This window comes from Garra rufa, chromosome 17, assembly GCF_049309525.1.
Source record: "Garra rufa chromosome 17, GarRuf1.0, whole genome shotgun sequence".
In the NCBI taxonomy this organism is placed as follows: domain Eukaryota; kingdom Metazoa; phylum Chordata; class Actinopteri; order Cypriniformes; family Cyprinidae; genus Garra; species Garra rufa.
The window spans coordinates 8,445,960-8,513,960 of record NC_133377.1 but is presented as its reverse complement, the minus strand read 5'-3'; the positions used below and the strand labels follow the sequence as shown (position 1 = coordinate 8,513,960).

Genomic DNA, 68,001 nt, shown 5'->3' with positions numbered 1-68,001 from the left:
GTCATTTATGCTGGAATCGCTCCAATCGATTCAAACTCAAGCAGCTAACCTTATGATTCCGATTTGTTTGGATGATTCATTGAAAAGAACCGACTCAAAAGAGTCATTCATTTCTGAATCAAACATGTTTTCATTCTAACTAGCCGACTGAGAAAAAGTACAAACGCCTTTATTGCTGAAATATTGGTCAGAAAATGTAACGTTGTAGCTATCGCTAAATCGCTGATAAAAAGCTACACTACCAGTCAAAAAGATTTTTTTTTTTTAAATATTCTTCTTCTTAACAAGCCTGCATTTATTTGATCCAAAATACAGCAAAAGCATGATATTGTGAAATATTTTTACTATTCAAAATAACTGCTTTCTATTTTTTTTAGCATCATTGCTTCACTCTTCAGTGTCACATGATCCTTCAGAAATTTTTCTAATATGCTGATTTGATGTTCAAGATTTAAAGTTTTTTTTTTTCAGGATTCATTGATGAATAGAAAGACCCAAAGATCAGCATTGATTTGAAATAAAAAGCTTTTGTAACATAAACTATACCATTCAAAAGCCTGGAGTCAGTATCTCTTTCTTTCTTCTTCAGAAAATAAATTATAGAAATTAATACTTTTATTTAGCAAGGATGCTTTAAATTGATCAAAAGTGATGACAACGACATTTATAATGCTATAAAATATTTCTATTTTAGATAAATGCTGCTCTTCCAATCTATTTAGCTGTTTTCAACATAATAATAATAAATGTTTTTTTTTTTTTTTTTTTTTTTTTTGAGCAGCAAATCAGAATATGTCACACTAAAGACTGGAGTAATTATGCTAAAAATTCAGCTTTGAAATCACAGGAATAAATAAAATTTTAAATAGTGAAAATATTTTACAATTTTACTGTTTTTTGAATCAAATAAATACTTGGTGAGCAAAAGAGACTTCTTTAAAGAAAAAAAAATCTCACTAAAAACTTTAGACTCCTAGTGTACATGATTTAAAAAATAACCACCTTGCTATACAGAAATGTAGTTCAACTATGCTTCCTTTGTTAAATAAATAAATAAAGCTGCTTATTTATTAAATCTAAGCATGAAAATATATTTCTCTTCGTTTGTGACCAAACTCTCTCTCTCTCTCTCTCTCTCTCTCTCTCTCTCTTTCTGCATGGCGAGAAAGGTTTCGAGAAAACTGCTTTGTGCTCTGGGATCAATTAGAGGTGCTTTGAGCACAGACAGACTGTGACTGAAGCTGGCTCATGTGAGAAGTGTGTTTTGTTTGGGTGAGAAATGTGTTCGGACCTCATGACCTGCCCACACGTACTTATCAGTGTCCTTGTGAGCTCCAGGGCAGAGCAGCCGAGAACTGCTGTCCTTCCTTCATCCTGTACACACTGTTCCTGGATCTGGAACGCAACTTCTGTACTCTGTCTAATCTGGGACTGGAGCTAATTACATTTTCTAACTCAATTTACATTTTCTGAGGGAAATGTGAGTGCTGCAGCCGGTGCAACACTTACAGCCATGTTTCTATGGTGTTGCTAAGGTGATCTCGGACTTATTAAGTCCAAGATTGATACATTTGACTTGTATCCCTCCGTAAATATGTTTTTATTTATTAATTATAAATTTTTTGCCTGAATTCACCTGAAATTATTGCAGATTAATTAAACCAGGAGCATCTTTTCTTTTCAAGAACATGCCAGGGTCATATATTGAGGGGGGAAAAGACGAAAGAAAGAAATTATATTTGGCAAACAAATGGCTAATGAAGTTTCCCCAGGTGAAAAAATAATATACTTAAATGCAATTAAAATACACTTAAATAGCCGCAAATACATTTTTAGTACATTGTTTTTTTTTTTTGTGTTAAATAAAAGTTTGATGGTTATACACTATAAATTTACTAATTAAAAGTATGTTTATACTTCAGTAGGACTTTAGTACACTTGACAAAAGTATACTAAATACCAGTAATACTTAAATAATTTTTTAGTGTGCTACAATAAAGTACACTACAGAAAAAACATCCAAAAGAGTTTTATTAGTGTGTTTTTCAAAAGTGTGCTTTAAATGCTTTAAACATTAGTTGATTTTTAGTACACTGTTTACATACTAATCTTGAGTTTAAAATAAGTTAATATATAAAAAATCTATTAGTAATGTATTGTAGTAGAAGTACATTTTCCCAAAAGTTGTACTTAAGTACACTTAATATGAATGCATTATTATCATTAACACTTAAATTGATTTTGAGTGTGGTAATTTTAAGTTTACATTAAATTGATTTTATTAAAAATCTATTAGTAATGTACTGTAGTAGAAGTACATTTTCTCAAAAGTTGTACTTAAGTACACTTAATGTGAATGCATTATAATCACTAACACTTAAATTGATTTTGAGTGTGGTAATTTTAAGTTTACATTAAATTGATTTTATTAAAAATCTATTAGTAATGTACCGTAGTAGAAGTACATTTTCTCAAAAGTTGTACTTAAGTACACTTAATATGAATGCATTATTATCACTAACACTTAAATTGATTTTGAGTGTGGTAATTTTAAGTTTACATTAAATTGATTTTATTAAAAATCTATTAGTAATGTATTGTAGTAGAAGTACATTTTCCCAAAAGTTGTACTTAAGTACACTTAATATAAATGCATTATTAGCACTAACACTTAAACTGATTTTGAGTGTGGTAATTCTCCCAGGTTAAAAAAAAGTGCACTAAAATACACTTTATTTAAGTATACTTAGTACACTTTTCAGTAATGTACTAAAAGTGCTCTATTTTCGCACACTAATTTTGTACTTATTGTACTAAAAAATAGTATTAAGTATATGTTAAGATAAACTTAATACCATCTAAGTGTACTCAACTGTGCTATTTTGAGACACCATGAAATTGAACTAAAATGTGCTTTTAACATACTATATCTGTATTTAAAAAAATATATTTAGTTACAACTAGAAATACACTTGAACCCTACTTTTGAACATTTATAAATATATTTATGACTAATTTAAAGTATAGCAATAATATATTAAAAGAATATACAAAGTGTGAAAAAAGTGTGCTAAAATACAATTTAAGTACACTTAGTGCACTTCCCTAATGTACTTAAAGTGCTCTATTTTCGCACACTAATTTTGTACTTATTGTACTAAAAATAGTATTAAGTATATGTTAAGATAAACTTAAGATCATCTAAGTGTACTCAACTGTGCTATTTTGAGACACCATGAAGATGAACTAAAATGTGCTTTTAACATACTATCTCAGCATTTCCAAAAAATGTATTTTGTTACCATTTCTAATAGGATTGAAACATATTTCATAAACCTTTAAATATACTAATTATACATAAAAAATAAACTTACTGATTATTTAAAATACATGAATAATATATAACAAATGTATACAAAGCGTATTTATAATGTATTGCCCAGATATTTTTATCAATAAAAAATACACTTGTTGATTATTTAAAATACATGAATAATATATGACAAATGTATACAAAGCGTATTTATAATGTATTGCCCAAATATTTTTATCAATAAAAAATACACTTGTTGATTATTTAAAATACATGAATAATATATGACAAATGTATACAAAGCGTATTTATAATGTATTGCCCAAATATTTTTATCAATAAAAAATACACTTGTTGATTATTTAAAATACATGAATAATATATGACAAATGTATACAAAGCGTATTTATAATGTATTGCCCAAATATTTTTATCAATAAAAAATACACTTGTTGATTATTTAAAATACATGAATAATATATGACAAATGTATACAAAGCGTATTTATAATGTATTGCCCAAATATTTTTATCAATAAAAAATACACTTGTTGATTATTTAAAATACATGAATAATATATGACAAATGTATACAAAGCGTATTTATAATGTATTGCCCAAATATTTTTATCAATAAAAAATACACTTGTTGATTATTTAAAATACATAAATAATATATAATAAATGTATACAAAGCATATTTATAATGTATTGCCCACATATGTTTAATAATAAAAAATACACTTCTTAATTATTTAAAATACATGAATAATATATGATAAATGTATACAAAGTGTATGTCACGCCCTTGGACTGTTTGTCTTGGTTTTTCCCAGTGTTTCCCCCATTGGACTGTCTGTTTGGTTTCTCCCATGCCCTTTTTTGGTCTTCCTGCTCATTAGTGTGATCCCCTCCACCTGTTGTTGTAATTATCTCCCCTTTATAAGTTTGTTTGATTTCCTTGTTTCTTTGTCCGGCTACAAGCGTTACACCTATGTTCCTTCGTTGTGTGCGCGTCTTCTCCCGCCATTCCTGTCTATTGTTACTCTGCCTGAGGATTTATTGAAGACTTTTTATTGAAGACGTTATTTTTTGCTTCCCTACACGTTTCGTGACAACGTATTTATAATGTATTGCCCATACATTTTTATTCATTATAATACACTTATTAATTAATTAAAATATATCAATTATATATAATAAATTTATTCAAAGCGTAATTATAATGTCTTGCCCACATATTTTTATTAATAAAAAATACATTATAAATACGCTATGCATACATTTATTATATATTATTCATGTATTTTAAATAATCATCAAGTGTATTTTTTATTAATAAAAATATTTGGGCAATACATTATAAATACGCTTTGTATACATTTGTCATATATTATTCATGTATTTTAAATAATCAACAAATGTATTTTTTATTAATGAATATATGTGGCCAATACATTATAAATACGCTTTGTATACATTTTTTTATATATTATTCATGTATTTTAAATAATTAATAAGTGTATTTTTTATTAATAAAAAACATGTGGGCAATACATTATAAATACGCCTTGTATACATTTGTTATATATTATTATTGTATTTTAAATAATCAGTAAGTTTATTTTTTATGCATAATTAGTATATTTAAAGGTTTATGAAATATGTTTCAAATGTATTATAAGTGGTAACAAAATACATTTTTGGAAATGCTGAGATAGTATGTTAAAAGCACGTTTTAGTTCATCTTCATGGTGTCTCAAAATAGCACAGTTGAGTACACTTAGATGATCTTAAGTTTATCTTAAGGAGTACTTAAGAATAACTTTTAGTATATTAAGTACAAAATCAGTGCCCGAAAAAAGAGCACTTTAAGTACATTAGGGAAGTGCACTAAGTGTACTTAAATTGTATTTTAGCACACTTTTTTCACACTTTGTATATTCTTTTAATATATTATTGTTATACTTTAAATTAGTCATAAATATATTTATAAATGTTTAAAAGTAGGGTTCAAGTGTATTTCTAGTTGTAACTAAATATATATTTTTAAATACAGATATAGTATGTTAAAAGCACATTTTAGTTCAATTTCATGGTGTCTCAAAATAGCACAGTTGAGTACACTTAGATGGTATTAAGTTTATCTTAACATATACTTAATACTATCTTTTAGTACATTAAGTACAAAATTAGTGTGCGAAAATAGAGCACTTTTAGTACATTACTGAAAAGTGTACTAAGTATACTTAAATAAAGTGCATTTTAGTGCACTTTTTTTTTACCTGGGTCAGCTTGTACCTTTTTAGCACACATATATTTGGTGGAGTTTCGGTAGTGACATCTTTGGGGATTTTTGGGTGTTATTCCATTAAATTGTCACTACCATAACAGTCACGACCGAAACATTTGGTGGAGTTTCGGTAGTGACATCTTTGTCACTATATATATATTAGTGGTGGGCATAGATTAATTTTTTTAATCTAGATTAATCTAGATTAAATCTTGAAATTAATCTAGATTAATCTAGATTAAAATGGCTAATTTGAATTCTGCTGAAGGCATTCAGAATATGTGTGCTACCCAAATAATGACTAAAATTAAGTCTTTGAGAACGGGTTTCTCAAGCCAGGTGGCGCATTAGACCAGGCGCTCATCTCCTGTTTCCAAAATGCATTACAAACTGCTTGACAATTGCATTTACAACACAATTAACTATACAAACTTGTGTAACCAAGTACTTCTGCGCAAAAGGCTGTACGACGTGCGCGTTCCCGTAAAATACACAGGCGCGCGGGTATGGATAGCCTATCTGCGTGCATAGTCTTCCAATAAACTGCGTTGCTTTTAGAAGCGTCAATTCAGTTGTTGCATATAGTTTAATGTCTTTATTTCGGGATTATCAAAGTAAATTATAACTCAAACTTGAGATTTTACTGGGGCACAGCAGATTTTCACTGGGGCACGTGCCCCAGTAAAAAGGGTCTAGCAACGCACGCACCTGCCCTGAAGCGGCTTCATAACTGCATCCATATTTGCACGCCTCATTTGATGTGGTAATTTCACAGAAGTTGAAGACTTGTTCTCGCCCCCTACAGTGCAATTCAACTAGATATACGTCATCCGCGCTAAAATATCAAGGTGAAAGTCATCACATCTTGCGTAGTTTAGACCCAGCTCCCAACCCAACTTTGAGAATAGATTAACGGCGATATTTTTTTTATCGCGCGATATGAGTCTCACGTTAACGCAGCACGTTAACGCCGATAATGGCCCACCACTAATATATATATATATATATTGGTATTGCCATTACCGAAACAGTCATGACCGAAATATTTGGTGGAGTTTTGGTAGTGACATCTTTGGGGATTTTTGGGTGTTATTCCATAAAATTGTCATTACCATAACAGTCACGACCGAAACATTTGGTGGAGTTTCGGTAGTGACATCTTTGGGGATTTTTGGGTGTTATTCCATTAAATTGTCACTACCATAACAGTCACGACCGAAACATTTGGTGGAGTTTCGATAGTGACATCTTAGTTATTTTTCTGAGTGTTTTCCCATAAAATTGTCACAACTGAAACATTTGGTGGAGTTTTTGTAGTGACATCTTTGTTTTCTTTGGGGTGTTATCCCATGAAATTGCCACTACCAAAACAGTCTTGACAGAAACATTTGGTGGAGTTACGGTACTGACATCTATGTTTTCAGTGGGTGTCATCCCATAAAATTGCCACTACCGAAACAGTCACGATCGAAAGGTAGAGTTTCGGTAGTGACATCTTTGGGGTTTTATTGAGATGTTATATTAGTTTTTGGTTCAATGTATATTCAAACTAATGAATCCTTAACTTTGAAATCATTGCAATCAACTTTTTGCTTTTTACAAAGAAAAACAGGATGCAAAATACAACAGATTTCATAAATCACACTTAAAATGTTAAAATTGCAATTGTTATTGATTTACCTCTGAAAATATTTTAATAAAATAGAAAAAATATATATATTTTGCATGGAAAATGTAAGCTAAATCTTAATAGGTCAATATAACCCTTATTTTTAAATTATATATTACTGTGTTTCGGTAATGACAAATCTGGGAAGAGGACAAATATCCAAAAACTTTCTGAAAATACAATATAAGAATTACTTGCATAATTACTAGAAATGTGTACCTTGGATATTACACAATTTGCATTCATTCAAGAAGTTTCCAACTCTGACTTTGGACCAGTTTTGTAGAATGGCCCATATAGTAACAGTTTCACACTGTGCAGGACCCATAGAAGCTCATTATTTTTGCTGGAAAGCAATAAGGTGTTACATCAGGGACTTTTAATCTAAACATGTAAATGAACACAGTTGTTCTATTGTACTGTAACATCAAGTGAAATACATTCTGGAAATGTGGACCGGTGCACACTGCATCGATGGGGTTCTGGTGAGAAGCTGCTGTTATCATTCACCGTCACGGGTGATTTGATATCCTCGAACCCACAGGGCGGAACAAAAGCGCATGTTCCAAACCTCAGTGACTGCAGAGAGCCTAGAGAGCAAGGAAGACAAACACAAAATTGTTCCAGGGTGGAATCAGCCTACAGCCTTTATTGCACATTCCTGTTTGGTTTTGCTCTGACCACATCCTGGCATGATGTTTATGCAGTGCAGAAAACACATTGTCTTGTAGTTTTACCTTTCACCCCGTGAAAGCCTGAGATCACTACATATACCAGACTCCTTTCAATTCAGGTACATATATTATATTTTTTTTTTCATTTATTTTTCTTTCTCTTTTTATCATCAGTGACAATGCCTGCAACATGCTTCAAAATCTTCATTTTGGCAAACTACAAATAAATTAAAACACATTCATAGAACACAATTTGACATTTAAGGACATTAATAAATCAAATTAGGACAAACTGAACAAACAAACAAAAAAATACAAAGAAGCGGCTTCTGCTCTTTTTCTTTACTTTCTTGCTTTTTTTTTTGAAAAAACAAAGAAAAGGAAAACAAGTTAGCTAGCTAACAATCACAGACCACATGCAGATATAATACAACAGAATCATCTCACTCGTTTGGACGATTAACTCTGTTAGTTAGTTTCTGCAAACTACTGATCTAAACTATATCACAAAATTATGCTTTAAACCGGAAAACATCCAATTTCGCAATATTTTTGACTGGTTATTATAATAATCCTTGGTATAGTATCTCCTCTCGCTAAATAGGAAAACACACGACCACTTTTCAATAATGTCCAAACAGAGTCTGGAGAAGACCAAATGCACTTCAGTAGTGATAAGAGATACCATCTCCGACAATAATTTTACAATCGCTGTAGCGATGCGAACATGAATTACAGGTTCTCCGGTGATCAATGCGTATTTCATTTCGACGACAGGATAAAATGATCACTGTATACAGCAAAATGTAGTACTTGCTGCTGGATTGCCTTTTGAAGCACTGCACAATCACCATTCATGTATTGGATCACCTTAATATCAATAACACAAAAAGCTACTAGACAGAAATAAATATCAATAACGGATCAACGGTGTTGTCTCCCTTCCATCCGCCTTCACGGCATCAGCATTTCTGGTTTTACCATTTATACATCAGTGTCTTCATCATTTTTTTTTTGTTTTGTTTTGTTCAAATGCCATAATAATTAGCAGCGTCTTGTGTGACATTTGAAATCTACTGAGAGCGCAGCAGTTACACACAAGAAAACACAAAAGGAAATGGTGACAGTGTACATTAAGCTTTTGGCACATGCTGTTTCCATGTCTGGAGAAGACTATATCCTCAAACTATCGTATGAAACGCATCACACAAGAAGGAAATCGGATTTTTTCAACCTTGAAAAATCATTTTAAAAGAATAGTTCACCCAAAAATGAAAAATCAGTCATAGTTTATGCACCCAAACATGTATGACTGACTTTCTTTTGTAAAACAAAAAAGGAGATATTCTGAGGAATGTAACTGCTGCTCTTTTCCATATAATTACAATTGATGGAAACTACAAAAGTGTCACATACACTCTTAAAAATAAAGGTGCTTTAAAAAGTTCTTCACAGCGGTGCCATAGAAGAACCATTTTTGGTTCCACAAAGAACCGTTCAGTCAAAGGTTCTTTAAAGAACCATCTCTTTCTTACCTTTTTATAATCTGAAGGACCTTCTTTTGCCGCAAAGATCCTTTTGTGAAACAGAAAGGTTCTTTATGGAACCGTTGAAACAAAAAAGGTTCTTCTATGGCATCGTGAAGCACCTTTATTTTTAGGAGTGTAGGCAATGTTTTACACTTCTGATGATAACATTGAGTGGCCAACAAAATCCAAAATCCTAAAAAAAGTGGGATCTTGTGTTATATTCCTCTTCACGTAAATCTCATTTGCATTTCTGCATATTCATACACTCTTAAAAATAAAGGTGCTTTAAAAGGTTCTTCAAGCGATGCCATAGAAGACCCATTTTTGGTTCCACAAAGAACCATCTCTTTCTTACCTTTTTACAATCTGAAGGACCTTCTTTCACCACGAAGAACCTTTTGTTCTTCAGATATTTAAAGTTATTTATGGAACCATTAAGACAAAAAATGTTCTTCTATGGCATCGAGAAGCACCTTTATTTTTAGGAGTGTACTTCAAAATCAACAAGGACTGACCATGTCAATGACTTTATTGATGTCAAAATGCCACTGACATCAAATTAGGAGTGGAACAATAAATTGATAAATTTTTTCTGAATGCATTGCGGTTCTCTCTAGAATTGATTCTAAGCTTAGTCAACAGCAGATGCCACTGCGTGCTTTAGAATCAGCCGTACTCTGCTTGCTTCCAGTTTCTTACACACAAACCACCTGAACTTAAAATCAATCATTAAAGGTTGAAGCGAATGTGTTTACATTATTCTTGCATCATAAAGCCAAGGTGCAAGCACATTTAACTACTTACATTACTCAGTTGAACACACAAGTGCTCTTCTTCGTGAGCATTTGAGTGTGCGATTAAAACTAGATTAGAGCGCCATCTGCTGTTAAAAACTACGCTCAGAATCGATTCCAGAGAGAATCGTGATGCAAAAAAATTGCAGGTTCGGTCCACAAATCGATTTATAATTTCACCCCTACACTCTTAAAAATAAAGGTGCTTTAAAAGGTTCTTCAAGAGATGCCATAAAAGAACCATTTTTTCAGTCAAAGGTTATTTAAAGAACCATCTCTTTCTTACCTGATTATAATCTGATTAACCTTCTTTCGCCACTAAGAACCTTTTGTGGAACAGAAAGGTTCTTCAGATGTTACAGATTCTTTATGGAACCAACCTTCTATGGCATCGTGAAGCACCTTTATTTTAAGAGTGTACATCAAATATGACTTTATAAGTTTAAATGCACCACTTTTGAATCAAAGCACACAGTAAAGAGCAAGTTTTTTCAATTGTTTTCTTAATTTTTTTGTCTTTCCTTGTTGTATGTCTTCAGGACACTATTTTTGAAATCAATAATGATATGGAAAAGAGCATCTAGTACACACTTAAGCATTTTTCCATTTGCGTTTCACCAAAGATATAACGCATACAGGTAAGAGGTCGTTTTTGGATGAATTATTCCTTTAAAACACTCAAATGTGTCAACAAAACCCATGACTTCGCCTCTTCTCGGCTATCATGTCATTTGTATTTCACACACGGTGTGGAGAGCGCCATGGGTAGGGTGGGGTCTAAAATAAACAGAGCTCTTCTACATCTCATCGCTCTCAAGATGCAGTCTGAAGCGTTCCGGATTCACGCTGACATTTGAAGGAGAAGTCAATAAACATCAAGGCGTCGAGCTGCGTCTCTCTCTCTCTGAGCATCAATCAGGAAACTAAACGAGACGCCCTCATTCCTCAAGGTTTCAGAACAAAGGAGTCGCCCCCTCAGCGTCTCTCTCTCTTTCTCTGTCCTTCTTCATCTTGCTCTCGTCAACAGCGGCATCACAGTCCAGGTTTGAAGCCGACGCAATTCGAGAGCGTCGTTTTCGCTCTTATATCCTGGGCCGTCGGCCATTTTGTCCTGTTGTTCTAGTCTAGTATTGATCAAGTACACAGCACAGTGATGCAGAGTCAGTGCAAGGTGGAGGAATCAGGCCCACAACCATAGCGTATCGATCGATGAGCCAAAATAGTACAAGCGAATCAGCACAATTAATGTTTGATCGTGTTTGGGGCGTCGGCATGCGACGGGGCCAAGTTACGGTACTTTCCTTACGTTGGCGCTGTTGTCCTGTCGCTCAGTGCTCCGCGTGGACAACCGCTCAACATCTCATGTGCAAACATCACCATGTCTGTCACATGCGCCTCTCTCTCGCCAATACTAAGATCCCATTGGGACTCTGACATTCGTTAATGCCATCTGGTATCTAAATCATTAGAATTAAGAGCTTTTGGTCTTCTCCGAAAACAAATAATAGAATGACCAACAGAGGTGGTTCACATTTTTTTTTATCTTAGACCTCTGCATAAGCAATGAAGGCTTTGTTCACACTGCATATCAATCCAATCATTTTGTTTAGATTGTGTAGTTGATATCCAATGCATCTACTTCGCCATTGTAGTGATGCAAGCGTCAGCACGATGCCAGACTTTCTCATATAACAACTGAGAGCAGCTGTCAGTGTGGAAAGACAGGATGGAAAACTGGGAATTTTGCCTCTGCTCACTGTCTATCATGGCATCTTGTGGCGGTGTTGGACTCACAAGAGGCATTTTTACACAATCATGCATATACTGTGTCCAAAACTGCTGATTTGTGCACTTGTTCACTATTTAAGAGATAAAATGATTGATTTGGATCTTAAAATTTGGATTTCAATTCACACGTTCAGACTTCAAAATACAAGTGAATCTGAGTCGGATGTGGCAAAAAAATCAGATGCTGCCCGTCTGAACAAAGCCCTAGAGTATTTTTTCTCCATTGGAAATCAATGACCGTCTACGCAACACAGTGATGTCTAAATTTTGCCACGCGTACGGAGGAATAGAAAGAGCACAGCTCTACATAAATTACAATCATCATGTTGCATCCAACCGTGAAAAACAGCACAGCCAATGAGGAGGAAACCAGAGAAACCGAACCTCAAATGTAGTGTAATGATCTGCTTATCTATTAAGTGTTAACAAAGTCATTTGCATGTAAATGGGGGCAAGTCTGATGCTGTTCAGTGCAATGCATTGTCAGCTATAAAAGGAAAGAGGGATGGATGGAGGATAAAAGAGACAGAGGCAACACAGACAGATAGACGAGGATATAGAAATGGTGCACATTTAACTTTGCTTGGAGCCTCAATCGTATCCAGAGTCCATAGCTGTATGTAGCTGCGGTGATGCCCACTCATGAGTAATTGTGATGTCGCAGCGAGTGTTCGGTCCATGGCACCTCGATGGAGAAGAGTGAAGGACAGAGTGAATGTGCCACGTTCATGTGTAAGATATGATGCGCTAGCTTGTTTTTTTTTTTTTTTTGTCGTTGTTAAGTTTGATGATGAAAAAGAAGAAAACCCAACTGAAAAAAGCCATGTCGGGATCGCCGTCAAAGATGCTGACATCAGCCGTCAGAGACGGGAGGGGACACCCAGCCGTACTTCTCGTGGGTCTTGACAAGGCTCTTGAAGGTCGCCTCGGCTTCCTTGCGACTAAAGGCCTTCTTAGACTTGCCTGCTTTCCTGCAGATACGACCCTGAAGAGATTGGAACAATGAAGATTTATTTTATGTGTCAGAAAAACTAGTGTAAGATTCTATAATGAAGTGAATGACCTTTCTAATGGAAATGGGACGGGAAATGGAAATATTTGAACTATTTCTGAGGGTGCAAAAAAAATAAAAAAATTGAGAAAATCACCTTTATTTGTCCAAATGAAGTTCTTAGCTATGCATATTACTAATCAAAAGGTTCTGATATATTTACGGTAGGAAAAGTACAAAATATCTTCATTGAACATGATCTTTAATGATTTTTTTGGCATAAAATCAATAATTTTGGCCCATACAATGTATTTTTTGACTATTGCTATTACTATACCTGTGCTACTTAAGACTGGTTTTGTGGTCCAGGGTCACATATATTATATTATAAATACACAATAAATAATGTACCTGAACTTCACACAGCATATATTCATCAATATTAATGTCCAATTCAGCAAAATAGTTGCACATATATGTGAGTGTGTGTGTATTTGTTATATATGTATCAGTGTTATAGGCTGATATGGCATATTATTAATAAAATAATATAAAAGAAAATATTTTTGCAACTACTTTGCTGAATTTGACATTAATATTGATGCATATTATTAAACAGCGTTATTAAATCATTGAAATATATTTGACTCTGGACCACAAAAATAAAAGTAAATTTTTTTAAATTGAGATTTATACATCATCTAAAAGCTGAATAAATAAGCTTTCTTATTGATGTAGGATAACAATATTTTATCCAAGATACAACTATTTGAAAACCTGGAATCTTAGGGTGCAAAAAAAATCTAAATATTGAGAAAATCACCTTTCAAGTTCTTAGCAATGAATATTACTAATTGAAAATTAAGTTTTGATATATTTACTGTAGGAAATTTACAACGTATCTTCGTGGATCATGATCTTTACTTAATATCCTAATGATTTTTTGGCATAAAAGAAAAATAGATCATTTTGACCCATACAATGTATTGCTGGCTACCGCAAATATACCCATGCTACTTGAGATTGGTTTTGTGGTCCAGGATCACATATGATCTGTAAGCACACCTCAATATTATGATTTGACATTGCATATCACGTTTTATTGTTTGATTTGTCAGCCATCTTTCTGTCTAAATAGCCTTTTATGAGACACAAAAACCTACAGAAAAACACAAAAATGTCTGTCACAATCTTAAACATATCTGTTCTATTTCAAGAGCTGGGAAACAAAAAAGCCTCATTCTTTAGCATATACTTGACTTAAAGGTTGTATCAGCGATTTCTAGCCTGAAACATAAAGTGTCAAATTCAGCTGAGCTTTCTTCACGATCCGCTCGCTGCCTGCCCCATAAATTGTCTGTGAAAAAACCGCGTCTCTCTGGTCAGCCTAGGGTCCGAGATATGCCAAAAAAAACAATCGGCACTACAAACCTTTCCAACCAATCAGCGTCAGGGGTTTGGTGTTGTGGACTTTCGCTCCGCCTCCCTCACATCCCTGCACCAGTAGGAAAGTCCACAACACCAAACCCCTGACGCTGATTGGTTGGAACACTGTTTGTTTATCTGTGGAAAGGTTGGTAGTGCCGATTGTTTTTTTGGCATATCTCGGACCCTAGGCTGACCAGAGAGACGCGTTTTTTTCACAGACAATTTATGGGGCAGGCAGCGAGCGGATCGTGAAGAAAGGTCAGCTGAAATTGACACTTTATGTTTTAGGCTAGAAATCGCTGATAAAACCTTTAAACAAAGGGCTGTTTGTGGATTGGTTGTCTAAGAGGGAAATTATACATGATTTTAATATACTGTGACATGTCCTGCTGCAAGCAACATTTAATTTCCAAATATAATTTAGGCCTAATCATTTAAGGGTGAAATGTAATTTCATTATTTCAAATGCTTTCTACACCAGTTTGATGTACAAACAACTATAAGTAAGTCATTATATGCTTATTTTTAAGTGATTAAATGAAAAAAGCCATCTGAGGTTAACTTAAAAAAATCAACAAATCAACCTCTAAATATAAAACCAAAGTTAAGGGAAAGTGAGTAGGTGGAGTCTGACACCAGATTTATTTACCAGTTTTCCTGAGTCTTTTCATATATTATGTAACTGACATGCAGATGTGTGAATGACGGCTTGTGGTGTGATTTAATGGTCCTGGTGCTCCATTTTCAGAGGTTTTCCAATTTTCAATTTCAAAGCCGACTGCTCTGAGCTTTGAAGACACAGTAAATCAAGAGGCTGTGCTTGATAAAACCTCAGGCTGAATTATTTAAACAAGCTTCAAGAGCATTTTAACACCAGGTTCAGCCATTTTGATCACTGCTAAAGGATAATGGGTATAGAAATGATGCAACGGTGCATCCAGGATTGCAGCAACCCACAGTAAAAGCATCCAGCTGTCACAGCATGAAGTTTGCCCACTGAAGTAACCATTTCAAAGAATAAATGAGATTTTTAATGTTGCACATGCAAAGAAATGGGATCCCATTTGCTAGTCACATTTGTGACTCGATCAGAGATTAAAAACAATCCTGCTGCTTTTAATAATTCTTTAAGAATCAACATTGGAAACCATTTTTCAGTTCATCAGTTTTCTGAAATATTTCCTATTGAAAGAATCAGGTGAAAAAGATATAAGACGGGACTTATATATAATCATTGGGAACTTATTGGAATATAAAAAGGGGATTGACAAAGCATTCATTTTTTGTTAAAGATTACAAAGGCAAACGATTTTTGTCAGACGAATCATGCACAGTAACATGCAGCATAACAACAGGAATATGCATTAAGAAAGTAAACTATTTTGCAGCTAAAGAAGGCATCTCTCTGACTCATCAACCCCTGAAGCCTGTTCCGCCAATGTGTTAAGGACAGGAGAAACTTTTTTTTTTTTTCATTTGGCATCCTTAAAATGCCAGCTAACAACCAGGCATGACCAAACTAATGATTTCATAATGGGATAGACGTTTTATGCAAGCCAAAATATGACAGTGAGACATTCATACTTCTGTGCATGGGTGGAACAAATGTCATATTTCAAAATAAGACCAAACAGGAACCTTGAATTGTTTCGCAAGAAGCGCATCTTTGGTGGAATAATTCAGCCTAAAATGATTTACACACCCTATTTTCTTTCTTCTGTGAAACACAAAACAAGTTGTTTTTTGTGATTCACGGATGACCCATGACCAAATTTTCTTAAAAGGTTAGTTTACCCAAACATGAAAATTCTGTCATTATTTACTCACCCTCATGTTGTTCCAAACCCGTAAGACCTTTGTTCATCTTTGGAACACAAATTAGGATATTTTTGATGAAATCCAAGAGCTTTCTGACCATCTATAGACAAGCAAGGGTCTTTCCCATGTTCAAGGTCCAGAAACGTACCAGGAACATCCACATGACATCAGTGGTTCAACTGTAATTCTATGAAGCTATGAGAATACTTTTTGTGCTCCAAAAAACGAAATGATCTGAAAAATATTGATGTTTTTGATACCTTTTTGGACCTTGAATGTGGAAGGACCCTTTCTGTCTATGGAGGGTCAGAAAGCTCTCAGATTTCATTAATAGTATATTAATTTGTGTACTAAAGATAAATGAAAGTTGTATGGGTTTGGAATGACATGAGGGTGAGTAAATAATTATAGAATTTTCATTTTTGGGTGAACTATGTCTTTAAAAATGTCAAAACTGTCATTGATGGTTCCATTTAGAACATCCATGGAATCTTTCCACTGCACAAAATGTTCTTTACATTTTTAAAATGTTCTTCACAATTGAAAGTTCTTTAAGAACTGTTCACTGAAAGGTTCTTCTGGAAACCAAAAATGGTTATTTTATGGCATAACCGCACAAAAGCACCATTCGGAACATTTATTTTTAAGAGTGAATGACCAAATTTATGCTTTGGGCTATACTTCTCATTTAAGACCAGCAGAAGGATCAGGTTCTGCATGCAGTGCACAACCGTACGAATATGCCACTTCAGGCTACGTACGAGAGAAACAATCTCACAGACCCAGCATCCACTAAATGAGCAAAAAGGATGTGCTTTCAGATGCCCCAGGACTGAGGTCAGTCTAGTGCCAGTGCTGATGTAAGACAGCAGGGACAGTGAGACGGAAATAGCCAGCACTTCCCTCAGGCTCTATCAGTCAGGATGAGATCTAATAGCCCAGAAGTAACCGCATGAGCTCAATCGAGAAGAGGCTGCCCTATCCCCTCAGAAAAGCCTGTGATTTTTGGATTAAAAGGAACCATTGGAGCTTTAATTAAGCTTTATTGTGTTTACGGTCTCTCTTGGAAATCGCTTCCCTCATGCTTGAGAGGCGGCGGAGGAGGAGAGCACTAGGGAGGGAACAGCGTCGATGTTAATCCAGGTTATTCGCATCAGCGTTTTTCCCTGCAGCATGCTAACAGCATCACCGATGTCTCCCTGCGCTATTTTGGTTTGGTGCGTATCGAGCGCAACGCAGTGCCCATGTGAAGTGCCTGATGGGTAATCCTGTGAATGGAGATCAGTCAATGGTCCCGCTCGGCCTCTGTGCGTTCTGGGACAACACAGACGGTAGGGATTATGTAACTGACATGTGCCAGATAAGGGTAAACACTGTTGCTCTTTGCATCATAGCATCACATGAAGCGTACACTTGTTTGATGCTGCTTACTGGATTATGGCTGAAAGGAAGTCGATTGTAAATTCAGTTTTGTTTTTGATCACTTAAAGTAAGACCGAACAGACTCTCGATTGGAAACATATGTTACCCTGTACCACAAAACCAGTCCTAAGGTCATTTTTTTTTTAATTGAGATTTATACATCATATGAAAGCTTTCCATTGATGTATGGTTTGTAAGAATAGGACAATATATGGCTGAGATACAACTATTTGAAAATCGGGAATCAAAGGGTGCAAAAAAATCTAATATTGAGAAAATCGCCTTTAAAGTTGTCCAAATTAAGTTCTTAGCGATGCATATTACTAATCAAAAATTACATTTTGATACATTTATGGTAGGAAATGTACAAAATATCTTCATGGAACATGATCTTTACTTAATATCCTAATGATTTTTGGCATAAAAGAAAAATCGATAATTTTGACCCATACAATGTATTGTTGGCTATTGCTACAAATATAAAAGAAAAATCGACTCAATCTATTCACGACTGGTGTTTTGTGGTCCAGGGTCACCTTTTTTTTTTTTTTAATCCATAGCCAGGTCAGTGCATACTAGGATTTAGGCTGAGAACAATAGCCAAATGTCTTATATATATTATTTTCCATTTTTTAATGTTATTTTGCGCTGTAACTGATTTTATTTTGGTATGCAGAAAAATCTCACCAAACCAAAGCAGAATTTGAACAAGAAAAAGCCTTCAATAAAATTAAAATAATTGTCAAAGCACATCCATCATGTCCTCAGGTTAGAAGTGAATGAAGCCTTTTAAACAATTCGGTAAAGCAGTAAAACTGATTTAAGATTTAAATCCAAAAGTGATAAACCATAAATGCTCTGCAGCGAAAGCCAAAATATGGCCCGTCGTTTCCTTTATAATACAATAGCTGCATGTTAATTGGGGTTCTGTTGTGTCAGCAGCAGCTAAAATGGTAATTACCCTTGAGTGCTTTGGGTCATTTGGGGAAAAATGGTTATCTAGTCACCGCTGCCTCAGGCTCATCATGAATTTGGCATTTAAGAGCTCTTGATAGGTTGAAGTAAGCGTAGATGAACAGGTCTTTCCTTTCAGATTTACAGCACTGGGGTTAATGGCCAGTCTCTAGCTTCATTATGGATTCTCATCCATTTCCATGACCCACGTTGGTCTTTGCATTCATCCTTAGAATGGGACTTTCTAATGACTGATGTGATCTATCTATGGAGCCCATCTAATCACATTACTAGGTAAGATCCAGGCTGCAGTACGTTCTTAAGAAAAAAGGTTTGATTATAACAAAAGCAGGATGATTTTTGGTGCAAAAAAGCCTTTAGAAAACTGGCTTTTTAGGACGATATAACAGATTGAAGAACGTATACATAAAGTACCTTCATTTTGAGGTATAACTTTGAAATTTAATAGGAAATACCCTAGAAAACAAAAGTAAAACTAATGAAATGTGGTGATTGTGTTTACCAAACACTCTTATAAATAAAGATCCTGTTAAAGCCTGATGACATAAGAGACCCTTTTTAGGTTGCTACATTGCATTATGATGATCTTTCCTATGATAACCACATATGTACTAATGCTTCAATAAACCCAAAGCGAGCTTTGTTTTGTTAATGGGTGAAGCCAATACTGATCAGAAGAACCTATAATGGTGCATCAAGAACGTCCATAATCTCTAAAGATCCATATTGAAGCATCCTACATAGGGCCAAATCTAACCCTGGACCACAAAACCAGTCTTAAGTAGCACCAGTATATTTGTAGCAATAGCCAAAAATACATTGTATGGGTCAAAATGATCGATTTTTCTTTTATGCCAAAAATCATTAGGATATTACATAAGGATCATGTTCCATGAAGGTATTCTGTAAATTTCCTACTGTAAATATATTAAAAGTACTAAGAACTTCATTTGGACATCTTTAAAGGCGATTATCTCAACATTTAGATTTTCATGCACCCTGAGATTTTAGATTTTCAAATAGTTGTATCTCAGCCAAATATTGTCTTATACTAATACATCAATTGAAAGCTTATTTATACAGATAATGTATAAAATCTCAATTTAAAAAAAAATTAACCTCATGACTGGTTTTGTGGTTCTGAGTCACAAATGGTTCTTGAGACCAAGTGCTCTTTGCTTAAAACAGACAATTCTACCTCAAGTTGTTCAAACCCGTGTGTCGTTTTCTTCCATGAGATGCAAAAACATCCTCAGCCACCATTTACTTCCATTGCATGGAAAGGGCTGCAATGAAAGTGAATGGAGGCTGTGGTATCTGCTTATGTATATAAATCTGGGACGAGATGAAGATGAGCATGTTTCGTTTGAGTATGTGAGGGTATATTACCGTGTAATTACACTCACACGCAATATATGTAACAGACACTATCATATGGAGCCGTGTTGAATGGATGTTCCATGTTTTCACCTGTGCGCCGATGCCAAAATGGAGGATGGCGTCAAGAAACATGATGAGATGTGAAGAAATCAATGCCGCTATGGGCAATAACCCATCCTCACCTGTCCTTTGACCAGACTGGCAGCGAACTGCCTCATCACGGCCTCGACGGTGTACGCGCTCGACCAGCCGCGGGGCGTTAATAACTCCATGCAGATCGCGCCGCCGTCCAGCACGTATCCGTTCTCCAGCCGCGGCGTGAGGACGCGCATGAACGGCGGGGAGAAGGGGAAATTGTCGGGGAAGGTGACATTCAGCAGTATGTACTCGGTGTTGGTCTCCTTCATGTCCTGCCAGAGCGCGGAGTCCTTGTCCACCTGGTGCAGCTTGACATTCCAGTCATAGAGGTTATCGTCCGCCAGCTCCACCGTGATGAAGTTGTCGCCGAGCCGCCGGATCTCCTGCAGCTCCTTCATCAGCCTCCGCGTCCGCACCTGGGTGCAGTGCTGTCGGTTGGCCGCCGGCGGGGGCATCACGGAGCCGCTCGTCGCTTTGCTGCCTCCCGTTTGCTGCTTCTCCTTCGTGTCCTTGCTCGGTTTGTCCTGCTTGACGGCTGGCTTGTCCTTGCCGGACACGTCGAAGCGCCTGGCTTTGATTTCAGGCGTGCTGAGGATGTTGTTGGTCTCGTTGCTGGTGTTGCAGTGCTTCGTGTTGTTGTTTTTCTGGTTGCCTTTAGTCCCTTTCAGTGAGCCCTGGTGGTGGTGATGCTTTGGGTCCTCCGTGTCTCGATCGTGCAGACGAATGAGCCCGATTTTCCGCAAAAGAGTCGCCATTTGTGATGCTTCACCGTTCGAGGTGGGTGTAATGGAGCTCGCAAGATAAGACGGCCGTCCTCAATGCATCATTTCCCCGCGCGAGTGCACTGAAACACAAGAGCGCTCATTTAATACGCATTCCCACTCCTGTAATTCCCTATGAGGCACAGACGCGGCGGCTGCTGCTGCTGCAAGAGGCACGATAACGCAACTCGAAATGAACCGATAATCTGGCGCGCGCACACAGGAATAGCGGGAGCGGAGCACCTCAGGTCGGCTGGCTTCCGCTGTACCTGGACGGAATGAGTAATCAAGGGTCCAGCACGAGTTATTTTTTCTTCACACCAGTATTCCGACAAGTCCCGCCCTTGACCATCACTGTTTGCTGGAGTTGCCACAGCTATGTGATTGACGTCTAAACTGTCCAATCATAGACCGGCGTTAACTGCGAGGGGCTCACACTAGCCAATCCTGCCGCAGGGGGCGGGGTTTGTCTGAATACTGGTGGATAAAATAAATAACGCTTTGCTATCTAAATTATTGTGAATACATCTTTTACCATTTTATACGAAATTGAGTAATTGGCATATTGTCCATTTGTTTATTATTTTTGATGTGTTTTTTTTTACGTACATGTTTGTGTGTGTGTGTGTGTGTGTGTGTGTGTGTGTGTGTGTGTGTGTGTGTGTGTGTGTGTGTGTGTGTGTGTGTGTGTGTGTGTGTGTGTGTGTGTGTGTGTGTGTGTGTGTGGGTGTGTGCGTAAAACACTCTTCTCGTATTTTAGTTTTTTTCGATCCCAGAAACAATATTTAGTGTCAGTGTACAACTTGATGTATTTCATTCTCTCTCTCTCTCTCTCTCTCTCTCTCTCTCTCTCTCTCTCTCTCTCTCTCTCTCTCTCTCTCTGTCTTTTTCTATACTCGCTGTAATGTAATATGTCAGATGCCATCGGCATCAATAAAAAATAATAAATAAATAATGTGTCATTATGTTTGGGGGGATGGGGATCAGGCTTCTGAAGCATCAGCTGGCAATGAATCAATACAGCCACTTCCCTTAAACCTCGTATTGAAAAGTGCACCAGCAGTTCAGTTAAGAGTATGAAGTAAAATATTGTATAATATTTGACCCTGAACCACAAAACCAGTCATAAGGGTCAAGTTGTTGAAGTTAATGTTTTATAGATTTATATCTGAAAGCTAAATAAATAAGCTTTCCATTGATGTATGGTTTGTTAGGATGGGATAATATTTAGCCGAGAACTATTTGAACAACTATTTATGATATTATTTAATCTGCATCTGCATCCAAAAAATCTAAATACTTGAGAAAATCGCCTTTAAAGATGTTCAAATGAAATTCCTAGCAATGCATATTACTAATCAAAAATTAAATTATGCCTATTTACGGTAGGAAATTTGATTTAAAGAAATACCTTTATGGAACATGATCTTGACTTAATATTCTAATGATTTTTGGCAAAAAAGAAAGAATTTTGACCCATACAATGTATTTTTTTGGCTATTGCTACAAATATACCCGTGCCATTTAGGATTGGTTTTGTGGTCCAGGGTCACATATATATTAAGCTATATAATATAAAATCGTTTTCATGTTGCTAGCCATCAACCCATGCATTATATGTCACTAATATGTTATTTTGTATTATATTTGAACGTAATCCAGTCATACTGATCAATGAAATCGTTGAGAGCAGTCCAAAATATCTCACAATAATATTCCATGGAATGTTTTCCAACAGTGACTTTGCAGCACTTCGAAACGCTTTACAGCACAAAGAAGGATTCTGTTACCAGGGTAACAGTCTATTCTCGCACCCCATTGGTTGAAACGCAGCCGGAAAGCTGTTCGCTGTCATGGAAGCTGCGTTGCGTGAACAGATGTCCGTCTTTTGTTAATGATTTTATAGTTTTATCCTGTTTAAATCAGCCGTACGCTTACCTTTATGTAAAATACAGCACGCCATGGCCGAGAAGTTTGATAATCTCGAAGAACACCTCGAGAAATTCGTCGAAAACATACGACAGCTTGGAATTATTGTCAGCGATTTCCAGCCCAGCAGTCAAACAGGACTCAATCAGAAACTGTGAGTTGGAATTCTGTTCATTTTAACTCAAATCTGAAACCTTACGTTGGTTTAAACAAACAAAGATCTAGAACACAATGGTGATTTTGAGCTTTGGCCGTTCTTGCCTCGTTATCAGTAACGTTAGTTAAGCCTCTTGCACTCAAGAGTCTAAAAATAATGTGGTTATTTATTTCCTCAGGAACTTTATGATCACAGGATTGCAAGACATTGAGAAATGTCGACAGCAGCTTCATGATATCAACGTACCGCTGGAAGTGTTCGAGTGAGTAATACATATTTCTAGCCGCACAAACCTCTTGAATAATTAAAGGAATAGTTCACTTTCAGAACAAAAATTCACAGATAATGTCCTCACTCCTTTGTCATCCAAGATGTTCATGTCTTTCTTCCTTCAGTCGTAAGGAGATGATGTTTTTTGAGGAAACCATTTCAGGATTTCCAAAATGCAGCTTCAAATGGCTCTAAATGATCACAGCCGAGGAAAGAAGGGTCTTATCTAGCAAAATGATCGGTCATTTTCAAAAAAAAATTACAATTTATATGCTTTTTAACCTCAAATGCTTGTCTTGTCTAGCTCTGTGTAGAGATTAAAAAGTATATGAGTTGTAAATGTTTTTAGAAAATAACCAAGCATTTTGCTAGATAAGACCCTTCTTCCTCGGCTGGGATCATTTAGAGCCCTTTGAACTGCATTTAAACTGCATTTTGGAAGTTCAAACTCAGGGGCACCATAGAAGTCCATTATATGGAGAGAAATCCTGAAATGTTTTCCTCAAAAAAAAACATAATTTCTTTACGACTGAAGAAAGAAAGACATGAACATCTTTGATGACAAGGGGGTGAGTAAATTACCTGTTAAATTTTGTTCTGAAAGTGAACTACTCCTTTAACGTAAATGGGTTTTGTCCACTCACGGTAGTCCGATGACAAACGTTTATAAAACGTTTTATGTTGTTCATCAAATTACCCTTATTTTACTCTTATTTCTACTCTGTTTAGAGTGTTTGTAAGTACCCATTTAATTGTTATATTCAAGAAATGTGCTTTGCCACATCTGTGTAAAACACAATTTGCCATTATTGACGTTTTGCACAGGTATATTGATCAAGGTCGTAACCCTCAACTCTACACCAAGGAGTGCTTAGAAAGAGCTTTGGCTAAAAATGAGCAGGTCAAAGGAAAGATAGACACCTTGACTGTAAGTATTGGTCCAGCGTTTGTATTCAAAGTTTAGTTTTACCATCACTAGGAATGACTAATTTAGGAGTGCTAGCAGATTATTTGTTATAAAAGGACATAATACATATGTTTGCTAAGATTTTACTCATCCTGCTTATAGAGTGTTTTCACGACGCATCGTGAGTCGGCCATATTGGCAGCACTGAACGTAAACAATGCCACTGAACTGAATGAAACTCACATATTTTGCTGATTATTGCTGCTGAAAATGGTCAATTATTGTCATGTTTTGAACTGTTGTAATCAGTCAGACTGGGAAAAAACATTTGGAGTACTATAGACTGCCAAAAGTTATAACAAATCAAGAAGAAGTGTGCAAAAAGGAACAAAAGGCATTTGTGGTTGGTTAAACTGAACCAGGATTTCCAGGGCAAGTATCTTCACAACTTTCATGTTTGCTCTTATCATTTCTGGTCAAGTAGGGGAAATAATAGACTAATATCTTAATACTGCTTGTACATATCTTTACCACCTGTTAACTTTAGTTTGTCAAAATGTCGCGCCCTTTCCTGCTTACTATAAGTCCTTCTCTATATGATTTAGCAGCTACCATATGTTTCTTCCTTGGTTTAGACAGCATAAATTAGCAGAACGACGTATTCAGTAGTACATTAACCATGCAGTCTATCCTGTTGTTTACATCCGAGTATTGTCAATATGGCCGTGCATCTGGGTAACTGATCAAATTGTGACATTTGGTGCAAACCCTCTATAGTGATCAATATAGTTATCATTCTTGGTCTGAACGAGCCTTGTTATTTTTCCAGTGTTATCAGAATAAAGCTGCAACACTGACTAATTTGACCTCTGTGGTATTATTGGTGACCCTGGACCACAAAACCAGTCTTAAGTAGCACAGGTATATTTGTAGCAATAGCCAAAAATACATTGTATGGGTCAAAATGATCCATTTTTCTTTTATGCCAAAAATCATTAGGATATTAAGTAAAGGTCATGTACCATGAGGATATTTTGTACATTTCCCATTGTAAATATAAACTTAATTTTTTGATTAGTAATATGCATTCCTATGAACTTAATTTGAACAACTTTAAAGGTGATTTTCTAAATATTTAGTTTTTATTTCACCCTGAGATGCTAGATTTCCAATCTTGACCAAATATTGTCCTATCTTAGCAAACCATGCATCAATGGAAAGCTTATTTGTTCGGCTTTTAGATAATGTATACATCTAAAAAGATTTGTTTTGTGGTCCAGGGTCACATTTATGAAATCATCAATTAAAAATAGTCTATTTCCTTGGAAATCTACAATATGTGTGTATAATAAAGCAATCGTAGGATAAAAATGCTAGACAGTTCTTCTGCTTTATAGATTTATTTTGTGAATGGATGATTTCTTATTGTTGTGAAATAATACAAACAAAGGATTTTCATCTCTTCCTATATTTTGTGGTTTCTTTTTTCTCCAGAAATTTAAAAGCCTCCTCATTTCTGAGCTGGGGAAGGTTTTCCCTGAAGAAATGGCTAAATATAAGGCCATTCACGGAGATGACCCTCCTTCATGAGTTACCAGTGCCACAACACTTCAAATGCAAGATGTACATATGTTGATATTAATATAACACGTTTTTTATGGTTCAAATCATCAAATATGCAACTTTATACAGCTTTTTCATCTTTGTATTTGCCTTTGTAATTCACAAGATTACGGATAGAAAACTGAGGGATATTTTGGGACATCCTTAAAACTTCTTCATGCTTTGTAATTTTCGCAGCACAGTTTTTATTTTTTTCGTTCAATAAATGATTATTTTGTGTAATGACAACTACTAGTCCTCTGTTCCTTATATGAATAAGCCATTTAAACAGTCTTTCTCGGCTGTTTTTTGGTTGCATTTGTTCAGTAGCCTCAAGTTACTTCGGGCCGTGCCCTCTTTCACCCTGCCTTGTAATCTCACACTACTTGTCTGGTGCTGTGGTGATGGAATTGATTCGTAATTGTCCTCCTGTAAGCACATGAAATTATTCACGATGAATCCTGCAGATGAACGGAGAACTGACAGTGAGACATTGCATTAGATGACAGTTTAAAGTTGACAAACCTATGAGAAGAACACGTGAGGCGTTCTTCATGAATGTCTTTCTGAACTGTGAAAGATAGGTCATTATATAGCAATGGTAAAGCTTTGGGTAACAAAGACTGAAGATTTAAATGTGTCTGAAATACCTTTTGTCCAATCAGTGGAGGGTTTTGTATCTCTTTTGTGGAGCTTTAAGTCTTTCAAGACTGGTCAAACACTGAACATCTGCGGTATGATTAGTCACTTCCCTTCACAAAAGGACTCCAATACTTTGAGCCTATGATTGGATTGGATTGGGATACTAGTGTACTGCATATTGCACTGCCTGTTTAAAAACAGACATGGGAAGTTTATAATGCAATGGGAAATGTAGTATGCTACGTTGCAAGTGTAGTCTGCCACTGTTGTTGGTTAATTAGTGAGTGTCCAATTTTTCTTTTGAAAACCATTTTGTATTTTGCAATCCAGTTTTTTTCTGGTTGAAATAGTCAGGTTGCAGTACGTCAAGAACATGTATTACTTCCGGTAAATTTAGACACAAAATAGGCAGATTGGTAAAAAAAATATGTGGAGCAAGACAAGAGAATCATCTCTCTTAGTTCTCCAATACTTATTCAATTTCTGTGCTGCCCACTTTCTTAGAGCTCATCTTTTGTAAGCACTCCAAAGAAAAAAGCCTGTAGTGGGAGGAAAGATGTAGTAGCAGTACACAAAGAGATACTTATAAAGGACACAATTTCCTTTTTGCTCTCTCAGGTACGTGTTTGAGCGGTGGTGTGCACGTTTTCTCATGCATGGCATCCTGGAGGCTTTGTTCAGAGGCTTGACGTTTTTGTGGGTGAACAGTGAACTCATCTTGTGACTCATGATAAGATGAATCATGTTTTTTCTATAGTATGAACTTCATTTTACTAAACACCTCTTCCACCTCTTCTCACTGAGGATCTCTGATGCAGACTTACTTCCTGATGAAATCTACATATACATAACCATATACCTACCGTTCTATCCATCATTGAATCTGTCTATCGTCAGTTAAGCCTTAAATTATTCATACCCCTGGCAAATTCTGACTTAAAGTTACTTTTATTCAACCAGGAAGTATTTTTTTGACCGAAAATGACACCGGCTTCTCCCAAAAGATAATAAGACGATGTACAAGAGCCATCATTATGGAAAAAATATTTCTCAGCTTTTATTTACATTTGAACAAAAAGTGTCTTGTCCAAAATTATTCGTACCCTTCTCAATAATCAACAGAAAAGCCTTTTTTGGCTATTACAGCAATCAAACTCTTCCTATAATTGCTGACCAGCTTTTTGCATGTCTCCACTGGTATTTTTGCCTATTCATCTTTAGCGATGAGCTCCAACTCTTTCAGGTTGGAGGGTCTCCTTGCCATCACCCTGATCTTTAGCTCCCTCCACAGATTCTCAATTGGATTTAAGTCAGGACTCTGGCTGGGCCACTGCAAAATGTTAATATTTTGTCTGCTAACCATTTCTTCCACTTTTGCTGTGTGTTTTGGGTTGTTGTCGTGCTGAAATGTCCACTGGTGCCCAAGGCCAAGTTTCTCTGCAGACTGCCTGATGTTGTTGTTGAGAATTTTGATGTATTGCTCCTTTTTCATGGTGCCGTTTACTGTGATTAGGTTCCCTGGTCCACCGACTACAAACAAAAAACAAAAAAAAAAACATAATGTTCCCACCACCATGTTTGACAGTGGGGATGGTGTTCTTAGGGTTGAAGGCTTCTCCTTTTTTACGCCAAATGAAGGCTACATCAATGACTACGTTTACATGGACACCAGTAATCTAATTAATGACCTTATTCTGAATAAGACAATAATATGATTAAGCTGTTTACAGGAGTGGCTTTTAGAATATTCCTTTCATGTTCCCGTTTTACATGTTATAGTACATAGATCGATTAATGACACACATCATTGGGTCCACACGCGACACTATCAGTTCATCTTCCTTATAGACTTTTGGATGTTTCGGTTTTAATTTTACAAAAAGCTTGAAGTGGCTGGACATATGCAACAAATATTTTAGAATGTGTGAGTTAAAATTTGCCGTGGTCGCATTTGTACGAGTGCATGCTGTGCTGCTCCAAAGCGTCTGCTCCATACAGCGAGCATTTCAGAGCCAGTCAGTTTTTAGGGAAAAAAAAAAAACACGCAAGCACAGTCACTGAAAGCCAGTTTAGTTTTACTTTTTTTGTTTGTTTTCATTTTGAAAACCCTGTTATCTTTGCCGTTTACCTCACATTACGCTTTGGAGGCTTTCATTTATATTTTTTATTAATTAATTTGATTGCACAGTGTTTGCGCGCCCTGTAATAAATTGTTTAGTCGGCATATAACACAGCATGCGATGGAGTCCATTCCTCGTCTTATTAGTTTTTGTTAATAAATGCTACATAAGCTAGTTTTATTTTATTGTTGTTATGCTGTTTAAATAACAAATCCATCTTTTAAGAATTTGTTTTAATCTTAAAATTGATAGGTGTAGCCTATATATGTAAGCAAAACCAAGATCATGAATTCGAAAGTAAAAGTGAAAAGCATCCTAAGACATTCCAATAGCGGAAATCCCGTTCACAAAATTAAAATCACAAATAATACTAATGAAAAAGAACGGGTTGAATGTTAAATACGTTTTCATAAAACTATAAATTATGATAACAGACGAACTATTTATCAGCAATGAGCATTGATCAATCTCATGTTGTAGCAAAAAAATAAATAAATAAAAATGAAACCAAAGCATATGCATGTGCGACCAACTGAGAACGTTATGCAGCACTCCCAGTTCCGAGTTCTGACGTGACATAGCCCGCGAAACAACAATAAAGCCTGTAGGGGTGCGGTGTTTATGCAAGTGGCACACGGTGGGAAAATAGAGTTTAGGACAATATAACGTTGCAGTCAAATTATTAATAATATAAAAATAATAAATGCTTGGCGTGACTTGCCTGGAATGCTAAAGTCCTGAGTCATGGTTTGAAGACGTGATTTACGAGCTCAAAAACCTGCCTGGAACGCAGCATTAGTGTGTATCCTGTCGCAAAATGTGGCGAAAAGTCCTACACAAGGGTAATAGTGTGATTAATGCTGCCTTCATGTGCTATCGTAATTATGGTAAATACCAAAATCCGACATCGAAATTGCACATGAACACCCACTCACGTTGTAATTTCCACTGGAAAGCTCGAAATTTTTTATGATACCCGAGTTGCCGAGATGGGATAAACTTTGACCTTTCAACATGGCGGACAGCAACGAAACTATACTGAATGGTATTGCATGATGTTAAAAGTTAAAAAAACTTATATAGGCCGTATAAAATATATATACTTATATAGGCTTATATAAAAACTTATATAGGCTAGCTAAAACAGAACCATTAGTTAGTATTGTCTTTAAAAAAACTATACTATTCATGATCAATAAGATATACAGCCTATCATTTATCGTTTGCGTTTTGATGCATCCTCTTCTTCCTGTAGCAGATGCATTAGGGAGTTTATAACCGTTTTAAAACTTTTACCCAAATAGCATGTGAGGACAAATTCCGAGTCCGCCATGTTTCTCTTCAGTACGACAACAAAAGCACCTGAACACGACACACTGGTAATTTCCACTTCACAAGTGGAAAGCATCATCTTTCCCATATCACATGAAGGCAGCATAAGGTGTGTACATGTCTTCCATAATGCGACTAAAATAGGAATACTCCACCTGTCTTAATTCGATTTGTGTTTACTTCGATTATGACTTTAGTCGGATTAAATTAATCAAAAATCTCAGTTTACATGGTTGCTTCTTAATCAGAGTATTGTCTTAATCGCATTAAAATCGGAATATTGTTGTCCATGTAAACGTACTCAGTGTCGCCAAACAATTACATTTTTTGTTTCATCTGACCATAAAACAGGTCGTCGTCATTGTCCAGATGAGCATTTGCAAAGGCCAAGTGGGCTTTTGTGTGCCTTATCTGGAGAAGTGGTGTCCTCCTTGGTCTGTGTCCGTGGAACCCAGCGGTGTGCAGTGTCCGTTGGACTGTCTGCCTTGAGATGTTGCCACCAGCAGAGCCCAGATTCATCAGGATGGCCTTGGTGGTGATCCTTGAATTCTTTTTTATCTCTCTCACTATCCTCCTGGCCAGCATAGTTGTCACTTTTGGCATCCGACCACGTCCTCTGAGATTTTTCACAGTTCAGAACGTCTTGTATTTTTTTAATAATACTTTGCACTGTAGCCACTTCAAAACATTTAGATATGGTCTTATAGCCCTTTCCTGACTTGTGAGCAGCTACAATGCGCAGCCGCAGGTCCTCAGTGAGCTCCTTTGTTTTAGCCATGACTGTCCACAAACCAACAGCAGAGAGCTTCTGTATTTCACCTGTTGAGTTGATTAAAACAGCTGTTCCTAATGAATTAGGGTAATTAGGATGCTTTAGAACAGCTTGGACTATTTGGAATGGTATAGAACTTTGGATTTTCCCATAGACTGTGACAGTTTGCAAAGGGTATGAATAGTTTTGAACATGCCACTTTTTGTTCAAATGTAAATAAAAGCTGAGAAATATATTTTTTTCACAATGATGCCTCTTGTACATCGTCTTATTATCTTTTGAGAGAAGCCTGTGTCATTTCCAGTCAAGAAAACTTGCTGGTTGAATAAAAGCAACTTTGAGTCAGAATTTGCCAGGGGTATGAATAATTTTGTCTATCTATCGTTCTAACTATCTATTGCCATTGTATCTTTAAGAGATATATATATATCCATAAGATATATCTATATATCCAGAAGAAAAACCTCTCTTAGACTAAATATTAAAGTTCCAACAAATTTCAGTTTCAAATTCATGTACTTTCACAGCAGTAAATTGTACTATTACATTTATATGTTTGTAATGTTTATAGTATAATAATGTTAATATTTTATTTTAGATATAATCACATTTGGATGTGAGATGTCTTTCTATGTCAGTGTTTTTCATGTTTATTGTCTTCCAGGTGAAAACCATGAGTCACCTTCTTAAGATGGCATAGAAAAGTATGTTGTTGAGTAATAATACCGATATTTGCCTTAGAAAACCCACATTTGCTGCACTGTTGGCTCTTTCTTAGTGTGACATCAGGAAGCAAAATTGCTTTGTTTACATACCAATGAACCAGATAAACAAGAAACATTCTCCACAAATACATGTGTACAGCTCTAATAGAAGCAGAACCCACAGCAAATATGTTCCTTTGATCCTCATTTGACGTGACGCCAGCACGAGCAAGTCAGTATCACGTGCACACAGCTTTCTTAGTTAGCGGGCAAACCACTGCTACCTTTGATAATGTTATCATAATAGCTTTGTAATGCTAATGAAAGGTGCTTCAGACCGACTGTGATTGCAGTTGCGCGTGCAATCCCGAAGAGCTCCGGACAGTTTGATCATCTTTCCTCTTGATTTAACACTTTCCACATGAAGGAGAGCGCTGGCTCTATTTCAGGGACAATCACCCCCTTCTGTGAAGGTCATGAGGAAGTCAAACCCTTCAGCCTTCTGTTGCAGTAGTCACCATGGCAACGTACCCCGCCTTCCGCCGTCGAAAACAAAAGCCACCATATAGGGGGACGAGAAAAGAGGGGCATGTGTCGGAAAAGGAACTGATGCATATTCAGCAGAGACACACACACATATGCTCTGAGCAAACTGCTCATCCCATGTGTGTTTGAGTTTGTCATTCATTTTTTTGCCCTTTAGGGCCAAAGGTTGCAATAGCTCTGAATTAGCTAAAATAGATCAGGTTCAGCATGTGTGCATGCTAATATCAAAGTAGCTGTAGCACAGTGGTACTTCAGGTTAAATTTGACACAACTTGTACTCACTTTAAAATGTAAGCTCTCTACAGAAAGGAAGTTTCCGCTGTGGTTGTTCAGCTTTTAATGCGTCATACGGACTGGTCAGCATGTACGGCCATGGACTCATTTGGAGGTAGAAAGAGTAGCCTTGAGGGTTGCTGAGAGAAAGGGCAAGGCTGTAGATCTCTTTGGTCTCCATGGAGATGGACGTCTTGCTCTCTCAATCCTTTCCTCATTAAAACGCGGCAAGGCACAAAGCCACGGACATTCATGTGATCCTGTATCTCGCCCTTTCTCTGACGAAAACCAATCCTCGAGTTGCTAAATAGATTACCCATGGAAATGGCTACATGAATGGAATAGTTCACACTGTAATGTAAATGCTGCCATTATATACTCATCCTCATTTTGTTTCAAACCCTTTTCTTAAAAAGAAACGAGTCTTCATGCGGCTCCTTTTTATCTAAAGTGACTTGCGAATGAGGAATACAACTAATACAGCTATTCAGCAATTCATCTTAAAGGTATAGTTCACCCAAAAATTAAAATTACCCTATGACTTACTCACAGTCAAACCATCCTAGGTGTATATGGCTTTCTTCTTTCAGATAAATACATTTAGAGTTGTATTAAAAAATGTCCTTGTTCTTTCAAGCTTTATAATGGCAGTGAATGGGTGTTGAGATTTTAAAGTCCAATAAAGTGCATCTATCCATCGTAAAAAGTGCTCCACACAGCTCCAGGAAGTTAATAAAAGCCTTCTGAAGAGAATCCATGGGTTTGTGTAAGAAAAATATGCATATTTATAACTTTATGAAGCGTAATCTCTATTTTGCTAACTGTCGTATGCACGTTCACGAGAGAGAACAAAACACCAGTCATGAATTAGAAGTACAAAGTGAGGATTTGTAAAGAGATTTTGATATAAGCAAAGAGGAGAGTGGGTTTCCTTTGCTGTAAACAAAACTTGGTTCTCGCAAAACTAACAAATTCTCACCGGAGCTTACGCTACGTCTACATCCAACGTCATGCACTGAAATGCCACTTTCTTGTGAACACGCACACAACAGTTAGCGGAAGCTAGAGATTATGGTTTATACAGTTTAAAAAATGTTCTTATACAAATGCACCAATTTTACTTCAGAAGACCTTTATTATCCCAACTAAAGCTGTGTGGAGCACTTTTATGATGGATGGATGCACTTTTTTGGTCTTCAAAATCTCAACAGCCATTCAATGGCCATATAAAGCTCGGAAGAGGATATTTTTTAATATAACTTAGATTGTATTCAACTGAAAGAAGAAAGTCATACCTAGGATGGCTTGAGGTAATTTTCATTTTTGGGCGAATTTAAAGAGGTAATAACTCAAGCCCCCGGTTTCATAGACAAGGCTTAAGCCTAGTCCTAGACTAAAATGTAAGTCTGAGCTGTTTCAACTGAAAGAAACTTGTACTAACTGATCTTAAAATATATCAGTGCCTTTGTTTTGTCTCAAGATGCACACCAGTAATGTTTTTTCTGAGGCATGTTTTTTTTTTTTTAAATACTTTTTTTTTGTCTTATTTGAACTATGGCCTAATCATGGCTTAGGCTAAGCCCTGTCTTTGAAAATGGGCCAAGAAGTGCTAGGTTTCAAACATTGTCTACTTTTCAGATTTTTACTTAAGATTATATGAAAACATTTTTTTCCCCTATATGGATTAACATGCACATATTAATGGTTTTACTGACTTTAAATTGGATTCATTTAGAGTTATTTACCCAACAAATAACCCAACTTGGGTCATTTGACAACCCAGTGCTGGGTAAATATTGGATAGAGCGCATTCTGGGTTATTTTGACCCAGCTGGTTTGGGTTAAATGTTTTTACCAAAGTCCCCCTGTAGTGAAAATCAAGTTTTTTTATTTTGTTTATTTGTCTGTGTGGTGTTTTTAATATGCTTTTAGACAAACCATGTGCCAATCCATTAATCAACACCATTGCTTAGTATTTTCTCCTTAAAACTGTGGTTTCCGAAAAGCTTTCCCAGAAATGCGGTTTGAAATAGCCCTTTTTCTGCTACGTCACAAAATTCAATAACTAGATTAACTATCTACTCAACTGACTCACTGTAAAAAAAAAACAAAAAACACACATTTTGTTGAGTAAACTTAAAATAATTTGTTACCTGACTGCCTTATAATTTTAAGTTCAGTTTACTCAAAAAAGTTAAACTTAAAATGTGAAGTTGTACTAAGTGACAACTTATACGGATATTTAAGTTGATTCAACTTTAAGGCAGACAGGTAACTTACCCAGCTTTTAAGTTTAACAAACCAATTTTTTTAAGTCAACTCAAATATCTAAGTTGTCACTTGGTACAAGTTGACTAAACTTATTTGAGCTGACTGAAATTTAAATTTTAAGGAAGCAGGGTAACAGCAGGGTATTATAAGTTTACTCAGCACTTTTTTTGTACAGTGTATTCAGTTAAGTAGATAGTTAAACTACACTTCTCTACTAAACAACTATCCCTAGTTTGAAATTACATGACAGTGAGTAAACAATGACAGAATATTTTTTCATTTGTAGGTAAACTGTTTCTTTAAGACATTAAAGTGAGGCGGCTTGTTTTTAGAAACCTCCTTTTCTTTTCCAAGAAGAGAGAGGCTTTTATTTGCTCATCCTGCAGCATTCATTTGAATATCACAGGCCCGTTGGGATTCAAACCTAATTTCTTCCCTTCCTCACTGTCTATCTTCCCTCAGCCCCAGGGCTTCTTATTTAATATACAATCAGCATGATTTCCTGACAAGCATCTTGCGCATTGCGCAGGGCCAGAGCACAGAGGCTTACGCTGCTCTTTGAGTTCCCACAGGCTTAATTAGCACTGTTTGTTGACAGCTTTCAACCACTGTCCTCCTGTAGGAGTAATAATGGTGTCATGTTGGTTGCTGCACCCATGTAAAATCTCTCAGTGCCCATCCTTGTTTCACACAGGTACTTAGAGATGACTGATGTTGGCAGCTGGATAATTAATATGAGGTCTACTGTTTGTTGTCCGTGCAGCTCTGCTGGCGTTGTGTAGTATTCTCACACCTCCTAATGCGATCCACACAAGTGTGATATCATATACAGTACAAACAGAGAGGCGTTGTCCTGACTCGTTCTCTTCTCATGGGATGATTCGATGTCTACTTAATTGTGAAAATTCAAGATTTAAAGGGAGTCTTATTGTTCAGTATGTGCATGTACTTGGAGGAAAATTGCATTCAAAAATGAAAATTCTGTTCCAAATTTATATCTTTTATTCACAACACAAAAGGAGACATTTTGAATAATGTTCACGCTGCTCTTTTAACTACTGTGAGGGAAGTGAATTGGGATTGATACTGTGAGTTGCATAAAAGTAGCCGTCCCATCGCACAGTTAAAGTCATGTGACTTTTTTGATGTGCATAGAGGAATTTATTCGGTAAATGCATTTCCATCTCGCATTATTCGCATTAAAGGACTAGTTCACTTCCAGAATAAAAACTTTCTTGATACTTTACTTACCCTCATGTCATCCAAGATGTTCATGTCTTTCTTTATTCAGTCAAAAAAAAAAATTTAAGGTTTTTGAGGAAAAACGTTCCAGGATTTTCTCCATATAGAGGACTTCCATGGGAGCTAATGTTTGCAAGCTAGAAAAAGGATGGTCATTTTCCAAAAAAAAGAGTTCTTTGTGGTTAGTTCTTTATCTGTGTACTTCAGTTCAAAAAGGTAGGGTATTCCTAAAATTAAAGGTGCTTCACAGCGATGCCATAGAAGAACCATTTTTGGTTCCACAAAGAACCAAAGGTTCTTTAAAGGACCATCTCTTTCTTACATTTTTTATTCTAAAGAACCTTCTTTCCCCACAAAGAACCTTTTGTAAAATAGAAAGGTTCTTCAGATGTTAAAGGTTCTTTATGGAACCATTTAAACTAAAAAGGTTCTTCTATGGCATCATGAACCACCTTTATTTTTAAGAGTATAGGACAAAAAACTCTCATCTCATTTTCTCCTCCAACTTCAAGATCGCCCAACATCGTTGTTTTACTTTTTTTTTGTAAAGAGTGTTGACTTTCTTTGCACGTTTGCTTTGTAAACACTGGGTTGGCACTTCCTCCTACGTCACACGTGACCTTTCCAACATGATTTTTTTTTTTAGAAAATAAATTGCATTTAAACTGAAATTTGGAACTATAGCCCATTGGCCACCATTGAAGTCCACTATATGGAGAAAAATCCTGAAACGTTTTCCTTAAAAACCTTAATTTCTTTTCAACTAAAAAAAAAAAAAGGTATGAACCTTCTTGGATGACATGGGGGTAATTTTTTATTCTGGAAGTGAACTAATCAAACACTGTACATTTGTCATGATACAATTATAATAGCCAAATTAATTCATTGTAATGCTAACAATATCTATAGCATTTTTTTTTTTTTTCGGATAAGGCCCAAAGGTAGAGAGTCTTGGTTTCTTCTGTCATCTTCAATATGATTTTGTTCTGCTGTAGTAACACTACATCGTGTTATTGTGTATTTGTGTATTTGTGTTATTACTACACATAATATAGTATGGTTAGTAACAGTATATTGTGACACCTCTACTTGCATATTAAAGGAAACCCTGGGTATTAAGACTTGTATGGCTTAATATAACGTAAATGATGTCTCTTACTACAGTATATAGTAGAAAACCCATTAAAAATCTACATTATTTATAAAAATCCGCATTGTTTCATACATATTTTGGACTGTGGGGGGCACCACTATTTCAATGACTTGAAATGGTTACACTCGGTGAGCTACTGGCGCTACCTGTTGCTATTTTTACTGCAACACAACGCATAAAAATAAAATACTGATACGATGACCACAGCTCTTGAAAGAGCTTACAGGTGCCAATGGATAAGTGTAGGCTTAAACCAAATGCTGTACCATTGATTTTCCCCCACAAGGAGTCTAAACGCCCTGGATATAGAGTAAAATTCCCGCTGAGAAACTCCTTTTGTGGCTGCGGCGTCATGACAAGTGTCCGCATGTTTACAACCTGCCAGGATGGCATCTAGCATTTCTTGTCTCTGCCATTTGTAATCTCTTTCAGTAGCTGTGGTCGACTAAAAGACTCAAAGGAATCAGGGCTAAAGTGGAGAGAACAAAGACGCGGGTCTTTAGGAAGTTTTATTCATCCACAGACATCTTCCCATTTCTTTCTTCTCTTCTCATCACTAGAAAAGCAGTGAAGACTAACATCATTTCTCTCATTGCCCTCCGACTGAAAATTACAACCAAAAGCCACACAATGTGGCATCGTATCAGCATTTTATTTATGAGTTGTGTTGCGATAAAAATACTATTTGATGTCATCAAAATAATGCCACCCCTCTTAGTCCATGATGTAGATTTTATAAATAACGTAAATCTTTCATGGGTTTTCTACTGCATATTTCAGTAAGATACATTATTCATGTTATATTAAGGCATGCAAGTCTTAATATAAATATAAGGTTTCTTTTAAAAATACTCAAATACAAATATATATATTTTTAACTATACTATAAAATGTTTATGTTCATTACACAGAGCTACTAAATGATTTTATCGCATACATGCCATATGACGGCCTTTTTATATTTCTTTTCATAAATGGTGTTTTTTTCAATGTGGATATAATCCCTATTTTCTTTCATTGCATGGAAAACAGTCAGGGAAGTTCTGTTAGATTTCTTACATTTTTTCTTCATTAAAACAATTAGGTTTGTACTCGGCACAATATTTAAGCCTCTGATTTGATTTAGAAGTCTCCAGCAGAAGGGGTCGTAATTAGCATGCCATAAATGCCAACTGGATGCTAATTTATTTTGCGTATAACTCCGCAGTGTCGTAAGACAGACGCTTATGTGAGCAGAATGTCCCCTTTGGATCCGGAAGGATGATGCCAGACGTACATCAAGCCCCATAAAACTCTACGGCACTGCCCTGCCTTTGTCTTGCCATTTGTCCCACACTTCTGTCCCTTTGTAGACATGTGTGTGTTGTGTGAGTGTGTGTGTGTTACCTCATGAACCATTCAACCTGGAGAGACCTAGTAGACCTGAAGACAGTGGAGGAAGGGGACACCCATGTATTAAATGTCAGTGAGTAATTGCAGACATGAATGATACATGACTTTGTAGAGATGCCATAGAAGAACCATTTTGGGTTTCTCAAAATACCTTTCAGTGAATGGTTCTTAAAATAATCTAATCTTAATCTAAAAAATTATTTTTCCACTATAAAGAACCTTTTGTGGAATCGAAAGGTTGCACGGATGTTCTTCATGGAACCATTAATGCAATTAAAAAACCTTTATTTATTTAGTACTACTTTACTAAGATATACACTTATACTAAGGTTATATTGATGTCAAGATGACAAGAGGCAGGTACCTTTGCATTTCCTTCAGAAAATGAAAAAATCTAATTGAAGAGATTGTGAATGAGGAGCAGTATTTTGGGGGGTTGTGACTGGCAGGGGGTCACCCATCATGATTCGGGGACCCCTGCATGAATAGAGCAGGGGGGAGGATATGGACGCCTGCATGTCTAATAGTCTGAAACAGGCACATTGTATCCAGCTCGTGCCTCGGGATCTTTAGGTGCAGCAGATGTGAGTTATGCATGGCCATTTGAACATAATTAATCTCTGTCTCCTCTGCTCTCTGCCCCCCAGATCATCAGTACAGCCCGTCTCTGTGTCTTTGCACACTTGCGCACGTGTCCCACAGGGAGGATGTGCGGTGGGGGGGGCAACCTCAGTTTAATTCTGCACAGATCTGAATGTCATCAAGTCTTTATGGCTTCAGCTGGAAGGGAGGAGGGAGCATGAATCTCCCTGTCGTTTCTTTTGCTCCTGAAACCACAAAAGCAGATATTGATGGGGGACACATTTTGATCTTTGATTTGTTCTTTATGAACCTTTTTCAGTGATTCTGGAAATGCAGAGTATTAAAATTCGGACTGATGCAGATGATTTTTATGTTATTGCTGATAGTTGATAAATGGCTGTTGTTAATAAGATAAAACATAAAGCACGAAATTGTTTCAAATATAGCAACTGAACTCATATTATAGTATAAAGTATGCAAAATATTCATTTTAAAATTTTCTAAAGATTAAAGATTTAACAGTGTTAAAGGAATAGTTAACTCAAAAATTAAAATGTTTTCATCATTTACTCACCCTCATGTTGTTCCAAACCTTTATGAGTCTCTTATGTTGAGTACAAAATAATATTTTTGAACTAATAATTTTTTGACTAATATTATTAATAAAAAAGGAAGCATGTTTCTGCCACTGAATAAAAAATAAAAAAAGGAAATTGCGACTTTTTATCTTACAATTCAGATTTTTCTCTCGCAATTGCGAGTTTACATCTCGCAATTCTGACTTTTTTTCACAGAACTGCATGGTACAAACTAGCAATTCTTACTTTTTTTTTGTCAGAATTGTGATATAAACTCGCAATTGCAAGTTATGAAGTCAGAATTGCGATTATGAGAAATAAACTCACAATTCTGAGAAATAAAGTCAGAATTATAGAGAATATAGAGTTATAAACTCTCAATTGTGAGTTATAAAAGTCAGAATTTCAAGACATAAGTTTGCAAGTTTGTATTTCAAAACTCTAAGAAAAAATTACAGAATTGCAAGTTTGTATTTCAAAATTCTAAGAAAAAAGTCTGAATTGCGAGTTTATATCTTAAAATTCTAAGAAAAAGTCTGATTTGCGAGTTTATATCTCAAAATTCTAAAAAAAAGTCTGAATTGTGAGTTTATATCTTAAAATTCTAAGAAAAAAGTCTGAATTGTGAGTTTATATCTTAAAATTCTAAGAAAAAAGTCTGAATTGTGAGTTTATATCTTAAAATTCTAAGAAAAAGTCTGATTTGCGAGTTTATATCTCAAAATTCTAAAAAAAAGTCTGAATTGTGAGTTTATATCTTAAAATTCTAAGAAAAAAGTCTGAATTGTGAGTTTATATCTCAAAAATAAAAAAAGTCTCAATTGCGAGTTTACATCTCAAAATTCTAAAAAAAAGTCTGAATTGTGAGTTTATATCTCAAAATTCTAAAAAAAAAAAAAGTCAGAATTGTGAGTTTATATCTTAAAATTCTACAAAAAAAAAAAAATTGAATTGTAGTTTGTATTTTAAAATTCTAAGAAAAAATGTAAGAATTGTGAAGAACCAAACACTTGTCCCTATTGACTTCCGGGAAATAAATACTATGGATGTCAATGGGGACCAGCAATTATTTGATTACCAGCGTTCTTCACAATATCTTCTTTTATGTTCAACATAAGAACGAAATTCATACAGGTTTGGAACGACATGACGGTGAGTGAATTATGATAAAATGTTCATTTTTGAATAAACTATCCCTTTAAATTATTATTTTATTGAAGATAAAGTGAGTGTTAGATGACAGCAAAGGTTATCTAAATGAAAAAAAAAAAAGAATACAATTAAATATTCAAAAGTGACTGATACTATGAAAAATATATATATATATTTTTATACAACAAAGGTGCATTCCATTTTATATGAAAGCCTGTTTCTGCCACTGAATAAAAAAAAAGGTAATTACAACTTTTTATCTCACAATTCTGACTTTTTTTTTCTCAGAATTGCGTGGTACAAACTCGCAATTCTTCCCTTTGTTTCTCAAACTTGCAATTACGAGTTATAGTCAGAATTGCAAGACGTAAACTCACAATTCTAAGAAATAAAGTTTAAATTCTGAGAAATAAAGTTAGAATTGCGAGATACAAACTTGCAATTTTAAGAAATAAATTGCGAGATTAAAACTCATTTAAACAATAAAATAAAAACAATATAATTGCAAGAAAAAAGTCAGAATTGCGAGTTTATATCTCACAAATCTGAGAATTGTGAGATAAAAGTTGCAATAACTTTTAAAAAAAAGTTGTTTTATTCAGTGGTGGAAACGGGTCATAGTTTTAAGACATCTATAATGTTACAAAACAAATTTGTTTCAAATTGGTTCTTTTGAACTTTCTATTCAGCTATTCTTTTATTTCTATCTCAGTTTCCTCCAAAATATGTTGCAAATATAAGGCAGCCCAACTGTTTTCAGCATTGATTTCTGACATTCTGATTTCTGACATTCTGATCATGTGACACTGAAGACTGAAGTAATGATGCTGAAAATTCAGCTTTGCTTCACAAGAATAAATAATGTAATGTATTAAGAATAAAAGTAATGTATTATGACTAATGCCTAATATTTGCAACATATTTTGGAGGAAACTGAGATTGATTATTTTCAGGATTCTTTGATGAAAAGAAAGTTCAAAAGAACAGCATTTATTTGAAACAAATTTGTTTTTTAACATTATAGATGTCTTAAAACTATGACCTGTTTCCGCCACTGAATAAAATGTAAAAAAAAAAAAAAAAAAGTTATTGCGACTTTTATCTCACAGTTCTGGCTTTTTTCTTAGAATTGCGTGATACAAACTCACAATTCTGACTATTTTTCTTAGAATTTTGAAATACAAACTCGCAATTCGACATTTTTTTTTATAGTATTTTGAAGTATAAACTCGCAATTCTGTCTTTTTTCTTAGAATTTTAAGATATAAACTCACAATGCTGATCATTTTTTATTATATGTCTATTAATATGGGCCTTAAAGCAAAACCTATTGATAACACCAGAGTTATAATCTTTTATTTATATGGTAAGTCTTACATATTTGATTGAATGATGCAGGGGGTTTCAGACTTTTTTTTTTAGATTGTAAACAGAAATTCCTGTTACTATGCCCACATGCATGACTCCCCAGCCAACATTTGTATGTGGGGCCCATGTGGGTTTGAAATGGGCTGAAAAATGGGCCCCATGTAGGATTGTCCGCGGGTTCCATAATGGCCCCATGTTAACTGCCCACATGGATTTCATATAGGACTACACTTGCAGCTAGGTGGGACCTAACTGGGCAACATGCACAAGACCCACATGGGTCCCAGCTTTAAACCAGCTAAGTTTTATATGTGGGGCCAATGTGGGTCTTAAGTGGGCTGAAAAATGGGCTCTATATGGGATTGTCCGCGGGTTCCATAATGGCCCCATGTTAACTGCCCACATGGATTTCATATAGGACTACAATTGCCGCTAGGTGGGACCTAACTGGGCAACATGCTTAAGACCCACATGGGTCCCAGCTTTAAACCAGCTAAGTTTTATATGTGGGGCCAATGTGGGTCTTAAGTGGGCTGAAAAATGGGCTCTATATGGGATTGTCCGCGGGTTCCATAATGGCCCCATGTTAACTGCCCACATGGATTTCATATAGGACTACAATTGCCGCTAGGTGGGACCTAACTGGGCAACATGCACAAGACCCACATGGGTCCCAGCTTTAAACCAGCTAAGTTTTATATGTGGGGCCAATGTGGGTCTTAAGTGGGCTGAAAAATGGGCTCTATATGGGATTGTCCGCGGGTTCCATAATGGCCCCATGTTAACTGCCCACATGGATTTCATATAGGACTACAATTGCCGCTAGGTGGGACCTAACTGGGCAACATGCTTAAGACCCACATGGGTCCCAGCTTTAAACCAGCTAAGTTTTATATGTGGGGCCAATGTGGGTTTTAAATGGGCTGAAAAATGGGCTCTATATGGGATTGTCCGCGGGTTCCATAATGGCCCCATGTTAACTGCCCACATGGATTTCATATAGGACTACACTTGCCGCTAGGTGGGACCAAACTGGGCAACATGCTTAAGACCCACATGGGTCCCAGCTTTAAACCAGCTAAGTTTTATATGTGGGGCCAATGTGGGTTTTAAATGGGCTGAAAAATGGGCTCTATATGGGATTGTCCGCGGGTTCCATAATGGCCCCATGTTAACTGCCCACATGGATTTCATATAGGACTACACTTGCCGCTAGGTGGGACCTAACTGGGCAACATGCTTAAGACCCACATGGGTCCCAGCTTTAAACCAGCTAAGTTTTATATGTGGGGCCAATGTGGGTTTTAAATGGGCTGAAAAATGGGCTCTATATGGGATTGTCCGCGGGTTCCATAATGGCCCCATGTTAACTGCCCACATGGATTTCATATAGGACTACACTTGCCACTAGGTGGGACCTAACTGGGCAACATGCACAAAACCCACATCGGTCCCAGCTTTAACCCAGCTAAGTTTTGTATGTAGGGCCAATGTGGGTCTTAAATGGGCTGAAAAATGGGCTCTATATGGGATTGTCCGCGGGTTCCATAATGGCCCCATGTTAACTGCCCACATGGATTTCATATAGGACTACACTTGCCACTAGGTGGGACCTAACTGGGCAACATGCACAAAACCCACATCGGTCCCAGCTTTAACCCAGCTAAGTTTTGTATGTGGGGCCAATGTGGGTTTTAAATGGGCTGAAAATGGGCTCTATATGGGATTGTCCGCGGGTTCCACAACGGCCCCATGTTAACGGCCCACATGGATTTCAAATTAGATTGCACTTGCCACTAGGTGGGACCCAACTGGGAAACATGCGCAAGACCCATCTTGTTCCCAGATTTGGGTACTACAAGGTTACTACATGGGCTGAAATACGGGCTGTAACTGGGATTGTCCATGGGTTCCATGCTGGCCCCAGCAACTTATGCATGGGGCCAAGCTAGCAATCATCTGGGTTCCATCTAAAATAATATCAACACCACACAAATAAATTTTTAAGGATTAAAGCACACAGTGAGATTAAAATATTTTCAAATTAAAATTTTATTGAAGACACACAAGGACAGCATTTAAATAAGCAGATTAATGTCAGATTAAAGGAATAGTTCACTAAAAAAAAATGAAAATTTGATGTTCATTTGCTTACTCTGAGGGGATCCAAGATGTAGGTGACTTTGTTTCTTAGTAAAACACAAACAAAGATTTTTAACTGAAACCATTGCAGTCTGTCAGTCATATAATGGCAGTCAATAGTTACCAAATCATTAAGAGTAAAAAAAAAACATGCACAGACAAAACCAAATTAAACACTGTGGCTTGAGACGATGCATTGAGGTCTTGAGACACATAACGATGGGTCTGTACATGTAACTGAACAGCATTTATATCATTATTAAACTCTGATCCACCGGAACATTCAGGTGTATGGAGCATAGGGGTGGGCGATATGACCTAAAATTAATATCACGGTATTTTTCATCTTTTGAACGGTGACGGTATAATATCACGGTATTACTTTTTTTGGTACATTTTGGGAGGAGTAGCCTGTCCTGTCCCTTTAGTATGTGAATAAAGTTAATATTTTTTATAATATAATAAGTAAATGGTATGTATCCTTATCAAAAAGAGACATGGGAGAGTATTATCCATTCTCAACATATTTATTTTGCAAAAAACCTAAAGATCTTACTTAGTGTACAACAAAATACAAATTATTTTTTATTGAAATTTAATTTCTGCAATATATAAAACCTTTAAATAACTGGGGGAAATCAACCCATAGCAACAGTTTAAAAGTAGACCAATTCTGTGGGGAAAAAAGCGGACTTGGCAACCCTGCATCCAACACCAGCTGCTGGAGTTAATGTCATTGTACACATGAGTACGAAATTTTCGTCCGAGATTTTTGCACGTTAAAAAAAATACAGGTTATGTTAATCGAGTTTACACACTGCCTCTGAAACTTTCGTCCGTCATAAAAAAATTCGGATCGTGTTTGATTTTCTGCATGTTCGCATCCATAATAAGCATTTTGATAAGGATGGCGAATATGAGAAAACAAACAAAACAAAACAAAAAAACGCATACGAAAATCGGACTCAGTGTACAATGACCTTTAGATTTGAATGATCACGGGTCGAAAGTAAAGAGAGATGACAAAAACAGACTGGAGAATTTGCTGTAATCTTGTACTCACTGACAAATATCTATTATAAGATGTGCTGCCCCCTTTACACAGAGTGTGCATTATCGCAAAATCGTAAGTAAAAGTAAAAACAGCGCGAGCGCTCAGTTAAAAGCGATTTCTATACCCTGCATATTGAAAGTGCGAAAATTATATACAATATTAGTTCGCCTCGTGCCCGCTCAATTTGTGATCCGCTGTGTAAATCCTTCGGCTGGCCGACCGGGAAAAGTCCGCCTCTGGTAGGTGAAAAGTCAATACTCCCAGATGAGTTCACACAAGGAAATGTAATCTTTTAGTTTTTAATCGGTTACCAGAATTTGTATAAGCACAAGTAATTACCATTTTGATAAGCCAATATGCTCATGTAAACAATGAGTGACGTATACGCGTGATAGATCACACACGGACTGGGTGAACATTCTCAGGACAGTAGAACGTTCCGGTGGATCAGAGGTAAATAATAATATAAATACTGTTCAGTTTTTTGCACAGACCGATCGTTTTATGTCTTAAAGGGATAGTTCACCCAAAAATGAAAATGTGATGTTTATCAGCTTACCCCCAGGGCATCCAAGATGTAGGTGACTTTGTTTGTAGCCTGTCAGTCATATAATGGCAGAGGATGGGCACAAACCTTTAAAAGTGAAAAAAAAAAAAAAAACATGCACAGACAAATCCAAATTACACCCTGCGGCTCGTGACGATACATTGATGTCCTAAGACACGAAACGATCGTTTTTTTATGAGAAACTGAACAGTATTTATATAATTTTTTACCTTTGATACACAGCCACGTCTAACTGTCCTGAGCACGAACTCATCATCTGGCTCGTTACATGTGTACGCGTTCTGGCGTAGTATACGTAAATGCCGGAAGTCATCTATCCCATGTGTACGACACTCATTGTTTACACAGTGCACAGAGATTTTGTGTATAGCGGCTATTCAAAATGGTAATTACTTGCACTTATCCTGATTGTTCAAACCGATTGAAAGCTAAAAATTACGTTTGCGCAAACTCATCCAGGACTGCTGACTGTTCACCGATTTCCCCTTACGACGTTTGCGTATACTACGCCAGTGAGCGTACACATGAAATGAGCCGGAGGTTGAGCTCACACTCAGGACAGATGGACGTGGCTGTGTATCAAAGGTAAAAAATTATATAAATACTGTTCAGTTTCTCACAAAAAAAACACTATTGTTTTGTGTCTTAGGACATCAATGTATCGTCATGAGACGCAGGGTGTAATTTGGATTTGTCTGTGCATGTTTTTTTTTTTTACTTTTAAAGGTAAAACCAAGCACTAAGCCCATCCACTGTTATTATGTGGCTGACAGACTGCAAGGGTTTGAGTTAAATATCTGAAGAAACAAAGTCACCTACATCTTGGATGCCCTGTGTGTTTAGTTTTTTTTTGTTTTTGGTAAAAAGATTTGGTAACCACTGACTGTCCTTTAAAGAGCATCTCTTCAAAGTTATAAACCTACTTGTTCAAAATAATGTAAAAGTTAATACTTTTTTTAACCTGTATTTGACCTAATATTTACTGAAACCTTCAGACATTTGAACAGGAAATAAATGGGAAACAATTAGAAGCATCAGCAACGATACATTTGTGCTTACAGTGCAGACAGTCACTTGTGCATTCTAGACATCCTCTGTACTCCTCCGTCTCTTGTTCCAATTTTGAGAGATCCCCATCAGCTTCTTGCCAATCATTTCAGCTTTCTTAAGAACCTCTGCAAAACAAATTTGTTTAAATATACTGAATATGCAAGATCAAATTACAAATAGCATTTTTGTGCTTGACTGAATTAGGCTAATGCTTAAAATGAAAATAATTTTGTCAAAAAGATGACATAAAATAAGGAAACTGCCCTCACCTACAGAAAGGAAAACAACAGAGTAAAAAACAAGCTGTACAGATTCTATTCCAATAGACAGGTTTTCTAGGATGTGTTTAGTAAATTGTTAAAAAAAATGTAACTTACATGTTAAAACAACATATTAAAGAAAAACAACTATTACTCAGGATAATACTAAAAATAATAATAATTATAAAAATAATTCTAAATTGTCATAGAATTGGAGTGTCATTGGAGGGGCATTAGGGAAATCAATAGAGAATTACTGTTCATTCATTCAAACTAATCTAATTAAATTTTTTATTGATAAAATCAGTTTATGAAGCATAAATATGCAATGTGTTTTAAAGGACCACTTCAATTATTGTTATGAGTTAACCATTTAGAAAATAATAATAATAATAACAACAAAAATGATAATACATTTTTTTATCAAGACTTTGTCATTTTACTATTAGGCAGATTCTCGCATTTATATTCTATGTCCATGGATGGAATCGACCAACAAAATAATGCTTAAAGGGATAGTTCACCCAAAAATGAAAATTTGTTTATCTGCTTACCCCCAATGCATCCAAGATGTAGGTGACTTTGTTTCCTAAGAAAAACACAAACAGAGATTTTTAACGAAAACCGGTGCAGTCTGCCAGCCTTATCATGGACGTGGATGGGCACCAAACCTTTAAAAGTAAACAAAAACATGCACAGACAAATCCAAATTACACCCTGCAGCTTGTGACGATACATTGATGTCTTAAGACACGAAAAGATCGTTTTTTGCGAGAAACTGAACAGTATTTATATCATTTTTTACCTTTGATACACAGCCACGTCCATCTGTCCTGAGCACGAGTTTGGCATCAGTTACGTTACATGTGCTCGCGCTCAGGCGAAGAATACGCAAACGCCGTAAGGGGAAATCAGTACAAGTCCCGGATGAGTTTTAAATCGGTTTGAACAATCAGGATACGCGCAAGTAATTACCATTTTGAATAGCCGCTATAGCCACAATCTCTGAGCACTGTGGAAACAATGAGTGTTGTATTCATGCAACAGATCGCTTCCGGTGTTTGTGTATACTATGCCAGAGCGCTACACGAATAACGATCCGGATGATGAGCCCGTGCTCAGGACAGATGGACGTGGCTGTGTATCAAAGGTAAAAAATGATATAAAAACTGTTCAGTTTCTAACAAAAATCGATCGTTTCGTGTCTTAGGACATCAATGTATCCTCACGAGTCGCAGGGTATAATTTGGATTTGTCTGTGCATGTTTTTGTTTACTTTTAAAGGTTTGGTGCCCATCCACGTCCATGATAAGGCTGGCAGACCGCACCAGTTTTCGTTAAAAATCTTCGTTTGTGTTTTTCTGAGGAAACAAAGTCACCTACATCTTGGATGCATTTGGGGTGAGCAGATAAACATCAAATTTTCATTTTTGGGTGAACTATCCCTTTTAAGTATTTTTTATTATTATTAATATTATTAATGCTGATGATTTATGAGTGATTTAAAATAGAAATTTTAAAATATTCTTCTTTGTGCCGTTGGAAAACAACTGAGTTGATCACAAATTTGGACCATTCTTAAATTTCCAGGATGGATCGACTTAAGGGTTACAGTTTTAATAACATAAGTTAGAGCTCTTAGATAAACTAAAATACTAAAACTTTTTTTTTTTTTTACTACCTGAAGATTTAACAAAAAATATATATAATAATAAAATAAAAAATAAAATAACACGTAATTGTAGGTTCTGGCAAATTAATTTTTAGAGTCAATTTAGAATTTAAATCATTACACATAATTCAGAATCCTAACTGCACACTGTATTAAGTAAATTATGTAAAAACAAATTTAAATAGGACATAAAAGTAAATTAAAAAGTACATTTTATTAAATTACATCAAATCAAAACTTTGCAAATAGTTAATAAATCCATACCAGAAGTTCTAGTGGAGTGTAGCAGATAAAGAAGAGCCCTCCACTATATTGCCAGTAATCAGCTGAATCCTCAGTCGGTCTGGGGTGGGCTGATAAGTCCTTAAAAATAAAGATTTCACTTTTAAAATTCTTTTGAACTCTTATACAAAATGTTTTTCAATCGTACCAACATTTGCCACTATAAATCATTCAGAAAACATGAACAGTCAGCTTTGAGACTGTTAGTTATTATATAATTAAAAATGTAAGAATATGCCTAACTCATGGCAATCCAAAAAGAAAAAATGTGAATCCCCAAAAAGACACTGGATTCACAACAATAGACTCTTTTTATAAATGTATCAAAACAAGGTAAACACAATTGTAGCTTAAAAATTTGTGCACCCAAATCAAACCAAAACTTAACATAATTTTACCTGCAGCTGCATTTATCCAGACCCATTTAAGGCTCATGAAGGACTCATAATATTTTTTGTAGTGAAACAACTAAAGGACTGATGATGGTAGCATGTTCTCCGTATTTGTTATCTCAGATGAAGAAAGACAAAAGAATAAAAAAGTTAGTCATATTGATAATCAGTGGGGCAAATGTCTTACAAATGTATTTTTGATTATGAGAAGAACCATACTTTTATATTTTAATCCCATGAAAGATTTAGAATCAAAGATTAAAAATAATGTTATTGGTAGCAGTTTGTGTTTTATAGTTAGATTCCTGTGTTTCCGAGCTTTAATAGCACTTTCATCACTTACTGTACTCATTGCTCCTTCTCATGCATTGCGTTTAAATTAGCTGACAACATTCGTAGCCTATCGTAGCCTACACATAGCAATATCAGGGGCTACAAATACGTGCTAATATGCTAATCGCGATTAGCATCTGGTGTAACATCTTTGATGAAGCACAGATGCAAGTCATAGTGCGTCTGTTACCTCATGTGGAATTTACACAGAAAGAACATAAAGCTAGAAAGACTGAAATATGTTCCCTTACCTGATATCAGCAATCTGCTTGCAGGACCTCACAGATCCAGTCCGGTCTTCCTCTGTGTTCACATTCCAGCTTTTGTTCTCCACATGTCACAACGCGAGTTAATTTAAAATAAAAATGTAACAAACTAACGTATTTTCAAACTTGACCAGTAAAGGCGCGCACAGTTGTCATTGGCCAGTTACTTGTCAGATGGCAGTCAGCTTAACCAATCATGATCCCTCCAGCAAGGTTATACAACCAGCGTGGTAATGGCAAGATAAAGATTTTTTTAAAGAAATATGTGTTTAGTGTTATTTGTAGGCTGTATTATTTTAATAGTTGTTCAAAAATTGTTTTCAGTGTATGAAATAAAAATGCAGTTGTAGCCATTCACAAAATTGTAGGTCCACAAAATCAAAACAAAGATATTGATTCAAAATACATACACTATATAGCCAAAAGTACCCTTCTAATGAACAGGTTTGACTACTTTAGTAATTTCCATGAGTACAAATCTTAATGTTTAAGCATAAAATTATATTCTAGGGAATTAATTTTAATAGCAACAGTTTTAACATAACAATGCCTTTGTGTATAAGGCAAGGTTCAAATTGAAATGATTGATTCAGTCAGTGTGGAAGAACTTGACTGGTCTGCATAAAGCCAAGTCTTAATCCCAGTTGAACACCTCGGTGTGACTTTAAATGCAGACATTGAGCCAAAAAGTTATCACCAAACACCAATGACTTGTACATATCGGTACAGTCATTTTGGACAAATCCAAAACTTTTTCAACAGAGATGGAAATACAATTTTTAAATAGGCTACATTAATTATGTTCCCATTTTTGTTGCCACAGTTTTAGAAGTGCCTATTTCTGTTTTAAAGAAGGGGTGTCCTAATACTTTTGTCCATGTGGTGTTTGTACAAGTCATTGGTGTTTGGCGATGAGTTTTTGGCTCAAGGTCATTTAAAAATCAGTCCAGAGGTGTTCAACTGGGATTAGGACTTGGCTTTATGCAGACCAGTCAAGTTCTTCCACACTGACTGAATCAGTCATTTCGGTTTGAACCTTGCCTTATACACAAAGGCATTGTCATCTTACAATTGAAGAGGCTCCTGTCCAAACTGTTGCTATAAAATTAGAAGCACACAATTCCCTATAATATCATTTTATGCTTAAACATTAAGTTTGTTCTAATGGAAATTACTAAAGTAGTCAAACCTGTTCATTAGAAGGGAGAAAATACTGGCAATAGTGTATCATGTAAAAAAAAAAAAATCAACTTTGATTTACAAGTATTTTTGTTAACCCTTTTCAATCATTTAGCAAACCATTTTATAACTTTGATGGTTTGTCATGTGCTGGGACATAAAATAAAAAAAAGCTAATGATACATTTCAGAAACATAAAATTCCATAATATCTTTCTTTACTTGGGCTATTTTATTATATGAACTGATGACCTTACAAAATTTAAAAGAATATCTCTAGAAATGCATTTGTCACTCCGACTGACCATAAAACTGGGGGAGTTTCACTAAATCAGGGCACATGACAAGCTGCTAGAGGGTTTGATTTCTTCTACCCGTCTCAAAGCGATTACAATCCAAATATGTTATCCCATTATTTAGAGATAATTAGTAATCTCTAACCTTTTCATTAAAGTGCACAGTTTTCCTTATTTTTTTCTTATATAAAAACATCTATTGTGATAAGCATTGTGCTGTAACTCACAAAATCAGACCACTAAAAACTGACACTTTGAATATGTAATGTCCTATGAGTGTACAGGTCATTTGCCCAATTTCAGATATCAAAAGACATGTGCTATGCAGGACATTTTTGACCACACCCAGGTTTGACCTGGTTTGCCTGTACCAGCTGGGTTCTTCAGCTCCCAAATTCTGCTATCATTACCTCACCTTAAGTTGTACTAAACCTGTATTAATTTTTTCTGTGTAATAAAAACACAAATATTTTGGGAAATTATCTTAACAAAAAGTTTCTGGCCCCCAATGACTTCCATAGCCTTTTTATTTATTAATTTTTATTTCCCAAGATGTGTCCAGCAACTGGCTTCCAACATTCTTTAAAATAACTATTTCAAAAATAATTTAGATAATGTTCAACAGAAGAAAGACTTCATGCAGGTTTTGAACAGAGAATGAGCAAATGACGACAGAATTGTGACGATTGTCTTGCTGAGTTTAGTTCTAACTCTAACCAAACACGGCTCTAACCAAAAGCTAATCATAATGCTCCAAACTATTTGTAAATTAGACACAGTCATGTTTGATTAGGGTTAGAATCATATTTGGTTTGGCCAAGAGGACCCCATGTCCCTTATGAAAATTTATAATGGTTTTACAATGAAAAAAAAATATAAGTATTGTAGTTATTTTTTGGTAACTATCAATTAACTATGTGGGTACCAATTTGGCCCCATGTGGGCTCCCTATATGGGACTGATTGTGTTTGCCCATGCCAAACCCATATGGTTTATGAAACCGGGCCCCATATGTGTTTCCCAGTTTTGAACCCATATAGACGTTAACTATGTGGGTACTACCTTGGCCCCATGTAGGCAGACTGTATGGGATTGATTGAGTTTGCCCATGCCAAACCCATATGGTTTATCAAAGCGGGCCCCATATGTGTTTCCCCATTCTGAACCCATATAGACGTTAACTATCTGGGTACTACATTGGCCCCATGTAGGCAGACTGTATGGGACTGATTGAGTTTGCCCATGCCAAACCCATATGGTTTATCAAAGCGGGCCCCATATGTGTTTCCCCATTCTGAACCCATATAGACGTTAACTATCTGGGTACTACATTGGCCCCATGTAGGCAGACTGTATGGGACTGATTGAGTTTGCCCATGCCAAACCCTTTTGGTTTATCAAACCGGGCCCCATATGTTTTTCCCCATTCTGAACCCATATAGACATTAACTATCTGGGTACTACATTGGCCCCATGTAGGCAGACTGTATGGGATTGATTGAGTTTGCCCATGCCAAACCCATATGGTTTATCAAAGTGGGCCCCATATGTGTTTCCCCATTCTGAACCCATATAGACGTTAACTATCTGAGTACTACATTGGCCCCATGTAGGCAGCCTGTATGGGATTGATTGAGTTTGCCCATGCCAAACCCATATGGTTTATCAAACCGGGCCCCATATGTGTTTCCCCATTCTGAACCTATATAGACGTTAACTATCTGGGTACTACATTGGCCCCATGTAGGCAGACTGTATGGGATTGATTGAGTTTGCCCATTCCAAACCCATATGGTTTATCAAAGTGGGCCCCATATGTGTTTCCCCATTCTGAACCCATATAGACGTTAACTATCTGGGTACTACATTGGCCCCATGTAGGCAGACTGTATGGGATTGATTGAGTTTGCCCATGCCAAACCCATATGGTTTATCAAAGTGGGCCCCATATGTGTTTCCCCATTCTGAACCCATATAGACGTTAACTATCTGAGTACTACCTTGGCCCCATGTAGGCAGCCTGTATGGGATTGATTGAGTTTGCCCATGCCAAACCCATATGGTTTATCAAACCGGGCCCCATATGTGTTTCCCCATTCTGAACCCATGTAGACGTTAACTATCTGGGTACTACCTTGGCCCCATGTAGGCAGCCTATATGGGATTGATTGAGTTTACCCATGCCAAACCCATATGGTTTATCAACGTGGGCCCCATATGTGTTTCCCCGTTTTGAACCCATATAGATGGTAACTGTCTGGGTACTACATTGGCCCCATGTAGGCAGACTGTATGGGATTAATTTGAGTTTACCCATGCCAAAACCAGATGGTTTATCAACGTGGGCCCCATATGTGTTTCCCCTTTCTGAACCCATATAGACGTTAACTATCTGAGTACTACCTTGGCCCCATGTAGGCAGCCTGTATGGGATTGATTGAGTTTGCCCATGCCAAACCCATATGGTTTATCAAACCGGGCCCCATATGTTTTTCCCCATTCTGAACCCATATAGACGTTAACTATCTGGGTACTACATTGGCCCCATGTAGGCAGACTGTATGGGACTGATTGTGTTTGCCCATGCCAAACCCTTTTGGTTTATCAAACCGGGCCCCATATGTGTTTCCCCATTCTGAACCCATATAGACGTTAACTATCTGGGTACTACATTGGCCCCATGTAGGAAGACTGTATGGGATTGATTGAGTTTGCCCATGCCAAACCCATATGGTTTATCAAAGTGGGCCCCATATGTGTTTCCCCATTCTGAACCCATATAGACGTTAACTATCTGGGTACTACATTGGCCCCATGTAGGCAGACTGTATGGGATTGATTGAGTTTGCCCATGCCAAACCCATATGGTTTATCAAAGTGGGCCCCATATGTGTTTCCCCATTCTGAACCCATATAGACGTTAACTATCTGAGTACTACCTTGGCCCCATGTAGGCAGCCTGTATGGGATTGATTGAGTTTGCCCATGCCAAACCCATATGGTTTATCAAACCGGGCCCCATATGTGTTTCCCCATTCTGAACCTATATAGACGTTAACTATCTGGGTACTACATTGGCCCCATGTAGGCAGACTGTATGGGATTGATTGAGTTTGCCCATGCCAAACCCATATGGTTTATCAAAGTGGGCCCCATATGTGTTTCCCCATTCTGAACCCATATAGACGTTAACTATCTGGGTACTACATTGGCCCCATGTAGACAGACTGTATGGGATTGATTGAGTTTGCCCATGCCAAACCCATATGGTTTATCAAAGTGGGCCCCATATATGTTTCCCCTTTCTGAACCCATATAGACGTTAACCCTCTGAGTACTACCTTGGCCCCATGTAGGCAGCCTGTATGGGATTGATTGAGTTTGCCCATGCCAAACCCATATGGTTTATCAAACCGGGCCCCATATGTGTTTCCCCATTCTGAACCCATGTAGACGTTAACTATCTGGGTACTACCTTGGCCCCATGTAGGCAGCCTATATGGGATTGATTGAGTTTACCCATGCCAAACCCATATGGTTTATCAACGTGGGCCCCATATGTGTTTCCCCGTTTTGAACCCATATAGATGGTAACTGTCTGGGTACTACATTGGCCCCATGTAGGCAGACTGTATGGGATTAATTTGAGTTTGCCCATGCCAAACCCAGATGGTTTATCAACGTAGGCCCCATATGTGTTTCCCCTTTCTGAACCCATATAGACGTTAACTATCTGAGTACTACCTTGGCCCCATGTAGGCAGCCTGTATGGGATTGATTGAGTTTGCCCATGCCAAACCCATATGGTTTATCAAACCGGGCCCCATATGTTTTTCCCCATTCTGAACCCATATAGACGTTAACTATCTGGGTACTACATTGGCCCCATGTAGGCAGACTGTATGGGACTGATTGTGTTTGCCCATGCCAAACCCTTTTGGTTTATCAAACCGGGCCCCATGTGTGTTTCCCCATTCTGAACCCATATAGACCTTAACTATCTGGGTACTACATTGGCCCCATGTAGGAAGACTGTATGGGATTGATTGAGTTTGCCCATGCCAAACCCATATGGTTTATCAAAGTGGGCCCCATATGTGTTTCCCCATTCTGAACCCATATAGACGTTAACTATCTGGGTACTACATTGGCCCCATGTAGGCAGACTGTATGGGATTGATTGAGTTTGCCCATTCCAAACCCATATGGTTTATCGAAGTGGGCCCCATATGTGTTTCCCCATTCTGAACCCATATAGACGTTAACTATCTGAGTACTACCTTGGCCCCATGTAGGCAGCCTGTATGGGATTGATTGAGTTTGCCCATGCCAAACCCATATGGTTTATCAAACCGGGCCCCATATGTGTTTCCCCATTCTGAACCCATATAGACGTTAACTATCTGGGTACTACCTTGGCCCCATGTAGGCAGCCTATATGGGATTGATTGAGTTTGCCCATGCCAAACCCATATGGGTTATCAAAGTGGGCCCCATATGTGTTTCCCCGTTTTGAACCCATATAGATGGTAACTATCTGGGTACTACATTGGCCCCATGTAGGCAGACTGTATGGGATTGATTGAGTTTGCCCATGCCAAACCCATATGGTTTATCAAAGTGGGCCCCATATGTGTTTCCTCTTTCTGAACCCATATAGACGTTAACTATCTGGGTACTACCTTGGCCCCATGTAGGCAGCCTGTATGGGATTGATTGAGTTTGCCCATGCCAAACCCATATGGTTTATCAAACCGGGCCCCATATGTTTTTCCCCATTCTGAACCCATATAGACGTTAACTATCTGGGTACTACCTTGGCCCCATGTAGGCAGCCTATATGGGATTGATTGAGTTTACCCATGCCAAACCCATATGGTTTATCAACGTGGGCCCCATATGTGTTTCCCCGTTTTGAACCCATATAGATGGTAACTATGTGGGTACTACATTGGCCCCATCTAGGCAGCCTGTATGGGATTGATTGAGTTTGCCCATGCCAAACCCATGTGGGTTATCAAAGTGGGCCTCATATGTGTTTCCCCGTTTTGAACCCATATAGATGGTAACTGTCTGGGTACTACATTGGCCCCATCTAGGCAGCCTGTATGGGATTGATTGAGTTTGCCCATGCCAAACCCATATGGGTTATCAAAGTGCGCCCCATATGTGTTTCCCCGTTTTGAACCCATATAGATGGTAACTATGTGGGTACTACATTGGCCCCATCTAGGCAGCCTGTATGGGATTGATTGAGTTTGCCCATGCCAAACCCATATGGGTTATCAAAGTGGGCCCCATATGTGTTTCCCCGTTTTGAACCCATATAGATGGTAACTATCTGGGTACTACATTGGCCCCATCTAGGCAGCCTGTATGGGATTGATTGAGTTTGCCCATGCCAAACCCATATGGGTTATCAAAGTGCGCCCCATATGTGTTTCCCCGTTTTGAACCCATATAGATGGTAACTATCTGGGTACTACATTGGCCCCATCTAGGCAGCATGTATGTGATTGATTGAGTTTGCCCATGCCAAACCCATTTGGTTTATCAAACCGGGCCCCATATGTGTTTCCCCATTCTGAACCCATATAGACGTTAACTATCTGGGTACTACCTTGGCCCCATGTAGGCAGCCTATATGGGATTGTTTGAGGTTACCCATGCCAAACCAATATGGTTTATCAAAGTGGGCCCCATATGTGTTTCCCCATTTTGAACCCATATAGATGGTAACTATCTGGGTACTACATTGGCCCCATCCAGGCAGCCTGTATGGGATTGATTGAGTTTGCCCATGCCAAACCCATATGGTTCATCAAAGCGGGCCCGTATGTGTTTCCCCATTCTTAAACCATATAGACGGTAACTATATGGGTACTACCTTGGCCCCATGTAGGCAGCCTGTATGGGATTGATTGAGTTTGCCCATGACTGACCCATATGTTAAACCCATATGGGCCCCACTTGTATAGACCATTTTGAGCCCATATGCTCATTGCTCATTAGTGACCCAGCTGGGACCCACATGGGGAGCCCACCTCTTTTGACCCATGTGGGACCTACTTAGCTACCTCAAGTGGGCCCCAGATAAGATGCCCATTTTGGGACCATGCCCACTTGGTACCCATATAGCCCAAGCATAAACCATGTGGGCCCCACATATGCATGTTGGCTGGGTCAAACCCACATCTCTTCAACTCAAGGACCAATGGTCACAGTTGCCTACACTGTTGTAGGTGTGCAGTAAGATGTCCTAATTTAAATCCTACTCAACAACAGATCCATATTACAAATGCATTCTGCTTGTAGTAATTCTTTCCATTTACTGTATTTTGAGCCTATATGTATGGATTCAAATAAGCAGTTAATTTCTCTTTTCATTGTTCCAATGTTTCCATACATCCTATTGTGAGAGGTTTATTGTATTAAAGGGACGGTCTTGTTATTTTCTTTCTTCGAATCACTGGTAGCCTCCCTAGCTTTAATTTTCAATCCCCATCTGATCCTGTGATATAATCCTCAATGCCAGTTTTCTATGAAATTCCCTTGTTTAAGGTTCGCCTTCCAAGTTGCTAATAGCTTTGCAAGATAACTATAGGCATGGCTCTGCTGATAAGTATTGATTCAGTTCTCAGGCACGATTTCGCCATCAATCTTTACTTATTCTGGACGGGATGTTCCCCTGTGGGCTGATAGACCCACATCTCCAGTGGCGTACTATTGGTTGTGCTTCCGTTGTTTGCCAAATGTATCGAGACACGTGGGATTCCTTCCGCAGACTGCACAGTCTTGTCCGTGTGGGGAATATACAATGAACAGACTTTGGACTTCCTTTGCTAGGAAGTTCAGAAGAGGATAAAACGAAAGGATAAATGTATATGAAATGCTCTTATGAAAGGTCAGATGGAAAGCTATGTAAATACTAGTGTGTGAGGGTTGCATCCAAATCTGCATACTGTCCATCACAGTATGTGAGATTAGGATTATCTAAAATCCCAGTATTTTAAAAATATAATGGCAAAGAGTTCAGCTAGTGTAGCATTTCCAGTAGATTTTTGAAGTGTGCATGGTTTTTGGTCTAATATCACTCACAACCCTTTGCGCTTTGAAAAAGAAAGCATTTGTGATGGTTATCTTGTGACATTTCATAGGCCAACCCAGAAATTTGCATTACTCTGGTTCCCTCAACAGCAAGATTTTTCTGTTCAGCTAAATGTGTCTATAAATTAACCCCAAAAAGTCCCATGACTTCATCGTAACTACCACTTTCAACAACAGTCTTTATGTAAAAACATTTTCCATGAAAGTTAGAATAGAATAGTTTGCACATGTGTGATGATAAACACAATGTGACTGTGAACGTAGACTAAATAAAAAAGTTTGTAGATATCCTAGGGCTGGACAATATGGGCTGGACAAAAATTATATCACATTATATTTCTTAATTTCGGTCGATACAATATAATTTTGATATCAATATGAGCAATATTAAAAATAAATAGATAAAAAAACTGCCAAGAATGCCCACAGCAGATGTCTGTATGTAAACTTCAAAAAAAATTATTGGCCGTGTCTATGAAACCTCCTCCTATAAAACTATATAATATTTTAGAAAAAAACGGCACAAATAAATGACTGTTAATAAATTAATGTTAATGTATTTTTATTTGTATTTAACCTTTATGCAAACAAGAAATGTGAAATTACTTTCATTTCAAGAAATGTCAAACAAACATAAAACTCCCAGTCACCTTATTTATAATAATTTCTTTAACTTTAAACTATAACATAGGCTGATTGTTCTAATAGATTGAAACAAAAGTTGCTACAGAAAAAAAGAGTGAGTAAAAACATGTTGCTGGAGATGGGCTTATTAAATGGAAATTCATTCTCTGCCAGCAGGAGGCGCTTTTGGAGCAGCAGAAACAGTGTTTTTCTTAGTAATGGCTTTACACAAAGCAGAGCTGAGCTCATGAACTCTGCTTAATCAGAGAATCAGATAAAATGTTTTTTTTTTTAGTATTTTGAAACACTTGAAAAAAGCCTAGCCAGAAAGCTTGAAGTGTGAAGGTTTTCAATTTTAAATAGTTAAGATTTAATTTAGTAGTTTTAAATGCCAGAAAGATTGATTTAGCATGTTACTAGAATGTTTATCAAAAACCTTAGCATGCTGCTAGTATGATTTAACACATTGTTTATATAGTGCTTGCATGTTACAACTAAAACAGCAGATAAAAAAAGCTTAAAACCAGCTAAAGCCAGTTTTATGTAGCAAAAAACAAACAACTAAACCAGTAAAACCAGTTGATTAAAAACAGCTAAAAACCAGCAAAAAACTGTTGATTTAGTGAAAGCCAGCTAAAAACCAGCTAAACCAGCTGACTGAGCAAAAAACAGCTAAAACCAATTAAAAGTTGATTTAGAAAAAAACAACTAAAACCAGGTAAAACAATCATTTTTTTTTTCAAAAACAGCTTAAAACCAGACAAAGCCAGTTATTTAGCAAAAAACAACTAAACTATTTAAACCAATTGATTAAAAAACTGTTCAAAAACCAGCTGATTTAGAAAAAAACAGCTGATTTAACAAAAACAGCTAAAAACCAGTTAAAACTAGTTGATTTAGAAAAAACAGCTAAAAACAGCTAAAACAAGCTGATTTTAAAAAGCTTAAAACCAGATAAAGCCAGTTTATTTAGCAAAAAACAACTAAACCAGTTAAACCAGTTTATTAAAAAAACAGCTAAGACAGTTTAGAGAAAGCCAGCTAAAAACAGCTAAAACAGTTAAAAACAGCAGCAGATTTAACAAAAAAGCTAAAACCAGCTGATTTACCAAAAAAAGCTAAAATCCAGCTAAAACCAGTTGATTTACAAAACACAAAAAAACAGCTGATTTATCAAAAAGCCAAAGATCACCGAAATCCAGCATATTTAGCCAAAGAAAGGCTTGAAACCAGCTAAAGACAGTTTATTTAGCGAAAAACAACTAACGACTAACTAACTAACTAACTAACTAACTAACTAACTAACTAACATGTTGATTAAAAAGACAGCTAAAACTAGTTGATTTAGAAAAAACATCTAAAACAAGCAGATTTAAAAAAAATAAGCTACAACCAATTAAAACCAGCTGATTTAGCAAAAAAGCTAAAAACTAGCTAAAACCTAAGAAATTTAGAAAAAAAAAACCGACTAAAACCCAACTGAAGCAGCTAATTTAACAAAAAAGGGTAAAAAAACAGCTAAAACCAGTTGCGTTAAAAAAAGCCTAAAACCAGCTGATTTAGTGTGTGACAAAACAACTAAAAACCAGCCAAACACAGCTAAAAACCAACTAACCAGTTCATTTAGTAAAAGCCAGCTAAAAAAAACACTACAACCGGTTAAAACCAGCTCAAATCAGCTGATTGAGCAGAAAAATAGCTAAAACCAGTTGATTTAAAAAAAAAAAACTAAAACCAGCTAAAACCAGTTGATTTACAAAAAATTTAGCCAAACGACCAGCTAAACATGTTGATTAAAAAGGCAGCTAAAACCAGCTAAGAACCAACAAAAACCAGTTCATTTAGTAAAAGCCAGCTAAAAACCAGCTACAACCAGTTAAAACCAGCCGATTTAGCAAAAAAGCTAAAAAAAAAAAAAAAAAAAAAAGCTAAAAGATTGAGAAAAAACAACTAAAAACCAACTAAAGCCATCTAATTTAACAAAAAAGTAAAAAAAACAGCTAAAACCAGTTGCGTTAAAAACAGCCCTGCTGAAAAAAAACAGCTAATAACAAGCTTAGGCTGGTTGGCTGGTCTTAGCTGGTTTAGGATAGAAGTAGCCTGGCCAGGCTGGGAAAGTGGCCAAAACCCCTCTAAAGCCAGCCTGCTGACCAGCTAAAATCAGGCTGGTTGGCCAGCTACTGGTTAAAACTGGTTAAACTGTTAACCAGCTGATTAAGCAGAAAAACAGCTAAAACCAGTTGATTTAGTTAACAAAAACACCTAAAACCAGCTGATTTGGCAAAAAAAATCTAAAAACCACCTAAAATTAAGTTATTTAGAAAAAAACAGCTAAAACCCCATAAAGCCAGCTAATTTAACAAAAAGGGTGAACACCAGCTAAAACCAGCTGATTTAGAAAAAACAGCTAAAACCAAACTACAACAGTTAATTTACTGAAAGCCAGCTTAAAGACAGCTAAAACCAGCTGATTGAGAAAACAACAAACAAAAACAACAACAACAACAAAAACAGTTAAAACTAGTTGTAAAAAAGCTAGCTAAAAAACAACTAAAGCCAGCCCATTTAACAATTTAATGGTTTGATAATTAATGACAATCTCTGCTCTCTTTGGCCACTTGCTAGCAACTGCCTTTTTCAAGACAAGCAAAAGCACAAGGGACTTGTTTATTCTCTATCATAGAAAAAATTAAAAAAATATCTTGAGCTAGTGTTAACAACAGAACTAATTAAAAAAAAAAAAGCTAATGGCTAATGCTAACCAGTAATCAAACTCTTATTAAATCATGGCCTGAAACAAGTTTTTTTTTCTTTTTAAATATCCAAGTTTACTCTGGTACATGCTACATACGTTTTATGATGACTTAAGGCAATGAATTTTATGAAAACTAATATAGCTAAATGCATACATGCAGGGTCAAAGAGTATGAAACAAAAGGGTTAATGGAGTCAAGATGGTGTTAATTTTATCACATTGTAGTATGTCCCAATACTGCCTTACTATCTACATAGGCCACTCAAAAGTATGATTTACATGCTTTTATTCTGGAATACAAGTTTGTGAACTGCGATGCAATCTAATGCTGTGTACAATTAGCAGGGCTGTTTATAGTTGCTCTATTCGTCATTCCACAGCCAGTGATTTTTAAGCCTCCAAGAATAAAACCAATTAACTCCAGCAATGAGGATGATGCTCTTACTTGCATCCTCCAGCCAGCAGGAGGTCAATGCAACTGTACTCGCTGTTATATAATGTTATATAACCTTTAGCCTTTCTGACTGACTGAAATGGGATTTCCTCGTGAAGACCTCATAATTTTCAGCTTTCTGATTTACTGCAGTAATCCAATTAATCCCTATTAAGCTTCTTGCATGTGTGCACACTCCACTCTATTTGCGTGCAAAGTCATTTATGCACATGCCCAAAATTATGTACACGCCAGATTCAATTAATGTGCTTTCAAAAAAAGAGAGAAAGAAGATTTGACAGTGGGCTGACAATCAATAAAGATAAGACGTGGACAAACAGCATTACCAGAAGCAGCAAAACAGATTATTAAATGTAGGTGTAGACCTTTATTCATTCTGATGTGATTTTAAATGCAGTCGATAGATGCCAGACATAAATAACTTACAGCACTGCACTGCGGAGACCAGGTAAAGCCATAAAGGAAGGCAATGCATCATTTTTCACTCAGAGAAAAGAGAGTCTGTGCTGCTAGACAGCATTTCAGAGGCCTGGGAGACTGAATGACTGTATGTTATTGAGTGAGACAGACTGAAATAACACCTGCTGGAAGCAGTGAAGCATTCTGTGCAGTCTGGAGTCATACGCCCGATAACAAAGATCCTGTCTGCACCTTGAACCATTAGCTTATGTAAACTGTGCATTCACTGCCCTTGTGAAAAAGAAGTGCTATTAAATGTACTGAATATGCACTTGTAGTGTACAAAAAAGATGTACTTGAAGATAATGTAATCTTAATTAAATAAAAGCCCACTAATGTGTAGAGTATACTTTCTTAACTACATTGTAAAAAATACACTTTGTACTGTCAAATAAAAAGTTTTACTTTAAAATACATTTAATAATATTAATTATTAACTTTGTAAGGTTGAGCAAACGATGGTATTCAATGGTGCCTGAAAGTTTCCTGTGTGTTCAGTCTTTTCGGTGTGCAAAATAATTTAATTTAATTAAAATTTTAATCTCTCCCTTTTATTATGACCTCAAATTTAGGTTGTCTATTTATTTTTATAATTATTCTGACACTTGATGATTTTAGCCCTTCACTTTATAACCTCACACATACAGTAGGATAAAAAAAAATGCTAATATAAAATTAAATTAAGTACACTCTTAAAAATAAAGGTGCTTTAAAAAGTTCTTCACAGCAGTACCATAGAAGAACCATTTTTGGTTCCACAAAGAACTATTCAGTCAAAGGTTTTTTAAAGAACCATCTTTTTCATCTTTTTTTTTTTTTTTGCCACAAAGAACCTTTTTTGAAACAGAAAGGTTCTTCAGATGTTAAAGGTTCTTTAAGGAACTATTTAGACAAAAACATTCTTCTAATGCATCGTGAAGCACCTTTATTTTTAAGAGTGTAGCCTTTGGCCTAAAATTGCAAAATAAATCTATCTATCAGTACTTTTTTACTTAAGTATATAAAAAATCAATAACTGGAGGACACCATGATCGGAGCAGTTTTTGTTGTATGTCATAGGTTTCGTAATAACAGTGATAGAACGTAAAAGTGCAATTTACGCAACTGAAAGAGCAAAAAGTTGGGCCTAAAGATACATTTTATTTGATGACAACAGTATTACATATCATCGAGCTGAGACAAGAGATGCTTTCGCACTGGAAACTTTTCATAGTTCTTAGAACTATTGGCGGAAGTTCCCGCTTTTTGGCGTGTTCGCACCGCAGGAACTACATACAGTGGTGTGAAAAAGTGTTGGCCCCCTTCCAGATTTTTTATTTTTTTGCATGTTTGTCACACTTTAATGTTTCAGATCAAACAAATTTAAATGTTAATCAAAGATAACACAAGTAAACACAACATGCAGTTTTTAAATGAAGGGGTTTTTTTATGAAGGGAAAAAAAATCCAAACCCACATGACCCTGTGTAAAAAAAGTGTTAAAACATAACGTCTCGGGTTACTATTGTAACCTTAGTTCCCTGAGGGAACAAGACGCCGCGTCTAGAAACGCTATGGGGAACGCCATTGGCGGGCCGCACTCTGAGTCATGTCTTGCAACCAATGAACGACGGGGGTGACGTCACAGGCGCGGTGACGTCATCGACCAGGAAGTATAAAGCACGTGCGTTTGACGCCCGCGGCAGCTCTAGCATGAAGCGAGCGCCGCAGGGGGCGGGAATTATGGTCCGAGACGCGGCGTCTCGTTCCCTCAGGGAACTAAGGTTACAATAGTAACCCGAGACGTTCCCTTCCGGGAACTCGAGCCGCGTCTAGAAACGCTATGGGGAACGAGACTACCTACGTCCCCATAATTTCCGAACCCTGCGCAGTGTCTGTGCCAGCAGGTGGAAAGGTAAAGAGCATTTGTCTAGCATTACGCGGACAAGAGGCCCTGTAGTCCTCGGCCCTTAGGCACACGAGGAAAGGTAGTCTTCCTCTGTCTGGTCGCCAGCCAGAACGAGAGGTACTCCGCGGCCCTCAGGCACACGCAGAGTCTTAGTCCTTTGTCTGGGAGTCAGCCAGAACAAGAGGGACCGAATGACCACTGTCTAGCACTCGGCGGACAGATGGTGTGTGTAGTCCGTAGACCCACGAGGACTGTGAGCTTGACCTCCAGGCTCCTCGGCCCTCGGGCGCACGAGGAGTGGGTGATCCTTTGCCTGGGGGTGCAGCCAGAGCAAGAGGGATCCAAGGCTTGGCCTGCGCTACGCCAGGACGCGAGAGATAAGGCCATTGTCGGCATTCCGCGGACAAGAGGGCACTGCAATCCCCGGCCCTCGGGCTCACAGGGAAGACAGTAGGGGCCTCAGCCTGGTAGCCAGCCAGTGCATGAGGCACTCCTCGGCCTTGTTCTAAGGCAGACGAGGAGTCTTAGTCCTTGGTCAAGGTAGTTTCTGGAACCAGAGGGACCGCATTACACTCGGTCTGATAGCATACTGCGTCAGAACACGAGGACAAGTGAGCCATTGTCTAGCATTCCGCGGACAAGAGGGCTGTAAAGTTCTCGGCCCGCAGGCACACGAGAATAGAGACCTCCGCCTGGTTCGCCAGTCAGTGCGGGAGGCACCCCTCGGCCCTCGGGCACACGAGGGGTCTTAGTCCTTTGTCTGGGGTTTCAGCCATGACAAGAGGGACTGAACGCTCGGTCTGTTAGTAGTGTCAGAACGCGAGAGTAAGAGCCTTTGTCTAGTTTTCCACGGACAACAGGCTAAGTATTTCTTAGTTTTGCAGATCTCATTAGTTTGGCGAAACTCACTTCTCTTCTTTCCGCAGAAAGATGCGCCTTGAGAAGTCTTCTCCTGGCTAGGGAGGTGGCTGACTCTCTAGGCCTAGCGCACTAGGCCGAGAGCACAGCAGAGCCTGGAGCGGCTCTGAGGTCAAGCTCATAAAACCTAACGAAGGTTAGGGGCGAGGACCAACCCGCAGCTTTGCAGATGTCTTCTATGGGGACACCTGCAGTCAGAGCTCTCGAGGCACTCATGCCCCGAGTAGAATGAGCCTTGAGTCCCATCGGCGAGGGGAGATCAGAGGACTCGTAAGCAGTAGTTATGGCATCGATGATCCATCTACTAATAGTGGGCTTTGAAGCCGGGCTCCCCCTCTTAGGGGGGCCGTAACAGACGAACAGTTGCTCTGTTTTACGCCACGTGGCAGCTCTGTGGACGTATGCGTCTAAGGCTCTGACTGGGCACATGCAATTCAACTTCCTGTGACCTGGCTCCACGTATGGAGGAGGATAGAACGCCTGTAGCGTTATAGGCTGCGGTGCTAGGGAGGGGACCTTCGGGACGTACCCGACCCTGGGATATAAAAAGGCTTTGGCCATCCCTGGGGCAAACTCTAAGTGGGACGGGGCCACTGACAAGGCCTGCAGGTCGCCTACTCTCTTGAGGGAGGTAAGTGCTAACAGAAGCGCTGTCTTTATTGTAAGTATGCGATCCGTAGACTCCTCTATCGGCTCAAAAGGGGGCTCACTTAGAGCCTCTAGCACCACAGCGAGGTCCCACACGGGGACCCTGGGTGTCACTCGAGGCCTCAACCTGAGCGCACCGCGGAGGAACCGTATGACCAAGGGCTCTCTGCCCACTGAGAGACCACCTAGAGGGGCGTGGTAGGCACTTATAGCCGCCACGTAAACCTTCAGGGTGGAGTGAGCTAGCCCTGCGGACAGGCGAGACTGTAGGAACTCCAGAACTGTACCGACTGGGCAGTTGACTGGGTCTAAGTGGCGCTCGCGGCACCATCTCGCAAACAGGTTCCACTTGAGGCCATACAGTTTCCTCGTAGATGGAGCTCTGGATTGGAGAAGGGTCTCAACCACCTCAGTAGGGAGACCCGCTCCTATGAGTTGCGCCCCCTCAGGGGCCACACCCATAACCTCAACTTCTCCGGGTGGGGGTGGCAGACTGCGCCCCCGACCTGGGACAGGAGGTCCCTCCTGACGGGAATCTCCCATGGAGAGCCGTCGAGGAGAGATACCAGGTCCGAGAACCATACTCGTGCCGGCCAGCGCGGGGCTACTAGTAGCAGCCGCACCTGAAACCGACGGACCCGTTCCAGAACTCCCGGGAGCAGAGCGATCGGGGGAAAGGCGTACAGACGCAGCCTCGGCCACGTCTGTGCCATGGCGTCCAGCCCCAGTGGAGCTGGAGGCACTAGAGAGTACCAGAGAGGACAGTGTGATGTCTCTTGAGTCGCAAACAGGTCCACCTGTGCCTGGCCAAAAATTCTCCATATCTGCTCCACCACCTCTGGGTGGAGCATCCATTCCCCGGGCCTCGGCCCCTGCCTCGACAGGACGTCTGCTCCCACATTCAGATGTCCAGGAATGTGGACTGCTCTCAGGGAGAGGAGTTTTCCTTGAGACCACAGGAGGATCCGATACGCCAGCTTGAATAAGGGGCGTGAGCGGATTCCTCCTTTTTGGTTTATGTAATAAACTACCGCTGTGCTGTCTGTACGAACAAGGACATGACGGTTTCTTAGGTCTGGTAGAAAACTCCTGAGGGCCTGGAACACCGCCAGCATCTCTAGGCAATTTATGTGCCATGAGTGATGGTGCGGGCTCCACAGGCCTTGGGCTAAGCGGCCACTCATGACCGCTCCCCATCCGGTAAGGGACGCGTCTGTCGCTAGTGTGACACGGCGGCATGGCATCCCTAAGACCGGTCCCTGAGAGAGAAACCAGGGTTTCTTCCACATGACCAGGGCACGTAGGCAGCGCCGCGTGACACTGATCTTGCGGAGTGGGTTTCCCCTCGGGGAGAACCCCCTGGTTTTGAGCCACCACTGTAGTGGTCTCATATGCAGCAGTCCAAAAGGTATTACGTTGGAGGCGGCTGCCATAAGACCTAACAGTACTTGGAACTGTTTGACAGTGAGTGACTGGCCTAGCTTGACCGCATTTACTGCAGTGAGTATGGACTCTATCCGAGCAGGTGACAATCGTGCCCGCATCGTGGATGAATCCCACACCACGCCCAGATAAGTAGTCCTCTGTAATGGAGAGAGGACGCTCTTCTTGGCGTTGAGTCTCAACCGTAACTTCTGCATGTGAGCGAGAACAACACCTCGATGCTGAACCGCTAACTGCTCCGAGCTGGCT

The 68,001-nt window shown here is 37.6% G+C and overlaps 2 protein-coding genes across 2 annotated transcripts; one reads left to right on the top strand and one right to left on the bottom strand.

Annotated features, from left to right (window-relative positions):
• Positions 1-8,275: 8,275 nt before the first annotated feature.
• ube2ql1 (ubiquitin conjugating enzyme E2 QL1) lies at positions 8,276-21,430 on the bottom strand. Its single transcript, XM_073821671.1, has 2 exons — positions 20,256-21,430; positions 8,276-13,044 (listed from the first exon to the last, which is right to left on the bottom strand). Exons 1-2 carry the CDS (start codon positions 20,964-20,966, stop codon positions 12,913-12,915), a joined length of 843 nt encoding a protein of 280 aa, XP_073677772.1. The 5' UTR covers positions 20,967-21,430; the 3' UTR covers positions 8,276-12,912.
• Positions 21,431-22,792: 1,362 nt separating this feature from the next.
• Positions 22,793-26,086, top strand: med10 (mediator complex subunit 10). The gene is made up of 4 exons (XM_073822121.1): positions 22,793-23,055; positions 23,237-23,320; positions 24,154-24,256; positions 25,730-26,086. Exons 1-4 carry the CDS (start codon positions 22,934-22,936, stop codon positions 25,823-25,825), a joined length of 405 nt encoding a protein of 134 aa, XP_073678222.1. The 5' UTR covers positions 22,793-22,933; the 3' UTR covers positions 25,826-26,086.
• Positions 26,087-68,001: the final 41,915 nt, after the last annotated feature.

Bases quoted from the DNA above. Each gene is read 5' to 3' on its own strand.
- med10 (XM_073822121.1), top strand. From the start codon at position 22,934: ATGGCCGAGAAGTTTGATAATCTCGAAGAACACCTCGAGAAATTCGTC. The intron at 23,056-23,236 runs GTGAGTTGGAAT...TTATTTCCTCAG, and splicing joins ACAGGACTCAATCAGAAACT to GAACTTTATGATCACAGGAT. The intron at 23,321-24,153 runs GTGAGTAATACA...CGTTTTGCACAG, and splicing joins GTACCGCTGGAAGTGTTCGA to GTATATTGATCAAGGTCGTA.
- ube2ql1 (XM_073821671.1), bottom strand. From the start codon at position 20,966: ATGGCGACTCTTTTGCGGAAAATCGGGCTCATTCGTCTGCACGATCGA. The intron at 13,045-20,255 runs GTGAGGATGGGT...CAATCTCTTCAG, and splicing joins CCAGTCTGGTCAAAGGACAG to GGTCGTATCTGCAGGAAAGC.